This window comes from Lolium rigidum, chromosome 2 (genome assembly GCF_022539505.1).
Source record: "Lolium rigidum isolate FL_2022 chromosome 2, APGP_CSIRO_Lrig_0.1, whole genome shotgun sequence".
Classification (NCBI taxonomy): domain Eukaryota; kingdom Viridiplantae; phylum Streptophyta; class Magnoliopsida; order Poales; family Poaceae; genus Lolium; species Lolium rigidum.
This window is the reverse complement of record NC_061509.1, coordinates 130,854,023-130,912,043: the sequence shown is the minus strand read 5'-3', so window position 1 is coordinate 130,912,043 and position 58,021 is coordinate 130,854,023. Positions and strand designations below refer to the sequence as shown.

Sequence of the window (58,021 nt, the reverse complement as noted above, 5' to 3'; positions counted from 1 at the left end):
TCAAAGCAGGGCATTGATGGCGTGTAACTCACACGTTCGTTGGGAACCCCAAGAGGAAGGTATGATGCGCACAGAAGCAAGTTTTCCCTCAGAAAGAAACCAAGGTTTATCGAACCAGGAGGAGCCAAGAAGCACGTTGAAGGTTGATGGCGGCGGGATGTAGTGCGGCGCAACACCGGGGATTCCGGCGCCAACGTGGAACCTGCACAACACAATCCAAAGTACTTTGCCCCAACGAAACAGTGAGGTTGTCAATCTCACCGGCTTGCTGTAACAAAGGATTAACCGTATTGTGTGGAAGATGATTGTTTGCAGAGAAAACGAGTAGAAACAAGTATTGCAGACAGATTTGTATTTCGAGTATTAAAGAATGGACCGGGGTCCACGGTTCACTAGAGGTGTCTCTCCCATAAGATAAAAGCATGTTGGGTGAACAAATTACGGTCGGGCAATTGACAAATAGAGAGGGCATAACAATGCACATACATGTCATGATAAGTATAGTGAGATTTAATTGGGCATTACGACAAAGTACATAGACCGCCATCCAATCGCATCTATGCCTAAAAAGTCCACCTTCGGGTTATCATCCGAACCCCTTCCGGTATTAAGTTGCAAAGCAACGGACAATTGCATTAAGTATGGTGCGTAATGTAATCAATAACTACATCCTCGGACATAGCATCAATGTTTTATCCCTAGTGGCAACAACACAACACAACCTTAGAACTTTACGTCACATCGTCCCAGGTGTCAATGCAGGCATGAACCCACTATCGAGCATAAATACTCCCTCTTGGAGTTAAGAGCAAAAACTTGGCCAGAGCCTCTACTAATAACGGAGAGCATGCAAGATCATAAACAACACATATGTAATAACTTGATAATTAACATAACATGGTATTCTCTATCCATCGGATCCCGACAAACACAACATAGAGTATTACGGATAGATGATCTTGATCATGTTAGGCAGCTCACAAGATCCAACAATGAAGCACAATGAGGAGAAGACAACCATCTAGCTACTGCTATGGACCCATAGTCCAGGGGTGAACTACTCACTCATCACTCCGGAGGCGACCATGGCGGTGTAGAGTCCTCCGGGAGATGAATCCCCTCTCCGGCAGGGTGCCGGAGGAGATCTCCAGAATCCCCCGAGATGGGATTGGCGGCGGCGGCGTCTGCGGAAGGTTTTCCGTATCGTGGTTTTTCGCATCAGGGGTTTCGCGACGGAGGCTTTAAGTAGGCGGAAGGGCAACGTGGGGGCCACACGGGGGCCCCACACTACAGGTCGGCGCGGCCAAGACCTGGGCCGCGCCGCCCTATAGTGGCGGCCCCTCGTGGCCCCACATCGACTCCTCTTCGGTCTTCCGGAAGCTTCGTGGCAAAATAGGACCCTGGGTCTTGATTTCGTCCAATTCCGAGAATATTTCGTTACTAGGATTTCTGAAACCAAAAACAGCGAGAAAATAGCAACTGGCTCTTCGGCATCTTGTTAATAGGTTAGTTCCAGAAAATGCACGAATATGACATAAAGTGTGCATAAAACATGTAGGTATCATCAATAATATGGCATGGATCATAAGAAATTATCGATACGTTGGAGACGTATCAGCATCCCTAAGCTTAGTTCCGCTCGTCCCGAGCAGGTAAAACGATAACAAAGATAATTTCTGAAGTGACATGCCATCATAACCTTGATCATACTATTTGTAAACATATGTAATGAATGCAGCGATCAAAACAATGGTAATGACATGTGTAAACAAGTGAATCATAAAGCAAAAACTTTTCATGAATAGTACTTCAAGACAAGCATCAATAAGTCTTGCATAAGAGTTAACTCATAAAGCAATAAATCAAAGTAAAGGTATTGAAGCAACACAAAGGAAGATTAAGTTTCAGCGGTTGCTTTCAACTTGTAACATGTATATCTCATGGATAATTGTCAACATAGAGTAATATAATAAGTGCAATATGCAAGTATGTAGGAATCAATGCACAGTTCACACAAGTGTTTGCTTCTTGAGGTGGAGAGAGATAGGTGAACTGACTCAACATAAAAGTAAAAAAGAATGGTCCTTCAAAGAGGAAAGCATCGATTGCTATATTTGTGCTAGAGCTTTTATTTTGAAAACATGAAACAATTTTGTCAACGGTAGTAATAAAGCATATGAGTTATGCGGAAATTCAATTCGGCTCCCGGGTGCGTATGCACCCTCTACCAAAAAATCATATTTCGAAATGTCGAAAATTTTTAACAAAATTTTTTACATGTACATTTTCATAATATATGTTCGTTCGTCAAGTTTCACGAAAAACCAATATTTTTTGTGGTCTATATAAAAAAGAGAAAACTTATCTTCTGAAAAGCATTAGTTTTAGCACTAATTTTTGTCTTTTTTACACACGTCACATGATAAGTCGATTTTTTATGAAACAACTTTGTAAGCGTGTAGCACGAGAAGATTTACATGCGAATTTTTGGTTTCAATTTTTTTGAAATTCAAAATATATGTAAGATGAATTTCAAAATAGAGGGAGCATATGCTCCCATGTTCCAAAACGCCACTCCAATGAGTTATGTAAATTATATCTTACAAGTTGCAAGTCTCATGCATAGTATACTAATAGTGCCCGCACCTTGTCCTAATTAGCTTGGACTACCGGATCATCGCAATGCACATGTTTTAACCAAGTGTCACAATGGGGTACCTCCATGCCGCCTGTACAAAGGTCTAAGGAGAAAGCTCGCATTTTGGATTTCTCGCTTTTGATTATTCTCAACTTAGACATCCATGCCGGGACAACATGGACAACAGATAATGGACTCCTCTTAAATGCATAAGCATGTGGCAACAATTATTATTCTCATATGAGATTGAGGATATATGTCCAAAACTGAAACTTCCACCATGAATCATGGCTTTAGTTAGCGGCCCAATGTTCTTCTCTAACAATATGCATGCTCCAACCATTAAGGTGGTAGATCTCTCTTACTTCAGACAAGACGGACATGCATAGCAACTCACATGATATTCAACAAAGAATAGTTGATGGCGTCCCCAGAAGCATGGTTATCGCACAACAAGCAATTAATAAGAGATAAAGTGCATAAGTACATATTCAATACCACAATAGTTTTTGAGCTATTTGTCCCATGAGCTATATATTGCAAAGGTGAATGATGGAATTTTAAAGGTAGCACTCAAGCAATTTACTTTGGAATGGCGGATAAATACCATGTAGTAGGTAGGTATGGTGGACACAAATGGCATAGTGGTTGGCTCAAGGATTTTGGATGCATGAGAAGTATTCCCTCTCGATACAAGGTTTAGGCTAGCAAGGTTATTTGAAACAAACACAAGGATGAACGGTGCAGCAAAACTCACATAAAAGACATATTGTAAACATTATAAGACTCTACACCGTCTTCCTCGTTGTTCAAAACTCAATACTAGATATTATCTAGACTCTAGAGAAACCAAATATGCAAACCAAATTAGCAAGCTCTAAGTGTTTCTTCATTAATGGGTGCAAAGTATATGATGCAAGAGCTTAAACATGAGCACAACAATTGCCAAGTATCAAATTATCCAAGACATTTTAGAGTTACTACATGTAGTATTTCCAATTCCAACCATATAACAATTTAACGAAGAAGAAACTTCGCCATGAATACTATGAGTAGAGCCTAAGGACATACTTGTCCATATGCTACAGCGGAGCGTGTCTCTCTCCCACAAAGTGAATGCTAGGATCCATTTTATTCAAACAAAACAAAAACAAAAACAAACCGACGCTCCAAGTAAAGTGCATAAGATGTGACGGAATAAAAATATAGTTTCAGGGGAGGAACCTGATAATGTTGTCGATGAAGAAGGGGATTCCTTGGGCATCCCCAAGCTTAGACGCTTGAGTCTTCTTAAAATATGCAGGGGTGAACCACCGGGGCATCCCCAAGCTTAGAGCTTTCACTCTCCTTGATCATATTGCATCATACTCCTCTCTTGATCCTTGAAAACTTCCTCCACACCAAACTCGAAACAACTCATTAGAGGGTTAGTGCACAATAAAAATTAACATGTTCAGAGGTGACACAATCATTCTTAACACTTCTGGACATTGCATAAAGCTACTGGACATTAATGGATCAAAGAAATTCATCCAACATAGCAAAAGAGGCAATGCAAAATAAAAGGCAGAATCTGTCAAAACAGAACAGTCCGTAAAGATGGATTTTATTAGGGCAGCAGACTTGCTCAAATGAAAATGCCCAAATTGAATGAAAGTTGCGTACATATCTGCGGATCATGCACGTAAATTGGCTTAATTTTCTGAGCTACCTACAGGGAGGTAGACCCAGATTCGTGACAGCAAAGAAATCTGGAACTGCGCAGTAATCCAAATCTAGTAATTACTTTACTATCAAAACTTTACTTGGCACAACAAAACTCAAAACTAAGATAAGGAGAGGTTGCTACAGTAGTAAACAACTTCCAAGACTCAAATATAAAACAAAAATACTGTAGTAAAAACATGGGTTGTCTCCCATAAGCGCTTTTCTTTAACGTCTTTCAGCTAGGCGCAGAAAGTGTATATCAAGTAACATCAAGAGACGAAGCATCAACATCATAATTTGTTCTAATAATAGAATCATAAGGTAACTTCATTCTCTTTCTAGGGAAGTGTTCCATACCTTTTTTGAGAGGAAATTGATATTTAATATTACCTTCCTTCATATCAATAGTAGCACCAACGGTTCGAAGAAAAGGTCTTCCCAATATGATGGGGCAAGATGCATTGCATTCAATATCCAAGACAACAAAATCAACGGGGACAAGGTTATTGTTAACCATAATATGAACATTATCAACTCTACCCAAAGGTTTCTTTTTAGCATTATCAGCGAGATTAACATCCAGATAACAGTTTTTCAATGGTGGCAAGTCAAGCATATCATAGACTTTTTTTGGCATAACAGAAATACTTGCACCAAGATCACATAAAGCATTACAATCAAAATCTTTGACTCTCATTTTAATGATGGGCTCCCAACCATCCTCTAGCTTTCTAGGAATAGAAGTTTCAAGTTTTAGTTTATCTTCTCTAGCTTTTATGAGAGCATTTGTAATATGTTTTGTGAAAGCCAAATTTACAGCGCTAGCATTGGGACTCTTAGAAAGTTTTTGTAAGAACTTTATAACTTCAGAGATGTGGCAATCATCAAAATCTAAATCATTACAATCTAAAGCAATGGGATTATCATCCCCAAGGTTGGAAAAAATTTCAGCAGTTTTATCACGAGCGGTTTCAGCAGTTTTAGCAGTTTCAGGTAATTTTGCGCGCTTTGCACTAGGAGTAGAAGCATTGCCAACACCAATTATTTTACCATTAATAGTAGGAGGTGCAGCAACATGTGAATCATTAACATTGCTAGTGGTGGTAATAGTCCAAACTTTAGCTACATTTTTCTCTTTAACTAGTTTTTCATTTTCTTCTCTATCCCACCTAGCACGCAGTTCAGCCATTAATCTTATATTCTCATTAATTCTAACTTGGATGAAATTTGCTGTAGTAACAATTTTATTTTCAATATCCTCAGGTTTAGCAGCCATTTTATTAATTAAGGAAGATTGTGACGCAGACATGTATGAGATTCGGGTTTCAGCATTTGCAAGTTTAGTTTGCAACCCAGAAATCTCCATATTCAGATTTTCAAGTTGATTTCCTATATTCTTCAACAAGGTAGATTGTTCATTCATAGTTTTAGTAAACAATTTATTTTGCTCATATTGTGATTGCATAAAGCTCTTGGTGGATCTTTCAATTTCTAACATCTTTTCCTCATTAGGTGAAACATATCTACCATAAGAATTACCATTAGCAGGATATGGCCTAGAATTTAGAGCAACCAATGAAGCTAACGGAACATTATTAGAATCAACATTAGTCCTACCATTCACAAGCATAGCCATAATAGCATCAATCTTATCACTCAAGGAAGAGGATTCTTCAACAGAATTTACCTTCTTACCTTGTGGAGCTCTTTCCGTGTGCCATTCAGAGTAATTAACCATCATATTATCAAGGAGCTTTGTTGCTTCACCAAGAGTGATGGACATAAAGGTACCTCCAGCAGCTGAATCCAATAAATTCCGCGAAGAAAAATTTAGTCCTGCATAGAAGGTTTGGATGATCATCCAAGTAGTCGATCCATGGGTTGGGCAATTTTTAACCAAAGATTTCATTCTTTCCCAAGCTTGAGCAACATGTTCATTATCCAATTGTTTAAAATTCATTATGCTACTCCTCAAAGATATAATTTTAGCAGGGGGATAATATCTACCAATAAAAGCATCCTTGCATTTAGTCCAGGAATCAATACTATTCTTAGGCGAGAGATAGCAACCAATCTTTAGCTCTTCCTCTTAATGAGAAAGGAAACAATTTTAATTTTATAATGTCACCATCTACATCTTTATACTTTTGCATTTCACATAGTTCAACAAAATTATTGAGATGGGCAGCAGCATCATCGGAACTAACACTGGAAAATTGCTCTCGCATAACAAGATTTAGTAAAGCAGGTTTAATTTCAAAGAATTCTCTCGTAGTAGCGAGGTGGAGCAATAGGTGTGCATAGGAAATCATTATTATTTGTGCTAGTGAAATCACACAACTTAGTATTTTCAGGGGTGGCCATTTTAGCAGTAGTAAATAAAGCAAACTAGATAAAGTAAATGCAAGTAAACTAATTTTTTGTGTTTTTGATATAGAGTGCAAGACAGTAAATAAAGTAAAGCTAGCAACTAATTTTTTTGTGTTTTGATATAAGTGCAGCAAACAAAGTAGTAAATAAAATAAAGCAAGACAAAAACAAAGTAAAGAGATTGAGAAGTGGAGACTCCCCTTGCGGCGTGTCTTGATCTCCCGGCAACGGCGCCGGAAAAAGAGCTTGATGGCGTGTAACTCACACGTTCGTTGGGAACCCCAAGAGGAAGGTATGATGCGCACGGCAGCAAGTTTTCCCTCGGAAAGAAACCAAGGTTTATCGAACCGGGAGGAGCCAAGAAGCACGTTGAAGGTTGATGGCGGCGGGATGTAGTGCGGCGCAACACCGGGGATTCCGGCGCCAACGTGGAACCTGCACAACACAATCCAAAGTACTTTGCCCCAACGAAACAGTGAGGTTGTCAATCTCACCGGCTTGCTGTAACAAAGGATTAACCGTATTGTGTGGAAGATGATTGTTTGCAGAGAAAAGAGTAGAAACAAGTATTGCAGCAGATTTGTATTTCAGTATTAAAGAATGGACCGGGGTCCACAGTTCACTAGAGGTGTCTCTCCCATAAGATAAAAGCATGTTGGGTGAACAAATTACGGTCGGGCAATTGACAAATAGAGAGGGCATAACAATGCACATACATGTCATGATAAGTATAGTGAGATTTAATTGGGCATTACGACAAAGTACATAGACCGCCATCCAACCGCATCTATGCCTAAAAAGTCCACCTTCAGAGTTATCATCCGAACCCCTTCCAGTATTAAGTTGCAAAGCAACGGACAATTGCATTAAGTATGGTGCGTAATGTAATCAATAACTACATCCTCGGACATAGCATCAATGTTTTATCCCTAGTGGCAACAGACACAACACAACCTTAGAACTTTCGTCACTCGTCCCGGTGTCAATGCGAGGCATGAACCCACTATCGAGCATAAATACTCCCTCTTGGAGTTAAGAGCAAAAACTTGGCCGAGCCTCTACTAATAACGGAGAGCATGCAAGATCATAAACAACACATATGTAATAACTTGATAATTAACATAACATGGTATTCTCTATCCATCGGATCCCGACAAACACAACATAGAGTATTATAGATAGATGATCTTGATCATGTTAGGCAGCTCACAAGATCCAACAATGAAGCACAATGAGGAGAAGACAACCATCTAGCTACCGCTATGGACCCATAGTCCAGGGGTGAACTACTCACTCATCACTCCGGAGGCGACCATGGCGGTGTAGAGTCCTCCGGGAGATGAATCCCCTCTCCGGCAGGGTGCCGGAGGAGATCTCCAGAATCCCCCGAGATGGGATTGGCGGTGGCGGCGTCTCTGGAAGGTTTTCCGTATCGTGGTTTTTCGCATCAGGGGTTTCGCGACGGAGGCTTTAAGTAGGCGGAAGGGCAACGTGGGGGGCCACACGGGGGCCCCACACTACAGGTCGGCGCGGCCAAGACCTGGGCCGCGCCGCCCTATAGTGGCGGCCCCTCGTGGCCCCACTTCGACTCCTCTTCGGTCTTCCGGAAGCTTCGTGGCAAAATAGGACCCTGGGTCTTGATTTCGTCCAATTCCGAGAATATTTCGTTACTAGGATTTCTGAAACCAAAAACAGCAGAAAACATCAACTGGCTCTTCGGCATCTTGTTAATAGGTTAGTTCCAGAAAATGCACGAATATGACATAAAGTGTGCATAAAACATGTAGGAATCATCAATAATATGGCATGGATCATAAGAAATTATCGATACGTTGGAGACGTATCAGGCATTTGCAGATAATAATAAAGCGGTATCCAAGTACTAATCAATCAATAGGCATGTGTTCCATATATAGTCGTACGTGCTCGCAATGAGAAACTTGCACAACATCTTTTGTCCTACCAGCCGGTGGCAGCCGGGCCTCTAGGGAATCTACTGGAAATTAAGGCACTCCTTTTAATAGAGCACCGGAGCAAAGCATTAACACTCCGTGAACACATGTGATCCTCATATCACCGCCATCCCCTTCGGTTGTCCCAATTTCGTCACTTTGGGGCCTCCGGTTCCGGACAACAATACGTGTATACAACTTGCAGGTAAGATCATAAAGCAATGAATATCATAATGAATTGATAACATGTTCAGATCTGAGATCATGGCACTCGGGCCCTAGTGACAAGCATTAAGCATAACAAGTTGCAACAATATCATAAAAGTACCAATTACGGACACTAGGCACTATGCCCTAACAATCTTATGCTATTACATGACCAATCTCATCCAATCCCTACCATCCCCTTCAGCCTACAGCGGGGGAATTACTCACACATGGATGAGGGAAACATGGCTGGTCGATGGAGAGGGGTCGGTGGTGATGATGGCGATGATCTCCTCCAATTCCCCGTCCCGGTGGAGTGCCAGAACGGAGTTTCTGGCCAGTCCCGAGACGGAGTTTCGCGACGGTGGCGGCGTACTGGAAGGTTTCTGGCGATTTCCGACTTCTCCCCGTGCGTTTTTAGGTCGAAGGCAATAAGTAGTCCGAAGGAGGGCGTCGGGGGCCAGCCGAGGCCGCCACACACTAGGGCCGCGCGGGCCCCTCCTGGGCCGCGCCGGCCTAGTGTGTGGGGCCCTCGGGCCCCCACCTGGCTCGCCCTTCTGGCTCCGCCAATATTCCGGGAAAATAGGACCTTCGCATAAATTCCGAGGATTTTCCCGAAAGTTGGATTTCCGCACAAAAACGAGACACCAGAACAGTTCTGCTGAAAACAGCGTTAGTCCGTGTTAGTTGCATCCAAAATACACAAATTAGAGGCAAAACAATAGCAAAAGTGTTCGGGAAAGTAGATACATTTTGGACGTATCAGCCATCAACCCTGACGAGCTTGCCTTGCATGAAGCCACAAGGTATCGCTTTGTGGTTGATACTTTGAAGGGTTTGGGACTATATGATCTTGTGTGCCTGAAGCCCGATGATGACCAACCAGAAAGCATCTATTGTCCCCTTCTAGTCCATCAATTCCATTGCACCGTATTCTTCCATGATGATGAGGATCGCACTATGACTTGGATGACTGGCAAGGAGAAGTACTCCTGTACCTACACTCAGTTCTATGCAGCCATGGGTTTTGGTGGTGGCCTTGCTCAAGGGTTCAAGATTCATTCTCGGCCTAAGATCACTAAAGGTGACATCTCCTTTTGCTATCCTCCGAACCCTACAGCTGGGCCACCCACTATCTCTGGGATGTACTACTCTTATCTTGTCCTTGCCAAGATGTTCCATGTGAGTCTCATCAGCAAGTCAGGCGATTCCAGTGAAGTCAGGAACTACCACCTGAATCTGATGTACTATTGCCACCCTGACAGGATAAGGAAAATTGATGGCTGTGATCTCATTCACTATGAACTGAAGCGTTCAGTTTTGAGCCGCATGACTCCCAACTATGCTCAGTATGTTCAGCGGCTCATCAACCACATGGTACCTCCTCCTCTCAACACACTTGATCAAAGAGTCATCATGGAACCATTCAAGTTCCCCACTCAGGACACTCGTCCGGACGTCCCTGCCATGATGCCTTCTGAGCGCCGTTCCAAGGAACGATGATCATGCAGCTAGCTCCAGCTACTCTCGGCGCCCCAAGCGCGGTGCCGCTCGCTTCTTCTCCAACATGTGGCAAATGTGCAAGAACACCAATGATGTGGCACATCAGAGTCTTGCTTTGAACCAGGAGACAAGGAGGCGACATAATGAGTTCATGGCTGCAAGGAATGCCCCTGTTCCTCCTTCTGGACCTGAGATGGAGCCTGTGGTTGCACCTCAGTGGGAGATGCCTCACATTACCGATGAGATGATCCAGAACTTCGACCTCTCCATGTATGCTCATGGTGGTCTTCCTCCTAGGACTACTCGTGCCCCTGCTGATGATGATGAAGAGGAAGAGGATGAAGGTGATGCGAATGAGGATGAGGATGATGATGGCGAGGGATCATATTCCACTGGACATGAGTTCTACTGATGGGAGCGCTAGCATCTCTCCTCTTTTCTTCGCCTTTTTGGTGTTCCGATGCCAAAGGGGGAGAAGAGAGTAGAGTCTAGGACCACGGGGTTCTTTGGTTGTCACAAGCCATGGGTGTTGCTTTATTTGATTCTTATATGGCTTGTGCTTATTTGCTTTGATTTCTCAAGAACCATTTGCTACTTTGAATAATTCATGTATGGACGACTATTTGTATGCTTAATCACTCTATTAGGATGATCATGCTTTATGCTTATATATCTTGATATACTTGTCCATACCATGCTTGTTTCCTCAAGATATTGGGGGAGCTTCTCATATTCCACAAATGGTGCACTTTGTATTCAAACGCAAATTCTCCAAGTGCACACATTGTGGGGGAGCTGTCGTAATATCTTTTATGGAATCAAAGTTTAGAGCTTATCATAATATCCATATGAGACTCTAGCTCGGTTTGTCATCGTATACCAAAAAGGGGGAGATTGTAAGGGTATTTTACCCTTATTCATTATTTTGGTAACAATGACACCGTGCTAGAGTATTTGGCCTAATACATGTTTATAAGGATAATCTCAGGTATTAGCCAAAGAGGCATAAATGGTGTATCAAAGGAACAAGAAGGCTAAAGGAGACCCCCCCCCCCAATTCGACAACAATCAAAAGGGGGTCTACAGCAGGAATCCGGTCTCAGGCCCGGTTGGACCGGACCGTGCGCCGGACTGGCTCCGGCCTGCCGCCCGGTCGGCCGGGCGCACGGCCGGGCTCTCCGGCGCCGACCGGCTCCTACGCTGATGGCAACCGGATGACCTACTGGAAGACACGGATTTGCCCCCGGTCGAGGTCCGGTCTGCCGCCCGGTTTGGACCGGCGGGTCCGGTCCCTGGCCCGGTCTGACCGGACTCTCGACCGGGCGCCCCGGCGCCAACCGAGCTCTGCGCTGACTGCAACCGGAGGGAGTACTGCGCGACATTTCAAGGTTCCGATCGTGGTCCGGCCTGCCGCCCGGTTTGGACCGGCGGGTCCGGTCCCTGGTCCGGTCCGACCGGCCCCTGCACCGGACACTCCGGTCTGTGGTCCGGTTGACCGGGTTTCTCGGGAGAAAGCTGATGTGTCAAGTGAGCAACGGCCATATTTCAAGTGACACTATAAATAGCCCTTCTCCTACCTCTGAATAGTTAGGCACTACACTACAAGCTGTTCTTGAGCTCTCTCTCTCATACTCCATTGCTAGAAACACCAAAAGCCTCAGATCTCCCTCCTCCTCCACCCAAACTCAAATCCCTCCGGGGAAACGATAGAGGAGGACCCGATCTACTGTTCTACCAAGCCAAATCTCATTCCCCCTTGTATTCATCAAGTAGCTTGCTCTCTAGGGTTCCTTGGAAACCCTAGGTGGGCAAGAGTGGCTCGGAAGCATCCGGGCTGTGGATTTGCTCCGGACAAGATTGTGAAGGTTTGGAGGCTACCTCAAAGTCTACCACAAGTGAGTGAGCTATTCCTTCGTGGGATAGGCTCCGGAGAATAGGGTGAGCCTTCGTGGCGTGGGGAATCCTTCGTGGGACCTCCACCCCTCCAAACGTGACGTACCTTCTTGCAAAGGAAGGGAACACGGGAATACATCCTCGTCTCCGCGTGCTATCGGTTATCTCTAACCGAACTCCTTACTTGTGATTTAATCGCCTGTGAGAGCCTTCGTGCTCGAGTTAGTTGTATCCTCATATAGGTTGTTTCACCTAGTTTGCATTAGGCTCACCTTTATATTCCGCAAAGCCTAATATTGCAAAGAAAGAATTAAAATCTGTAGAAATCTATTCACCCCCCTCTAGGTTTACCATCTCTGAACTTTTAGTTATGGATGACTCTGAACATCTGGTTATGACCGACGACATGAAGAAACATTGCGACTTGTTCTTTGATAGAGGTGTGGATGCTATCAGTCAGAAGTCCTCTTTTCCTGAACGTTTTCACAAGTGCATAGAAAGGGGCTCTTCTCATCCGTAGCATCTAGATGGCCTCTACATCGTTGCAGTTGTAGATGTTGTTTAGGTTGACAATCCTCTCCTGATCTCGTTGTATCATAGGTCCATAAGTCACACGAGGAAAAGCAGCATGCCTAACTGCTCTCTTGTGCACCATTAGGATCCAGGCTTGTACGCAAATGATGAGTGTTGCGGCGTGATGCACAAGCTGGAGCTGGTCGGTCTACGCAAACAAGATCTATGCATTACGAACGGTCTTATCAAACCCAACTAGTTCTACCAACATGAATCTAACACTACAGTAGAGCAGAGGAGTTTCCACTTACCTCCGTCATGGTGGACGAAGGACAGGGCCGAAAGCTGCCGCAAATGTGCGCAGGCTCCGCCGCGGCTGGAGAAGAGGACCCTTGTCCGACGGCGGAGACCGAAGGGAGATGCGCGCTGCCAGATCTGGGTCGCCGCTGCCGCCGGTGCGAAATTTGGGGGAAGGGAAAATTTGGGAGGGGGCTAATGGAGAGGGTAATCGAAGAGGGAGGTTACCCCTATCTTTGCCGCGCAACGCCGCTGGGATTTCGGCTTCTCCCGCCATGCCGAGGCGGAGCTCCCGCGCGAACGGCATTGTCGATTTTCGTCTCGTCAGGGTCTGACCCTGGAGAAACTGTCAAACCGGACGTTCCTCCGGAGCCTGTCCCAGGGGTGCTTTAAAACCCGTGCTATGCAAGAACGCGACTGCGCCCAGGGAACCAAACGGTCCGAAATATGCTGGGCCGATGCGAGCCAAGGGGCACCCAGGCTACCAAACGTGCCCCAAGTCACCAACCAGCACTTTTTTCGAAATGAGGAATGGAACCCCGGCTTCTGCATCATGATGATGCACACGGCCTTTTATTAAAGGTATAAGAGTAAAAAAGTTAAAACATCTCAGGCATCGCCTAGAATTGATACTGATGGGATTCGTAGCAAAGAAAACAAAAAAATTCTACCGCAAGAACGAATAACAAGCCAAGATCCAATCTAGAAGATGGTAGTAACGAGAAGATCATGAGACTAACCCTCGACGATTTCCAAATCCTACGAGATTAGATCTCGTTGTTGCATAAGATGATCACTTGCCGCTTTCAAAAGTGCGTAGAAGATCTTGACGGTGCCACAGTCGGGCAGCACCTCCGTACTCGATCACACGTTCGGTGTTGATGACGACGTCCTTCTCCCCGTTCCAGCGGGCAGCGGATGTAGTAGTTCCTCCTCGGAATCCCGCCAGCACGACGGCGTGGTGACGGTGGTGGTGGAGATCTCCGGCAGGGCTTCGCCGTAAGCGCTGCATAAGAAGAAGGAGGAGGTAGAAGCTAGGGTTTGGGAGAGAGGGAGGGACTTGGGGCGCCGGCCAGGGTGCCCCCTTTGGTGGTTCGGCCAAGAGTGGCTACCCCTCCCCTCTCCTCCCCTTTAAATAGGTGGAAATCCCTAGGGTTTGCCCCAAAACCACATTGGAGTCCAACTCCAAAACTTACCAAATTGGCGAAACATAGGTCAAGTGGGATTGCTCCCTTTCCTTGCCTCCTTGGCCGGCCAACAAGGTGGAGTCCACCATGGACTCCACCTTCCCACTTGGTGGGTTGGCTAGGGTTGGTGGAGTCCCTCCGGGAGTCCTCATACCATAGTGATTTATTCTGGATGATTCCAAAAACAACCTTCCATAAATTCACCGGACCATTCCCAAACTTAGAAAGTGACTTCCTATATATGAATCTTATTCTCCGGACCATTCCGGACCTCCTCGTGATGTCCTGGATCCCATCCGATACTCCAAACAAAATTCGAACTCCATTCCATATTCCATATCTACTTAAAACGACATCAAACCTTAAGTGTGTCACCCTACGGTTCGTGAACTATGCAGACATGGTTGAGACTTCTCTCCGACCAATAACCAATAGCGGGATCTGGAGATCCATAATGGCTCCCACATATTCAAAGATAACTTAGTGATCGATTGAACCATTTACATACGATACTGATTCCTTTTGTCACGCGATATTTTACTTGTCCGAGGTTCGATCATCAGTATCACGATACCTTGTTCAACCTCGTCACTGACAAGTACTCTTTACTCGTACCGTGGCATATCATCTCTTGTGAACCAGTCACATGCTTGCAAGCCAATCAGACGATATTCCACCGAGAGGGCCCAGAGTATATCTATCCGTCATCGGGACGGACAAATCCCACTCTTGATCCATATGCCTCAACTCACACTTTCCGAATACTTAATCCCATCTTTATAACCACCCATTTACGCAGTGGCGTTTGATGTAATCAAAGTACCCTTCCGGTATAAGTGATTTACATGATCTCATGGTCGAAGGACTAGGTAACTATGTATCGGAAGCTTATAGCAAGTTGAACTTAATGACGTGATCTTATGCTACGCTTATTTGGGTGTGTGTCCATTATATCATTCATCTAATGACATAACCTTGTTATTAATAACATCCAATGTTCACGATCACGAAACCATGATCATCTATTAATCAACAAGCTAGTTATACAAGAGGCTTACTAGGGACTCCTTGTTGTTTACATAACACACATGTATCAATGTTTCGGTTAACACAATTATAGCATGGTATGCAAACATTTATCATAAACACAAAGATATATTATAATAATCATTTTATTATTGCCTGTTGGGCATATCTCCAACAGATACAAGAATCAACCAGCGAAAGAAAACAAAATAAAACAAACTACACATCATTGTATCCGTCTATTGTGCCGCCAGCCAGCCTGACACAAGATATCCTGAGCAACCATCTGGAGCCGTGTGCATCCAATAGCCATAGCATTCCGATGTCCCTCCGGTGACAGAAGATCCCACAACTGGACCCAATGTGACACCATATGGATAACCTGCAAAAAGTGAAAAGAATGTTTTTTGTTAAAAATAATATCATTCCTTGTCCTCCAGATAGACCAACATAAGGCAGAAACCCCAAATACGGATGAAAGCCTTTGATTGTCTATCAACTCCATTTAGCCAATTACCAAACATATTGGTAATATTGGTTGGAGGTGGGAGAGCAAAAGTAAAATTAATCGTACGCCAAAGAATTTTAGCTAAAGGACAAGTGATGAACAAATGCTCAATAGTCTCCTGCTCACCACAAAAAACACATTTTGTACAACCATTCCATCTTCTTTTGGCTAAATTGTCTTTAGTAAGTAAAACCTTATTGCTTAAGAACCACATAAATATTTTTATCTTTAAAGGAACTTTAACTTTTCAAAGATACTTTCGCAAAAAAAGGGGTATGGTCATTCATAAGATCCTCATACATAGATTTCACTGTAAACACGCAATTTGTTGTCAATTTCCAAACAAACTGATCATTCTCATCAGATAAATTAATCCTCATAAGTCTTCGGCATAACTGCAACCATAAAGACCATTTTTTTCCCACCAACAGCCTTCTGAAACTGATATTCAGAGGCGTTTGAGCCAACACATGAGCTATTGTTACATTCTTGTGATGCACAATGTTATATAAGGATGGATATTGTTGTGCTAATGGTACGGTGTATTACCTAACCAGGTATCTTCCCAGAAACTGATACTCTTACCATTACCTATCTTGAAAAATCCTCTTCTAAAAAAATCGTCCTTAACCTTCATCAATCCCTTCCAAAAGGGAGAGTCTGTTGGTTTAGCTTGTACCTCGGATAAGGTCTTTTGTCTTAGGTATTTATTCTGCAGCAACTCCTGCCACACCCCATCCTCGTTAAGAAGTTTATAAAGCCACTTACTCAATAAACATCTATTTTTAATTCAAGGACCTCAATACCTAGACCCCCTTGATCCTTGGTCTGCAGACGATATTCCAGTTGGTGAGCCTATATTTTCTTTTATTTTCCTCAGATTGCCAAAAGAAACGAGACCTATAAAAATCCAATCTTTTCCTTACCCCGACAGGTATTTCTAGAAAAGATAGCATGAACATCGGTAAGCTTGTTAAAACTGAATTGATAAGGACCAGTCTGTCCCCATAGGACAATAATTTGCCTTTCCAGCATCCCAGTTTGCTCTCAAATCGGGTCTCCACTGGATACCAATCAGAAATTCGAATCTTTCTAAAGTGAATAGGAATACCTAAGTATTTAAAAGGTAGAGAACCAGCATCACATCCAAAGATCTGTTTATACTGGTCCAATTCATCATTTGCCTTCCCAAAACAAAAAATCTCGCTCTTGTGGAAATTAATTTTAAGCCCTAAGAGCTCTTCAAAAAGACATAGGATTAGTTTCATATTTACTGCTTTCTGGAGATCATGTTCCAAGAAAAGGATAGTATCATCAGCATATTGTAGGATAGAGATCCCCCCTTCAACAAGGTGAGGAATAAGCCCCCTACCTGATCATCATTTTTTGCTCTATCAATTATGATAGCAAGCATGTCCACCACAATATTAAAAAGAATAGGAGACAATGGATCACCTTGTCTCAAACATTTTTTTGTCTGGAAATAATGACCAATGTCATCATTTACCTTTACTCCAACACTACCCCCTTGGACATATTGACTGATCATCCTACACCATTCAGGAGCAAACCCTTTCATCCTCAAAGTCTATTGTAAGAATGACCATTTCACTCAGCACTTGCAATGATGTTCGTCTCATGTACGTATCTCAGTCATAGTTTTATCAGATTTCTCGTATGGTTGGATTGGTTGACCTGTACCTGTGATGGCTGGACCAGCGGATGCTGAACATAATCCTGCTTCAGGGTGAGAAGAATCCAAACTGCTGCCCACAAGTCATACAAGTGCAGAGGTGCAGATTCACAATTATAAATACCCCCTCCAAAATCCAGCTGTTGGGGGAATTTGGGGCCCGGATTATCCGGCTTAAGTAAGGGCCAGATTATCCGGGCCCCCAGATTTTACGGCCTCTGGAAAAATCCGGGAAAAGTCCGGCCTGGATCTAGGGTACTACTGAGCCGCTCGTCAAAAAAGTCCTTAGCCGATTTTCAGGGCGCGGATATTTTGCAAATATCCGGCCCGGATTATCCTGCCTGGTGAAGTTTTTCCTGCTTCCTTTTGTCTTGTTTTTCCACACAAAAACAACCATATACATATATATATATTATCTGCACCATCTCATCAAACATTAGTGTATCACATATATATATATATTGACATCAAATATTCAAAATTTAAACCGAGAGATGTTCTTTCACTTAGGTCCATGGATTCCATTGCTCTAGCTACAGCACATGACAACTCGCCCGGGTCGGCTAGATCTTTGTGTCACTCTCCAACTTTCCTAAACTTTAACGTACTAATGCTAGTCGGTTCAACATCTCCATGCTCTACGAGACCTAGTCGTCTCACCGACTTACACATGAGCCTCAATAGTGTGTGTCCAGCATAATCTCAATCGGCCAAGGCAAACATAGATAAATTATTAAGCACAAGTCCAACATCCAACTTGAAGGCAATAATTCATACATGGACAAGTAACATTATAGCTACCGACTCATAAAGTGGAGCATCTAGGGCACCATTCCTAACAGAAAGTAGGTTCATATGTGCAATAACATCAACGCATGCTTCAATAGCGCAGTATCTTAACAAGTTTGAGCTCCATCTTCGATAGAACGACTATTTAAGTGAGCTATTATTTAAACGGACGAACTCGACAACCCACTAACAACTGAATATGTTTTATTAGCTTCGGCGTTTCAGATGAAAATTGGATTATTTGGATAAAACTCATCGGATAACCTAAAATTTATTTGGATACGGATATCCGGGTGCTATTTGGCGTACCTAGTTTAGGGTTGTGATTTGGCTTAGAAGCCGACTTTGTAATGTGTAGAGGTGTCCAAAACTTGTACGGAAAGTACAATTGATGGCCGATTCAAATTGAGCAAACAATCAAAAAACATAAATATACTTTTATCCTCTCAAACCCTTGTCATTTTTTCTGTTTCTTTGGCGACTCTGCACATGTTTCGTTCGTCAAACCGATAACCAAGTTAGGGGTGGTTAGACCAACTTAGTTCAGCCCATAGTCATCGGGAACTCCAATGGGGTATCTCCTGAATAATTGAGGCTTTGGGCTAAAAGAGGCGCCATCTAGATGCCTTGTGTATCACGCTATTAGCCTCTGCAAGGTGAGTTCTGGTGTATATCATTCGGTGCCACGGATACACCCTGACGTTTTCGTGTGACACATTTCATGCCCAACAACTTGATAATAAATGCTGCATCCACTAGAAAGGAAATTTGGACCAAGGCGCCACCATTTTTTAACGCATGATCGATCATTGTCAATTTTATCGGAAAAGGAAACTTTCGAATTTTTGCATAGGAAAGTACGAACAATACGCCTTCATCGATCAGATGGACGCACATGTAATCAATAGATAAAAAGTAATAGACTAATATTACATCTCTGAAAATGATTAGTTTCAAACAACTAAGAATGTAATTATCAGTTATATTAATGGTTTTGCTATTTGTAAGGCAACTTAGAAATTCATATTTGCAAGTCTATGCTAAAACCATATATATGATCACTAAGATTCATGTAAGTACAAAGGGACAAGATCATCATCTCATGGCTACGAAGGTAGTATTTGAGGAATAACTACTTCCCGGTGGACTGGGAAATAGTTACACCTTTATATTTCTGGCTTAACAGTTAACACTATCTTTTGTGAGCACAATATGTATATATTGGTGTCCAATTAAGTGTGGACATATTAGCTAAATCAGTTCGATTGAGCATAAAAACAGATATGCATGATTACACACGCATGTTGCATTACAAAAATCCATTGTATTTAACCATTTTGAATGCCAAAAGATGATGTGTTAGTCAATAATGCTTAGTCAAATAGATACTCAATCTGATCTATAATACGTGTCGGAAATTTATTTCAAATTTTGATCGGAGGGAGTAGATAACATTATATTTTGGAGAAAAAAGTAACTTTCAAATATCTGTGTTAATATCTTGTTCTATTAACAAACGATTTTTTTGTGGCTGATAAATTAGCATCCCTACAAAAACTAAGGATCCGATATAACCCATCGACTCAATGGAATTGCCTTGGAGATAATATTATACGCAAATATTTGATCAATTTTAACAATTCTAACCATTTTGAAGTTGGACTTTTTTCTTCACTAACTAATAGTTATAACTAGTACATCCAGTGAAATGTATTGTTTTGTTTACATTAGTTATGATAATCAGCCTCAACAATGGAAGTCATCTTATTTTTGTTCCATTGTCGAATGATAGCTGAACCCCTCCTAGATATGATCATAACGGTAAAAATATGAATACATATTACACGTATTAGTAGTAATATACATACATGATGAAAAATTATCTGTTGTTACTCCAATTTCAGTTGGTTTCGTGTTGTATTTGATCCACACACATGCATCAACTATGCCAAAGTGAACATTAATCCCCTTCCAACAAACATTGTAATGTATGTGGGTGCATATACTAGCTTGCAATTATTGGAGCCTTAGTAGTGCGAAATCCCAAAAGACATCATATATATTGGTATTGAGTATATATTTGGTTCGAAAAGAAGGTCCAAGGTGTTGACTATGCATCATGGAAAAGTTTAATTGCGTAGCTGGTAGCTAGAATTTGAACTGATGAACATTAATTTAAAGAATTCAAAGTAATGAAAATGATATCTACAAACAAATAGGAGCTGGATTGTACATACTAATAAGGTTTGATATCGAAGTCGCTGGAGTTACACGACGTGCATGTACACTACTAGAGGAGAAACAAAACCATCTAGTGTCCAGCTAGAATAGCGTGGAACGATCTGCGCATGCATATTGCATGCAAGTTAACCACTGTTCAAAATTAATTAATGGTTAATGATATAGTCACATGGCACTAGAACTAGCTAGAGTGTGCATAGTTCGGTTAACTGAAACCTCTCCGGGCTCTCCCAACTTAAATTCAATGATCTAAAACATTGTGTAGATGCATAGTCCTAAATTCACCACTTGATCTGAGATTCCTAAACAAAGTTCAAGTTCAGAAACGTTGGGGGACCAAACAGTGTCAATATGGGACCAACTGAAACCATGCTCTACTTTTGACTATTCAAGCTAGGATCGGGAAATGATCATGAAACTTAAATAAATGTATGCATTTGTTTTGTTAATTATCATCATGAATGTATGAACATGAGTTCCTTTGGAGTAATATGATCGATCACATGTACACAAGTTATAATTTTTTTAATTAATTCACGTTCTTTGCTTTGCCCGGCCTGCCTTCGCTTCGTGGAGCCGAGGAGAAGATCAATTGAAAGGGACGAGGGAAGAGAGAACCAAACAACTAAGTTTTCACCGTAAATGGTAGGGAAAATTTGATCACCCAGATAGAAACCAAATAACATAAAGCATATGATCGATCAAGAAGCAAACATTGTTGCATGAATTGATCCGAGCTAGCTAGCAATATGGTCCATCCCTAGCTCAATTAATTAAGTACATAATAGACACAACGATATTATTTCACCTTAACAATGCAGTAGTAGGAGTACGCAGAAACCTAATTAATCACCATTTGATCATCATATGTACCACAGTACTAACCTAGCTAATGGCGCCAATCCATGCATGGATCCATCTCGACCTCCAATGGAACAGTAACCATGCACGCATATGCCGCCATTGCCACTTCAGTAACCGGTCGCCATTGCCATCAGTAGGGAGCGCGAGAGTGCGGCGCCCAAGGGAACCCGTCGCCGCCGCCGCCGAGGTGCCCGTTGTTCGGCGGCAAGTTGAACATCGACGGGTCGTGCATCCCGTGCCCGCCGCCGCTGGCCATGAGAGACGGCGGCGGCTCGACCCCGCCGTGCATCGGCGGGCCCGACCCCTCCTCCTCCTCCTCGAGCGGCAGGCGTTCGTAGGTGGCGTTGGCGAACGTGGACGCGATCACCATGACCGGGCCCGCGGCGACCAGCGGGCCCACGACGCTGCCGCCGACCACCTGTCCCTGCCCGCCAGCCAGGTACACGGTGAGCCCTGTGGATCCCGGCGGCGCGGGCCCCGGGAGGAAGGTGCCTGTGAGCGAGAGGATCTCGAAGCGGCCGTGGAGGGCCACGACGGCGCCACCGGGTGCCGACGGCTGGCGGAGGGCCACGTTGGCGACGGTCCCGGCGCCGCTGAGCACACAGACGCCGCGCTGGCGGCGGCGCGAGAACTGGGCGATGGAGTCGCAAACGTCGGCGCCGCCGGCCACCTCCATCACGTGGCTGCGCAGCGCGTTTGGGCTGTCCCGCGTCACGAAGATGGGTGGCTTCGGCTTGTTCTTGGACCCCGGCGGGCGGCCCCGTGGCCGCCGGTTGGGGGCCGCCACCACCGTGCCCGGATCGCGCGGCTCGCCACCACCAGACTCGTTGGTCTCGTCCGCGTGCTCGGCCGCCACACCGCCACCGGACGTCGGGCTGGGCTCAGGGTCCTTGACGACGGCGAGGGCGAGCGCATCGGACTTCGGGCCCGACGAGCCAGATGGTTGCTCCGGCGCCACGCCCGGCAGTCCCAAATGGCCGTCCCACCACCGGTTCGCCATGCAGCTGCTTGACGGCTGTTTGGTTACCACATGCAAGCACAAACACAGAGATCATCTAAGCTTCCATAGTAATTCTATGGATATAGTGCAACAAATTAATACCACTGAAAGATAAGAAAAAGATCTCTAGGGAAAACAAAGAAGATTTTATCTATGTTTCTCAATAAGAAAAGGGCAAATGGAGAAGAAGAGAATTTTGTATGTGCAGAAAATTTGGAGGAGATCTAATGCACAAACATGAGCACATATTCCATTTGCATACCTTGAGATGAATCTGGGAGAGTTAAACGTCTAGCTAGTTTAGCTAGAGAAGCATTGGGGAGCTGGAGGAGGAGGTGTGGCTTTCTCTCTGAAGTGTGTAGAAGAGAAGAGGCATGCAAGTGGGTATAAGAAAGGAGGAGGAGAAAGAGGGTTGATAGAGGCTGGGGAGAGACTTTGGGTGCCACCATAAACTAACCAATCTAATTAGGAGAGCCTTTAATCCTACCTGCACTCTTCTATCTTACCCCGGAAACCTCACTGCATGCTCCTCCCATGGGTTATTTGGATTTTTCTTTGGTTTGGATGGCTATTGGTCCCCTATTGTCATGTGAATTCAAATTGCGAGTACCTATTTAATTGTTTGGTACATGTTAACATTTTACTTTGGAACAATTTTTTTAATCGTACTCTTGAAATGGTCCCCGTACATTTTTACCTCACATAGGCTTATTTTTTATTGTACACTTGGACTGGTCCCCTATTGAGCTGGCATCTGGTGGGCGTAAAATATAATCGGTAAAGTTTCGCTCTCTCTAGTCATGACTGAGAATTGGGTACTCGCGAATTGTTAATATCTAGATGTGACGAGTAAGAATCTAACAGGTCGATATGTTAGCTAGCGGTCTCTCTCAAAATGACCATTCTACCCATAGTCCGTAGTACCTATTTTTTTAAAAAAATTGGTAGCGGCAGTTTCAGGTCCTACTATTACCCCACTTGTAGGTGTGAAATCGTTGGTCCTGAAATAGTATGGTGCATGATGAGGCTGGGTGGCCATAGTATTTTTCCTAGTGTTGTGGATGATAATTAGAATTGAGTTGGATGGAAATGTGTATTAGTGGAAGCTTAGGGTTTCTGTGCGTTGGAAGAAGGCAGGTGGGGTACGGTGCATGTCCTTTTCTGAAAACTCCCGACATCCCAACTAAACTAAACCAGCCTTAGCTTTCGTTCCTTCTTTGCTCTCTTTCTCACCACTTGCAGCCAAGAAAAATAATACTTCTTGGACCATATTTTACGTTGTTTTTTACATTAATAAATTAAAATTTCCAGTGCCTTTTGTAGTGTTAAATTGCTTGAGATAAATTAAATCAGTGATAAGTTGGGTTGAATATACTTATGAACCTATGCCAACTACGAATACTATTTTGTACTGTTTTAGTTTGGAGTTGATTGCCTTATATTTGTATCCAGTTTCCAATTGTACAAATGTATATACAACCAATATGTCAATTATTGAATGGGATGGTTAGTAGTAACGTTTGTTTGCATTTTAATGGAACTAGGCACTGTGGCGCCTCTATTTTTAAAAAGTATGCTTCAGAGTGACTAATAGTTGTGATATTAATTTAGTTTCTTGCTCTTGATAAAAATATTGACAAAGATACTGTATCATTATGTCACTATGCATGAACCATCAAAAGAAATAATTCTACCACATATGAACAAGTTCCTGTCCTGTTGGATGTTTCCAGGCCGTAGATAAAGTAATCAATCAGCTGACATGTTCATAGAAAACATTTTTTTTACTAGTGCTTGAAAACCTTAAACAAGTTGTCATATAAATGATTAGTCAACTCCTTGAACTGCAAGTCATTTCTTCCCAGATTGTTGTTCATAGCCTCAAATAGCAAAAAAAAAAAAAGTCTGGTAGTTAGTTTTATACATGTTTAGGGTTGGAGCTACTTGAATTTTCAGTCATTTTAATAATCAGTTCGAAATACTAGTTTACTTCAAAGTTCAGGTAGAGATGTTGTTTAATATAAAAAAATATATGTCATTTCGAAGCTACAAGTAGGCAAGCTTTAACTATTGAAGGTTCTCGTATAAAAAAACATGTATGCTTTCTTTATGCTAGATCTCTGTGTACATCACAACAAACTGATGAGGATGATGATGATGTCTTGAGAATTGAGACCCTGAAATATATGTTTTAATTATGTGCCAGTATTAAGAAACTTTCCTCCCAGAAAATTCTCCTTAGTAGCATCTCCCACCAGACTTATTAATCCTTACAGAGTACTGACCCACTAAACCCTATATTTGGTAACCTTAACTAGATGACTAGATGAGCATGTACTAGCATCCATTTCCATAACATGCTCCAACAATTCTCAATGTAAACATGTCATTCTGGCTATATATAATTCCACAATATAACAAATCTCTATAATCTCTTTAATTACATGCTTGCTTCAAAAATCACCTATAAGATTGCAGCTCTGAGCCAATCCCTCTTAATTAATTACATCTTGTGTGCAAGAATCTACAGGACCATGTCCAAGCAACCCTGCTATATTAACTATACATATGCCCAACTCTTGTGGTCCATGGCATGCATCACAATTCACACTACACATTCATAGAGATTTGCAAACTACTACTAGATCAAATCATCAAAGGCACCCAAGTAAAGATGCTGCCATGCATGCTCATGGATCCACTCCAGTCTGAAAAAGAAAAGCACAAAGGAAAAGTTAACTGCAACCAATTTGATTAATGAATGAACCCCTAAGCTTTTTAATAAAAAAAACAGGTCACTAATTAAACTGATGGGCACATCTCCCAGAGATGGATAACCTAAGCTTTGTCAAACACTGATGGGGTGGTGTGCATGACATATCTAACACAGCCCAAACAAAACAATTAGGCACTAATTAGCTACAGAAGGGGAGTGCAGTAGAGTAGATCAAGGGTTGTTCACAAGATCAGAGCCATTTGTCGTTTTAGGGATATCTCAAGGTGAGACTTCACAACGAGAGATGGTTGCATGTATTTTTTTTAATATTTGAAATTAGGGATATACGTAACAAGGTGCATGTATCTGGTACAGGTTTACAATTGTTTAGAGCTGCTACAAGTGATTAGGATTGGCTGGTGCAATTATCTATGCTAATGGCAGGTGTCCGGTGCTTGTCCCGACACGATTAGGGCATCTTCCACCTCAATAATTGCACTAGCTGTTAATCGTGTGACCAAACCAGTCGCTGACCCGTAAGTCTTGGCTTAAAAATACTATTACTCCCTGAAGAGCTCGCGCTACTCTTTCAGTTTTGGATTTGTCCCCGAAGCCGCACAACACGTGTCGACCTCACAACTACCAAAACAAGCTTTAACTGAACTCCACTCCATAAGCAACCAAAACCCTGAAAAACACTAAACTGGAGATCCCCGAAAGATGAACTGGAGACACCTTATAGTAGTAGTAAGCATTCCAAGTACTAGTAGTTATCATACATATAGCATGACAGTTGAAATAGACACCAGAGTTGAATCCATATTCTGTAATTGCACAGAAAGACCAAAAATAAAGAAAGGGTTGCAATTCGTACACGGTGCAGAATTAGCGAACACTCAAGATCAACATAGTTTGCTTTACGACGACTGGGAGAACTAAGTATGTACGACATTGTAGATAGACTGGCGCAACCATTTTCAGCATGTTCTTGAGCACCTCGAGTCCACGCATAGCTTCAGGTAGGATCCAACCCAAGGATCCGTCTACCTGGTCAGGTAGTATACAAGCATAAAAAGCGCGACGAATGATGCTATGAGGGTTCCCATTCTTCTGCTTGATTTGGTCTCGAAAACCTATGTTCATGAAGAGATGAATTGTGTCAGGAGACTACAAGGAGAAGATACGTGGTAGGCTAATGATCTGGCCACTCACCGTCTTGAATTTGTCCACTGTTCCAGAGAGATAACCCCTTGAAGCATCCATGTCATTTCCCTGGATGAGGCACAATGGTAAGACAGGAGAACAGTAGATTTAGATCTTTGAAGCAATAAAGAGTTAACAGTGTAAATATAAAATACCATTCTGTCCAGCATACGGTTGTGAGCCTCGACCTCTTCATTGATATCACCTGACAACTACAAGCCAGAAAATGGCTTCAGTAATGTGATATATCATTGATAAAAGGGGGCAATATTTCACAGCTAAAAATAGCTAGAACATGGAGAGCAAAATAGCTTTAGTCTAGAGGGGCTGCCAGCAACCAGCAGATAAGTTTTTTGAACAAGACAACCTGAACAATGGAAGAGAGTGCTACTCATCTAATTTTTCATTTGAGGACCAAACCTCAAGCAACTCCAGTATTAAAAGTTGTACATGCCTGATTGCCTACAGCGAATCTCACTAGCAAAATTCAGATTAAGAAGCCTAGAAGTTGGACACGAATCATCCCATGTTCTGGGTCCAAACGTTCACCTTTTATTCTACAGGAATCTCCTAGTGGCTTTCAAGCTCATTGAACTACAAAAGGGGACCTTCAACAGCTCACTTATTCACTAATTTGTACTAAATAATTTTGAGCCAAATGTGGCACACTCAAAAGGTGTTGATCCAGACATATCAAAGGAGAAGGTCAGTCAAAGGGCACCACTGCCTCAGTTCAACCAAATAGTATATCACAATTCACAAGGTCCATTAGATTAGTCAGATTCCTTCTCATCTAGATAATTTAAGCGGAAAACTCATGCCAAAAATCTACTCTTAAATCATCGCTGGCTTTTCAAGTTAGATGGTCCAAGAGAGCACATGGTTAACATAGATTGCATGCCTAGATTTTACCAATAAAGTTGCAGTCCCTAAAGTTGTTCTTCTCTTCGTTTCGCGGGGAAAGGTGTTCACGAAAACATGCAACTACAAACACCTATTTATGGTCTATCTAAGCAATGCAGCTTATAGATAAACAAATGCAGACAATATTTGAAACAATAGTGAGGTAGCAATCCATCAATGCCATCGAACAGGGCAGTTCAGGGAACATTCAGGCATTCAATCATTATGTGACACTTACCCGCTTCAGAATGCTAACTCGATCTTGCAATCCATCAATAGCTCGCTCATTCTCATGCTCATCTATCTCATGTGAAGAGTAAGCCGACGCACGGACTCCACCTTCTTCAATGCCATCGAACAGGGCAGTTCTGGTGCTTCGGTAGCTGCTTGAAGTTCACAATATAATAACATAAGAGTCCATAGAGTTTTGAGAAGTGCATAGAAAAACATAATATGCAAAAGAAAGAAACAAACTAAAATATTTTGCACATGAGAAGAACTAATGTTTATATATTTCAGGTCAATAACTACGACTACGTCATGACCTAAACACATGTATTGGCGACACCTGGGGTGGAGAGGGGAAGAGTGCATTATGGATCAGATGAAGAAAGTGACATTCTGTTACTATGTGTGTTCAATCGAGACACTGCCCTAGTAGGCACAGACCACCCATTAGACAGTTACACAAAACTCTTTGATAACAGTCAGGTCCACAAATATATGCATCACAAGGCACTACTCAATATCTACTCTGAAGCTCGCACAAGATAGAGATGTTGCAGTACAACTGCAACTACTAAAAGTAGTGATGAAATCATGGAATGCAAGACATGAGATGCCATCAGAGAGAAAGTTCTATAAACATTTGGCATTGAGATAAGTTGTTAGTGTAAGCAGAGTTCTTGCTTGAATCTGCAATATATACCACCACATCAGGCAGGATGCTGAGTTTACTTCACCAACAACATTGGGCACCTAGTTAACTCTTCACAGCTAAATAAAATGTCGGCCCACCCTACATTCTATGTTCATTCAGTATTCAATCTTTTGTGTCATTCAAGATGTAGGCCTCATTGGTACCCACATTCGGCCAGCATTGGGATGTCCCCTTAACCCATGTAGAAATATGCAACAATTTTTGGCCAGAGATCATTCCCAGAAGTCACCGGACAACTTTGACCAAGTAAATGAATCTCTTCGCAATAGGAACATATAAGAATCTTGCTGGCTGTTGTACATCAAATATACATAACCTAATGTCAATAGTAAATGGAAGTGAACCTTTACATTCAGTAGGTCTTTTTTGCTCCTTTCTGTTTGACACAACTAAGATGGAGTACTTGAGAGAGGTGAGAACAAAAGATTCTTGTGACTGCGATCATGTCATCAGACAGAGGTTCTACCATGCTTTTTGCTCTCCTTATTATCATTTCTACAAGGAGATATCATTTGATTTTCCTTCTTTTTTTAATAAAACTAAGTGGCTAACAGCATGTTATTTCCACAAACTATCATAACAGTTTGAAATAAGTATGCAATGCAAGAATGTACACAATACATCAATTACCCCACTTTAGGCCATACATTTTACTTGTCTATAGCCTATAAGTCGACAAGTATCATTTACTCCGTAGGCAGAACAGATAAATGTAGTATTGTTAGAATAGTGGCTAGTAGCTACCAAGAGTACAGGGTCTTAGATCATTGATGTGAAGGGAGATTAAGACCAATTCCATGTCAGTATGCCACCATGCATGGTAATTCAAGATGCATCTTTCCTCAGCTAGAGTAGACAAATAAACTGTGAGATGATGGCAATGAAAGGCATGGGCATTATAGCAAAAAAAAATGAAACACATTATAGAAAATTTTGTGGAGCTGGAAAATCGGAATGCTCCTCCTGTGCAAGACTCAACAATCCACCGAGAATAACGGTTTCAAATCTTCAACAGAGACCTGAGCTGCAAAGCTACTGTTCAGCGCATTCATATCCAAAATCGAACAGATATATGAGGACAAAAACCTAAGCTGGCCAGCAAGAACACGTTGATCCTGTTCCAATTATTCAACATAAGTTGTCAGCTGTGGACACCTTTCAGATTCAAGTTCAATACAGACATGACTAGAACACTGAGCTGCCAGCGGTAAACTAGACAGCAAGTGGGCAAGAGTATCACCAGGAACCCCAGCAGGTTCACTACAGGTCTACGGCGTACCGCCATTCCTGGCAACCCAATCGAATCTACCAACATCCAAACCCTGAAACATAACGCATGGCTCAACAACAGGACTGCAGTAAAACGAATTGCCTTAATCCTAACTTCCCAATCAGAAGTATGCATCACTGCATCAATTTCATCAACTGCGTGCGAATTCCACATCACAGCACCGCATCACAACGATGCTACACTGAACACAAGCGATCACCCGAGCTAGCCAGTCGGAAACGGTCCCCCAATTAGAAGCCTCGCCCCGCCCCCGTGAACCCTAACCCCCTCATAATCAGCACAGCGAAATTCGAAAACCTCGATACACGGGAGCAATCAGGCAGTGCTTACCCCCTCGCGTTCATGGCGCCCGCCGTCGCGTCTCGATTCCAAGGCCGCCCGCCCTCCCCTGCACGAACCCAACGCCACCCCGATCAGAGCCAATCGACGAAAGCGGAACCGAGAGAGGCGGATCGATTCGCAGATCCGAGACGGGTTCCGGCGGACCCTACCTCTCGGTCTCGCGCCGGATCCGAGCGTGGTTTCGTCGCCGGCGGCCGGTGGTGGTGGGATTCGCTCGCCGCGAGGAAGGAGAAGGAGAATGGTAGGGAGTACCGGAGTAGCTTCGCCGACGGGAGATTTAGCCTGTAACTGCCACGTGGGCCCAGCTAAGTCGGGCCCACTGACAGCGAGAGTCGCTCGCTTTCCGCTGGTTCGTCCAGCTGGCAGCTTCTGGATCGGGCGGGTGACGTGTCCCGCCTCGATCGGACGGCTGGGATCGCTCGGATGTGGCGTCGAACTCACGCGCAGTTTTGTTTTCTGCTTTCTCCTTCTCTTTCCGCCGCCGCCGCCGCCGCCGGGAAGCTAGCTAGCTATAGCTAAGCTGAGAGCCAGCATGAGCGCGGCGCCGTCCGAGTCGCCGGCGATGGGGTTCGAGTCGTCCCCGGAGATGGAGCGGTTCCTGTGCGGGCGGCTGCTGGACGCGGCGCAGCCCATCGCGGAGCGGTTCCGCGCGCTCTTCTCCCTCCGCAACCTCCGCGGCGACGGCCCGCGCCGAGCGCTCCTCCAAGGTCTCGTTCTCCCATCGGTTCGCGCTGCCCTCTTTACCTGGCGATGCTCCTATGCTAGTCTCGTAATACTAGGATTGGTGACCGCACTGAGTTCAGCCGCAGTAAACTACTAGAACAAGTGTGTTTGGTAGCTTCGGTGCTTGGTTTCAGCAACCAGTGCAAGAATTTTGGGGTGTTTAAGTGTTTGCCGGGCCTAATTGAGTACCTAACCCGGCGGCTATATTTCTGCGATTCAGTATTTTCTGCTAGCAGTGTTGATACTACTCACTACTCAGCATAGTTTTTGCTCATCTGAATGACCATCACCTGTTGTTGATGAACGTCGGTCTGTTAGTATCTTATTAGCGATGAACTCCAATCTGTTACTACACTGTTCATGGCCTCTTCTCCCAGGCTCAATATCGATGTCATGAGCCTGTTTTAGTTGATTTATGTGCTAATATAGGTTGCCTTGGGCTATCTATCCTCCATGGATTCTGGTAGTACTTAATTTGATTTGTTGCGTAGCTTTGGCAGCTTTCACCTGTCCATTTAGTTTATGATGACATTCTTCTGACAATGTTGAATTGTGCTATTTCTGTGTGGCCCTAATTAATAGGTTCCTACTTGGGAGTAGGGAGGCTCTGTGTGTTAATTTTCAGTTGGTATCAGTGATTCTAAGAAAGCTTGAATCAATTCGCCCCTGCTTTATCTGGTGTTGCTATCCTAGTCTCCTCCTGCTGCGGTTGGCGACTGCCTTGTGGGTATAACTGCAATCAACTAGAAGTGTTTGGTAGCTCCGGTGCCTGGTTTCAGCAACCAGTACAAGAAATTTGGTGTTGATTAAGTATGCCCCAGGAATGATTGAGTGCAGATAGCTGCTATAATTCAGTGATTTAGTGACTTCGTGCTAGCAGTAGTGACACTTACTCAGCTGATTGACCCTCAGCTGTTTGTTAAATTGTTGTGGTGAACCCCAGTCTGTTAGTAGCTTAGTGATGAACTCAAATCTGTTAGTAGACTGTTCATAGCTTCTTATCCCTGGCTGAATATAGATGTCATGAGCCCACATTAGTTGATTTATGTGCTAATATAGTTGATTCTGGGTACTCCATTTGACTAGTGAAGTAGTTTTGGCAGCTTTCACAACCCAAGGCAGTCGCTAACCGCAAGGAGGAAACTAGCATAGCATCATCAGAGACGGAGGGGGTTAATCGATGTGAGGCCGTAATCAGTAGGTTTGGACTTTTATGAGTCCTAGTAACACCTCGTATGAATTAGTGATCCTAAGACCATTATCTATCCCAAGTTGTGTATGGTTTTCCATCTCTAGGTACTGATTTATGATGATTTGCTCAAAGTTCTAGTGTCTTACCACCTTTTTTTTTCTTGGCTTCTCCCTAGATGACATTCCAATTGGATTTGCTTGTTCATTTTGCTTGATTCTGAAATTATGTGTTCTTTTAATTGGTCTGCTGTTAATAGTAGCTCCTACTGATAAATCTCCTATCTCTGAAGTGCTACCGATATTTTGTTAATCTATTATGAAAATGTACTACAAATAAATGGTTAAGAAAATCTGATTTATTTTCTTCAATACACAGCTGCAAGGGATTCTTCTAACTTGCTTGCCCATGAGGCTGCATTTGCACTTGGACAAATGCAGGATGCTGAGGCTATCCCTGCATTAGAGGCAGTTCTCAAAGACCTTTCATTGCATCCAATTGTCCGTCATGAGGTAGTTACTAGCGTTGAAATAAATCTTATTTGCTCTTTCTAGTGCTTTGCTATCCATTTGAGAAGTTCTCTATGTTTATCGATCAGGCTGCTGAAGCCCTTGGAGCTATTGGCCTAGAAAAGAGTATTTCCCTGTTGAAGGAGAGTTTAACAGCTGATCCTGCCGTTGAAGTGCAAGAAACATGTGAGTTGGCTCTTAGACGCATAGAAGAGCAGAAGAATGCTAGCGGCGTTGAGAGCACAACGATTTCACCTTATCTATCAGTTGACCCAGCAATGCCTGCCAAGCAAGGACTTACGGTAGTACAACTTAGGTATGTCTGTGAAGGCGGTTCTATATGTGTTCACTCTCTTTAATATGCATCGTCTTGACATCACTGGCATGGTCAATATTTTTCAGGGAGCTTCTCCTCAGTGAGAAAGAAAAAATGTATGAACGTTATGCAGCTCTTTTTGCGCTTAGGAATGATGGTGGAGATTATGCTGTTTCTGCTATCGTTGAAGCTCTAGGTGTCAAAAGTGCTCTTCTACGCCATGAGGTTTGCTAGAACGTGAATCAATTTATGTTTGCTCTTTTGCCACAAGCATAAATTATGGGAGCTGAAATTTTCTTATAAATTAATAAAGTTGTCTGTCTTGCTAAAGAAGAAGATGAATAAAGCAAAACTTTTCGTCTACATCTTCTCAAATTTCTAGTAAAACTAGGATCACCAAGAAATTATTTTTTTGTAGCATAACTATTTTATATTGTTCTTTCTGTTTTAGTGCCTATTCTTCTCCAATATAATAGCTGTTCTTCTACTGTTCTGCAGGTCGCTTATGTATTAGGTCAGCTGCAAAACAAAGCTGCTTCAGATGCACTTTCTGGTGTTCTGAAGAATGTCGATGAGCACCCAATGGTCAGGCATGAAGCCGCCGAAGCCCTTGGTTCAATTGCAGGTACACATGATTTGCCAGAATGCTGTTTACTTCTCCGGTCAATGCACATATGTTTCAGAGTTCCCTAATATCATGGTCATGTTGTTGCTGTAGATCAAGAAAGCATTGCACTTCTTGAGGAATTTGCCAAGGACCCTGAGCCCATCGTCTCGCAGAGCTGTGAAGTAGCTCTCAGCATGCTCGAGTACGAGAGATCAGGGAAGGCATTCGAGGTAACACAACACCTGACCTGGGTCAACTAAGATAACTGTCATGAACACTGTTCCCTTTCACGCAAATTTTAACCTCTGTACTTTTCGATGCAGTTCCTCTTCCTACAGACTCCTCAGGTGCAGCAGGAATCCTGAGCATAGTTAACCATTGGCGACATCGACCGCCAAACTGACCTATTTCGCCATCCATTTTGTTAGAGCATTTTTCTGTACAACGATGGCAATATTTCTTCCATTTTACTTGGACATCTCAGAGCAGCATGAAGAACATGGTGATGAGCTGTCCAGTTCCATTTGCAATGGAATCAAAGTGTATGAGTTCCTGAAATCTGAAATGAGCGAAAGTACCTGCTGAACCTTAATATGTGTGATGGTGATGTATGTTTCAGTTGTACTAAACATTCTCTGTCCTATCCACTATTCTTATTATCGTGGCAATCTGTTTTGGACCAAATCTTGTAAACTGCAAACATTCAGGTTTAGTTTGACTGGCCAGATTTAAGGATAGTGGTTACATATTATTTCGCTTCTCAATTTTCTTATGCTACTACATAAATCCATACTGGAGCATACAAGATAGTATTTTTGTTTTTGAGAAAGAGCATACAACCCTGTGGGAGGTGGGAGGTGTGCGGCGCACCCAGGCCAGGTATGTTGGGCCGGCCCAAGTTTGTTTTTCTTTTTTCCTTTCTTATTTTTTCTTTCCATTTTTTCTCTGTTTTGAATCTGAACGTTTCAAATTTGAACAAATTTCGAATTGAATGATTTTCAAATTTGAATATTTCAATTTTGAACAAATTTCAAACTTGAATGATTTTCGAATTTGAACAAATTTCAAAATTGATCGATTTTCAAATCTGAACAAATTTCAAAATTGAATGATTTTTGAATTTGCACAAATTTCGAATTTGAACAATTTTTGAATTTGCACACTTTTCAACTTTGAACATTTTTCAGATTTAAACAAAAAGAAGAGAAAGAAAAACAAACTAAGAAAGAAACAGAAAAGAAAAAGGAAAAAAATAGAAAACGAAAAAAGAAACAGAAATAGACAGCGAAATGGGCCGACCAAGCCGGCCCATACCGCGCGTGGGAGGGTGTGCGCCGCACAGTAACGGTCGACCTGATCGGTGTATAGGAATTACCGTGGGAGATGGCCTAACACGCAATTATTCAGATCGTTCTTTTTCTGCGGGTTGCTTAACTTTGTGTTAGACTGCTCATAGTGGGAGTAACATAGCTACTATCATCACACATCTCAAGACATTTTGGTGACATGGCATGCTATAAATGAAGAAAATAGAGTAAGGTGGTAACTAGCTATGTTACCATAACATCACACACCTCAAGGCAAGATTAGTCTACAACATAATAAATGATACAATGCATGATACCACATATAAGTTACTACCCACTATGAAGTTAGTAATCTAGACTAGTAACATGACATATGTTACTAGTCTAAGTTACTCCCCACTATGACCAGCCTTAGGCTAGCTGCAAATGCATATCTACTCCCTCCATCCTAGATTAACAGGCACTCACCTAGTTTAAGGTAAAGTTTGACCATTAATTTAGTCAACGAAATATGCATTATATGGCTGCAAAATTTATACCATTAGATTCATATTCAAAAAAGCTTTCGAATAATATAGGTTTTTAAACATATGTTTCATATTTTATTGATCAAAATAATGGTCAAAGCAATTTTTTAGGCTACGTGTGCGCTGTTAAACCGAGACGGAGGAAGTACTTCAGACTTCCGATGCACCAATGGTCAGTTTGCTATTTACCTTAGGAATGGAAATATTCAGTGTATCTTCTTCGCTAAGGATACTGCCAATCACAACTGCATAAAGTCATCAATCCATGTCGAGTAGACAGACCTTGATGATAGCCAAGAAAACAAAAGCAAAAAAAAAAAAAAAAAAAAAAAAAAAAACACACGATATGAGCAAGGAAAAAAATAGCGCGCTATAACAAAATAGCGTCGGTCGAAAAATACGCTATTAGCGTGCTAGCGCTGGAATGATGTAGCATGGGTTGTCTAGGAACGCTATAGCGTTCTATTAGCGTCATAATAGCGCGCTATTTTTTCCATAGATATAAGCCATTTACGAACCTTGATGATATGAAACCAGCATGTAGGCAACAAAAAAAAAAGTATCAATACATGTCGAGTAGACAAGATCTGTGTTACATCTCCATTTGTTTCCCTTAAGCAAAGCGTATGTGTTCCTTTCCTTACTGCCATATCAAAGACCACGCACAGATTTCAGTCCAAATTGGTCATAAAAACATCATAATCATATATGCATTTCTGTGATTGGTATCTCTCAAAGGTTGCAGTCCAAGGTGCATTCAAACACGTGAATGAACAATGGCAGTAACATAGCAACAAACCAGCTTCTGGCCTTACACATGCAAAACTACTCAAACTGAACGTAGCATTCAGAGAGTTATAGGTGAAGTGCATAGAATTTTGATAAAGACTCTGCTCCTAATTATAGCATGTGTGTTGATACGCATGTGAACAAATTTTGTTGTAATATCAAATACAGTGGTAGAGTACAAAAACATTTGTGAGAATGAATATCATTTTTCACTAAGGAAGAAGGAAATCCAAAAGAGATAGCTGATAAGATTCTTCAGCTATTCTAATATTATTGGAGGCAAAAATAATGAATTATCATTCTTGAGTTTCGAAGACATACCCATCACAATTGTTAATTTCTTGGTCTCCACCGTGCTTGGAAATGTGAAAAGTATGCCCATAAGTAAAGTTGTGCAATCTTACTCATTGATATGGTCGCTTCCCACTTTCAAAATGACATACGAACATGCAGGGGATACATGACGATGAAGTTACCATCAAATTGGTTTAGTATTGACTATTGAATATTGATACGTGGCAAGGCTTTAAGGAGCTTATAAATGAAGTATTCTAATGTCCAAACTACCACATGGAAACCTAGTTGGACTTCTTTGTTAGTGCATTCTTCTAAATGACTACCAAGATCTTGGACGTCATTCTTTTTTTTCTTTTTAGTATGTTTTGTTTTTAAGTTCACTTAACACTTTAAGTTCTTAGATTGAAAAATAAGATACTCCCTCCCTTCCACAATATAAACCTTTTTAGCAAGATAAAGTTGCTTCCTAAAAAGGCTTAAATTATAGAACAGCGTGATACAGAGTATTAGTTACAACCAACATTACACTACATTTCATAATGATATTTGAAGAAGCCAGAAGAAGAACATATATGTTTGATTGGCCAACAAGATTCAAAGTAATTAACGGGATCACGAGAGACCATTTATTTTCAGCATGATTGAAAAATAAAGATATGTCACATAGATGACACAAATTGGAAAACGGAGTAATGAGGAAGATTGAAGTAGAAGACGTGTTCAACTACCCTCAAGTGTGTTATTGTGGGCGAGGGAGGCCATTGAACTGCCCTCGAGTGTGATGTTGTGGGGAGGGGGCACTGGCCCTCCCCATCCCATGATTGTGTCATTGTTACTAAAACAAAACACCCCTGTATGCGCAATGAGAAGACTACAGATGCTCATGTTCTCAAAAAACTATCTCTTCGTCTTGATCCTAGACACGTTCATGGGTTCCAATATATCAACACCAACAAGATAGCAGGCACAATAGATGTGATCAACACAATGCCTACCCCTCGAATATGCCTCACCTTTTGGCAACTAGTTCTCAGGCTTGGTCCTAGATGGCATTGGTGTGCATAAGAACTTGCATGGTCTCTTTTAGTGATAACATGCTCATCAGAATGGTGTCACTGAGCCTCATGGCCCTAGACCAGCTAGATGATTTCAGGCTCAATGGAAACATCTTTGTGAGTCAATTTCTAGAAATATGGGGCCGTAAGAATATATATGTATGAGTTCTTGTAAACAAGGCTCGGGATCACGTGCTCCTCGGAAGTAATGCCATTGATCCATTTCCTCTGTGATGTTCATTATCCGTCGAGGCTAGTTAGCTCCTTGGACCAGTCAAGATTTTGTGTATTTATGTTGATACATCCAAAATGTATCTACTTTTCCAAGCACTTTGCTCAATGATTTACCCCGGAATCTCACTATACTTGGATAAAAACTGTTGAATCTGATGATGTTTTTAGCAAAGTCTCTTTTTTATCAAGTTTTCGCAGAAAACTAAATCGGGGAAAAATACCACGAAAGTTTTTCACCAAAATAAGACCCCTGGAGCTTTGGATCACGAGAGGGGAACCACGAGGCCTGAACAAGGTCAGGTGGCGCGCCCTACATCTTTTGGCCCTACGAGGAGAAGACATTTCGTGAACATAGCGCCGCCATGACCACGATCTTCGTTTCAAGGGTCAGATTGATCCTGCTCTCCACCCCGGAGAGAGGGATTTCGAGGGTTTCTTCATCATCACCGCTACCGACATCATCACCAACCACCATGGACTCACTATCCATCACCATGAGAGTGAGTAGTTCCCTATAGGCTTAAGAGGTGGATGGGTTTTGTATGAGATTGATCATGTAATCCTCCATATGTATCGAAATTTTAGGTGTTCGTCTTGAAGATATTCTTGTATAAGTGTTGGTACACTTTTGCTATGTTTAATTCTTGTTACTAGGGCTCGAGTGACATGATTTTAGTACTTGGACCTATATTAATTGCTTTATCATATATATGATGTTGGTATGTATCTCGCAAAGTCTATTACTTGTTATTATGTTGATCATGCGAATGCATGCCTAAGGTGACAAGTGAGGAAAACAAGGGGGAGATGTAATAATTTTGAGGTTTATATGTGTTCATGAATCTTAATGCTTTGTTCTGGTCTATTCGAAAGGGTAGACCTTAATTGCTTGTAGTTCCAAGTTGGCACCGGTGAAATGGGCAAGCAGGACAAAATATGTTATGCAAATTCTCTTAGTTAGTACATGTAACTATATTTTGATCATACACCTACACACAACTGAATTAGAGATGAGTGCCATGTTAGTTGAATTACATTACATGATCAATATCATCCATATATCACCCCATTGCTGCCTCATGCCTACGCTTTTATCCACTGCAAGTTTCACATTACTTCTTCTGGTGAAAGCTAAAAATCTGCAGCTTTTATTTACTATTTGCTTTTACTGCTTTGAAGCAACTTCTATAAAATGATCACTTGCTTTGTGAGTTTTTATTGGTATATACAAAGTGCGGTTGAGAGTGACGTCTCGTAAGGGTACATTGCCCCTATGTGTGGTTTTGGTAATTAATGACAATCCCTATGGACTAATGTTTTCATTGAGTTTATATGAAGGAATATTCCATAGGTACTACTTGCTCTCCATGTGTTGGATTCAAGTATGGATGCCATGAAGATAAAGATATACCTTGTGATTTGGCATCAAGATCATCGGTATGAAGATATATTTGTGAAATGATCAAGAAGAAGAAATGAAGATGGAGTTCTTATGTGGAACTCAATATTAGCCATGCTCTATCTCAAGTGAGTATGAGAAGATACAAGGTTGAGTTGGGCAAGTTCAAGATGAGCATCTTGAGTGGATCACATGCTTGAAGCTTGTCGTCCATTTGGTGATAGTGGACATGTGAAGATGTGCATCAATGAAGCTTTCCCATCATTGTGTATGGGGGAGCATTTGTGAGTATACACGAAGCGACAATGATCAAGTGATGGGATGCGCAAGGCAAAGGTATGACCTTGATAGGTTTTCCTTTTACCGGTCTCGAGGTGGTTGATGGGAGACCGGATTATAGGATAGATAGCCGCACTATTAAGAGGGGCTTTCGGTTGGGTAACTTGATCACATCGTCTTAGGGAGCTAAATCCTTTGCATACTTTGAATATCCCTATTGCTTCTTGGTGTTTCTCTGTGTGAGGTTCTTGAGCTTGTTGCTAGCTTTACAACAAGCCCAAGTTCATCGAAACGGAATCCGCATGCATCTTCTATTGCGTTTTCGAGTTTGGACGTCTTCACCGTTTCTTGACGGTGGGAGACTCCCTCTCTAAAATCATCTAAAAATGTTCTGTGAGGAGTCTCCATATTTCCAGTTTTTGTTGGGGTTCTATTCGTCGTTATCTTTCCAACAAAATTGGTTTCATGTCAATCGGAGTTCGGAAGCATTAGTTATTAAAGAAAAGGAAAAAGGAGAAAAGAAGAAAAAGGAAGAAAAAAAAAGGGGAAGGAGCCAGCCGGCCGGACCGGGCCTGGCGCCGGCCCACCCGGTCGAAAACCGGCCTGGGAACCGGTGCCATCCGGGTGGCAACCAGTGGGCTTGGCCACCCCATCCGGTCCAGCGCCGGTTACCAACCGGCCCGCCGGCTGCCACCCCGGCCGGACCGGGCTCCTGGCCGGACTGGGCCACACCGCCCACGCGGCCCACCTGCTTCCCCCGCGCGGCCTGCCTCCGCGCCGCCCACGCGGTAATGGGCCGCCTGCCCGCCCGCGCGCCGCTGACCCTGCTGGGCCGCTCGCCCGCGCGCCCCGGGCCTTTTCCGCCGCCTCGCGCATGCCCAGCCTCACCCGGTCGTTGGGCCGGTCGGACCGGGCCGAGCCGCCGGCCGCCTCGGCCGAGATCCGGTCAGCCGGCCTGGCAGCCGGCTGGGCCACTTTTTAGAGCTGTTTTTTTGCCCGTTTTTCTTGTCTTTTCCCCCCAACGGTTTTATTTGCTCATAGCTATAAATGACCCTTCTTCCACCTTGAGCAACTGGTTCTTCCCATTCTCTCTCTTCCATTGCTACTATTTGAAGAACTTGCTCTCCCCCTTGAATCCTCCAATCATTCTTGCTCATATTTGAGGATTTGGGAGAGGAGATCTAGATCTACACTTCCACCGATCGATTTCTTCTCTAAGTGAGGGAAACTCTTGGGATCTAGATCTTGGAGTCTTTGGTTGACTTTCCCCCTCGTTCTTCCTCTCCAATCTCATCCTAGCATTCGTTGCTTTGGTGGGATTTGAGTGTGAAGGACTTGAACACCTCCGGTGTTCTTGCTTTGCATCATTGCATAGTGTTGAGCTCTCCACCACGATTTGTTCGAGTGAGAGACCGTGAGCTTGTTACTCTTGGAGGGTGACCTCCTAGTTGGCTTGGTGATTGGTGCTCCGGTGATCTCTTCAAGAAGATTGTGAAGAGGCCCGGGCTTCTCCTTCGTGGAGCTTGTGAAGTGGTTGTGGAGCTTGCCATCTCCGGAGCGGAGGAAAAGCTAACCATAAGGAAAGGGCCATTATCCTTCGTGGGTGTGGTTCGGAGAATAGGGTGAGCCTTCGTGGCGCGGGGAATCCTTCGTGGGACCTCCACTCCTCCAAACGTGACGTACCTTGTTGCAAAGCAAGGGAACACGGGAATACATCCTCGTCTCCGCGTGCCTCGGTTATTTCTATACCCGAGCTCTCTTTCCTTGTGATAGCCATCGTGCTTGAAGTACATATATCTTGCTATAACTTGTGCTACATATATCTTGTGCCTATCTTGCTTAGCTCTAGTTGCTATTGTCACACTTAGTTGAGCTTAGCATATTTAGGGTTTGTGCTTGTAAACTAAACGATAGTTTAATTCCGCATTCATACAAGACAAATCCGCAAGAGTTTGTAATTGCCTATTCACCCCCCCCTCTAGGCGACATCTCGATCTTTCAATTGGTATCGAGCAAGGTCTCTCCTTGTTTAAGGCTTCACCGCCTTGAGAGTAAAGATGTCGGCTAGTAATATAGTGCACAATGACACAATTATCTTTGATGGCACAAATTATCTTTTGTGGCGAAATTGCTTGCTTTGCAATCTTCGGACCTTGTGTCCAAACATTGAGCAATATCTAGATGTAGGCTTTTCTCCTCCGATGGATCCTCAAAATCTATCTTTAGAGGATGAGAAAAACTTACATCTTGAAGCTCTAGTATCTAATGAGCTTTTATTTTCCTTGAGACCCGATTTTCGTAGGTTCTTGATATATATAAAGCGAAAGTCGTCTCATGAGATGTGGATCAAGCTTAAAGAAATGTTTGGTGGATCCATTTCTCATTTGGTCGGTGGTGTCTCCGAGGAGCTCTCTTCCCCTTCACATCATGAAGAGCTCCAAGTTGCTTCCACCTCCGGCCGTGATGATATATCATCTTCTTCCACTTCACCAACGTGTTGCAAGACACAAGGTAATGATATGGTGAGTGGTGAGGGAAATTGCAATGTTGATATTGTGCTCATTAGTGATGACTCTTCATCTCTATCTCATTGCAATGGTTCCTCTTTGGACTTAAACACATCTTGCATTGAAAATAATCTACATGCTTGTGTTGATAGTTCTTGCATATCATGTGTAAATTGCTTACATAGATCTCATGAGGATATGCTTGCCTTGTCTTGCTCCCATAATCAAAATGCTTCTATTTCCTCTAGTTGCTTGTTGACTAACAATGTAGAGGAAACCGAACACTCTATGGATCAAGACATGATTTCAAATGAGGATTCAAGAATACCTTCATCTTCATCCTCCGGTATGCACATGTGCCTTATGGCAAATGGATCAAAGGTATCTCCTACTTTGACTCCTAACACATCCTCTAATGATGAGAGTGATGATGATGATAATGATGAAGAACATAATACCTTGGTGCATGATATGGCAATGGTATATGCTTCTCTTCGTGGTAATAAAGAAGCTCGTGCTTATCTCGAACACTCTATGGATACCTTGAATAAATATAGGGAAACCATAGTGGAGTTGGAGTCCCATATTGAAAATGGGGAAATGAGATTCACTCTCCTCAAGCATGAGCTAAAAGATGAGAAGCATACTAATTTCATGCTTACACAAAAAATTGAATCCTATATGCATGAAAATGAGAAAACTATTGTTGATGCTTGTGCTACTAACTCTACTTCTTGTGAAGCATCTATCTTAAAGGAGAATGTTGAGTTAAGGGATCAACTTGAGTTGCTAACTAGCGATTGTAGGGAATTGGAAGAAAACAATAAAACGCTCTCACACTCTCTTGAGGATCTTCTAACTTCCTACGATGAGCTAAAGTTAGCTCATGAGGCTAGTATCACTAAGGTAACATCTTGTGAGCCTCATGTGGACATTAGCACAATCTCTACCCAAAATGTTATATTGCCATGTGCTAGTCCTTGTAATCCATCTAGTCAAACTAGTGATACACCTTGTGTTGGATTACTTGATTTGCCTTGTTGCTCTAACAATGAAGCTTCTACTTCCTCTAGTACTTGTATTTCTACTAACCATGTAGAGGAAATAAAAGAGCTCGAGGCTCAAGTCCTTTCTTTGAAGAAAGACTTGGAAAAGCGTCATGAAGGGAAATCCGCACTTGACAAGATGCTAAGTGTGCAACAATCCCCCAATGACAAGAGTGGACTTGGATTCAACTCCAATAACAAGAACAAGTCCAAGAGCAAGAGCAACAAGAAGAAGGGCCAAGACAAAGTCAAGGATTCGGCCAAGTTGGTTTGCTTCAAGTGCAAGGTTGAAGGGCATCATGTTAGATCATGCCCATTGAAGAAGAAGAAGAAGCACTTGAGTGAGAAACAACAAGGGAAACGGCCACAAGGTCAAGGTCAAGCTCATGCTCGACCTCAAGTTGAAGATAGGCTACTTCCCAAGAAGAATCAAGATAATGTTCCCCAAGAGAAGAAATCAATAAAGAAGAGAAAGGGGAACACTTGCTACTTATGCCGTGAGAAGGGGCACTTTGCTTCTTCTTGCTTAGGTGGTACCTTATCTAACCCTATAATTGTTGATGATGATTATTCTCTAGGGAAGGATAAGGATGGCAATGTGTTTGCCAAGTTTGTTGTAACTCAAAGTGGTTTCAAGAAAAGAACTATTTGGGTTGCCAAGCCTATTGTGACTAATCTCTTAGGACCCAACTTGGTTGGGGACCAACAATCTCAAACTTGATCAATAGGTACAACTGGAGGGCATTGGAGACTTGGCTACTTCATGAAGAATTAAGGGATCTTCATATATTATATTTTTACCAAGCCAAGTCGTATGGATTATCATCTATATCTTATATCCAATGTTCCTCTTTGCGGTAACTTATACTTCAACTCTTCATGTTTATTGTAAGTTACTTGCCCCTTTGCATGTTTGGTTTTGTACCAAATATGTGTATGTATGTGTTGTGTCTTACTTGCTTATCTTGTGTATTCAAGTATGTTTGTTTGACTCACCATATACTTGTGTATTGTTTTGAGCCTAATGCACCTTGATGATATCTTATTTGGCTCTCTTTGAAGTGGTTAATGGAACATCCCATTTTGGGGGAGTGATATGCTTTGTGCATCTCTCTTTCTTTAAAATGTGTGTACATGGGTACCACCACTTAGTATTTATATTGCAAGATTATCTAGTCACTATGTGGTGTGCCATACTCATGAGAAATTCAAATTCTAAATATCCATTAATCATCTCTAGTTGAATTTTAGTTGCCTCTTATTTAAAAGAAATGTTTTATCACATTATGGGGGAGTAATATGTTTTGTACATATCACAAGCCTAGAAAATGTGAACATATGAGGTTATGCCACTTAGAGTTGATGCTCTTAATTATCTTGCTCCTAGGTGGCATGTTTGCTCAAACAAGCTCCATTCCTAATAAAAATATTTTATTACTCATATTGTGGGCTCTTGTTTGAATATGAAATTCTTGGTGCGGTTTTTCCTCAAATACATATCTCTATATCTTATTTGGGACACCGTTTGTGTGGTGACCCGGCATACCACTGCATGGTGTAGTATGCAAGTCTGATATAACACCAATGAAACACCGTTCCACTAGTATTATATCGCTCAGAGTGGTACAACAGAAACATATGCGGGTCCAAGGCATGTCTATAGAATTACATACAGACTCGGTTACAGAAGATCAGCACAGCCTCCTACTTTACAATGAGGTAAGACTGCAAATAAACTTCAGGAGAACGACTCGTAGGCTAATCCTAACACGAACTCTATTTGTAGAGTATTTAACTAGCTACAGAGGCTATGAATAGATTCTAGCTAAATAGGACCTAAGTTTTAGGAAGCTAGTTCCTTCTATTGCTAATCTAGGTTGTCTCCTTGTTGGAAGTGGTGTTTGACTCCTCTGACAGGTTCATGTCCCTTGAAGAAGTTGTTGATTTCCTCGGTCTTCGAATTGCACTGTGGATCCTCCTTCGTGGCCTCCATATCTAAGCAGGGGATTTAAGAGTGGGATGAGTACGAGCGTACTCAACAAGTTCATTATAGGAAAGAGGTGTTTGATGCACTAGCTACAGCATTAGACCAGAAAGTCTAATACCAATGCAAGTTTTCATAACCATTTCTTCAAAAGGTTGCTTTTATTCAGAAGAACTATGTCCGTCAGCCTTCACCGGTTTACTAGAACTTCATGGAGCTCCTTTCCGGCCGCGTTCGCAGTTCCTCAATCCCGGAACAGGGAGTGACAGGTCACAGTTCTTTACACTCTGCAGAGGTGTGTTGCTTTACCAATAAGAGATCTTAACCTTGGTGCCAACCAGGTGTACATTCCTGTCCACACTTCCTTTGGTGTGAGGCCCGGTATAAGGTCTAGCCAATCATGTTCCTCCGCTACCTCGAACACCCACCCTTTGTTGCATGCCCCGACCACGGGTCCTCGCCGGTCCCATTATTCCCGTAATTTCAGGGTGGACCCCGACCACGACAACAGTTTGGGACTCGTTAACCAAACTCCTTCGCCGGTAGCTGCAACCCATCATAGACCACATTACCGTGGGGAATTAGAAGGGGATCCCCACCCACCAATTGTTCCGCAAGCAGAAACCGTCTACGGTAAGCAACAGCTATACCGTGGGGAATTAGAAGGGGCTCCCCACCCACCAATTGCTCCGCAAGATACAACCGTCTACGGTAAGCGAATCCGTTGATGAACGAGAGGTGGAAACACTTTTGACTACTCCGTCCCACTCCGGATCTTATGGTTAACACGGGTATTACGGCACAAGAATCACTTGGCGACATTTGTTGTTTAATCCTAGATGGATATTAACCCTTGCAATGGAACCTCCACCATATCAACACAATCCATGGTTCCATTGCCCACCACATAGTCATATTCATAGTTATGAAAGTAGTGGTTTTGGTTTTTATGCAATAGTGATAATCATAATACTTTGCAAGTAATTTGATAGAAATACTCAAATGACATGAGCAAGTGATGAACTTGCCTTTCTTGACTTGCAAGATTATGCGGGCAAGGTCTTCGATACGTAATAACTCCAAATTCTGAAATAGCATCATCGTCCGGTAAGGACGATGTTTAAAAGATTGGCAAGGATGCAATAATGCATAAGTATGAGATGCAATCGCTCTAAGCGTGACCTAACCCCGATGATTTAGGATCAGTGAGTTGTAATGATTGGTTTAGGGTGTGTTGCACTTTTAGAGTGATTCACATACAAGGTTCTTATTCAGGTGTGATTACTTGGTATTATCAACAGGTAGACAATAAAGAATAATCAATTGAGCACACAAAGAATGATAATGGGCATAATGTTATCAAGTAAAGAACAGTGGTCAGTTTTAGTACTAGATGGCATGGTTAAGGATTAATTATCATATACTTCAAAAGAATAACTTTTGAAGAACAGGTTCTTTAATAAAGAATAGGTATGATAATTAGGTTGAGGGGTTCTATAGTTGATTATGGTTCCATTTAGTTTCTGGAGTAGGTATTAGATGGATCACAACCTAGTTGGATTCATCAGCTACTAGGCTGGTATTGTTGAATTAAGTCTAAATATCTTAGTTACCAATAGTTGCTATCAAGGTGGTATATCTTGTTGGTGATACCAGGCTAGGGTTTGTAGGTCCATATAAGCAGGGTTGATGATGATTCTTTATTTATTTCAAAAGAATAACTTTTGAAGAACATACTTCTTAAGTAATAAGAAGTATTTCAATTAGGGTTGAGGTGGTATAGGCTTTACTATTGGATCCACTAGGTAAAGAATAGTTGGTTCCTAAATAGGATAGTGTACAAGTATGTATTATTAGTAGGGTTTAGTGTGTATGGAATCTGATGCATAATATTGGCATGACTGCTATTAGGGTTCATCACAATGGTGTGATGTTAGTCAAGGTTAATTAAAGATGAAATCTTAGGTAATAGGATCTAGGGTTTATACTTGGTTGACCCTAATTGATCATTTAGGTTTGATGAACACATGGGATGCTATTTGGTAGTGATAGGGTTCCCATATTTTATGTGGATTTGAACTAGTATTTAGTTGTTAGATATGGATCTATGATAACTAATGAAGTGACATGATCACATGTTATTTAGGGTTTGGGTTTGGAATTCATTTAGGTTTCACACATAAAATAATGGAGCTAGGTTCTAAATGGTATTAGGGTTTTAGGATCCCCCATGAAATTATGGGTTATCACTTGGTTTCTAATGGATCTAGGATTTCCTAACTATCCTATAATTCTTGGAGTTAACTTCATTAAGTAAATTGAAGTTATTAATAATCTTTGAAATAAAAATAATATTAGATATGGCATTTTACTATTTTTAAATAATTAATAATTAAGATAATTATTAATTAGGGTTTAAATTTCCACTAATAAAGATTTAACAAAATAACAAATAAAGAAAAAATAGCTTTAATGTTTTCTTTATTTTTCTTACTGGTTTTTATTTATTTTAAAAGGTTTTACTATTTATTGAATTTTAATTCAATTTAGAATTAAAGAAAAGGCTTAATGATTAAGTTTAAAACAAATAAATTTTTATTAAAAATAAAAATTTCATGTTATATTTTTATTGGACAGAGTTTACTTTTCTAAGAATTTTGGTATCTCATTCATATTTTTCAGAGTTAAAATGAATTTTATAAATTCATGTAAAGTTGCAGTAATTTAAGGGAGTTAAATTTAAAACAAGAAATTAACTAAATGTACCCGGGTTAGTTTCACCCAGAGCCACTGACGAGTGGGCCAACGGTCCACGTCGGCTGCCACGCGGTATTTGACCAAAGTCAAAATCGCTGGCGTGGCACGAGGCTACTGGCCGGCGGTCAGTCAGCGACGGCGCCGGCGCTAGGCTGCTCCTCAGGGCGAGTGACTATGCCTAAACGAACCGCGACACGAAGGGGAACTGAATGGTGGCTGCGCCGCTCCTAAATGGTCGCCGGAGCATGGCCGTCAGCGAGGTGCTGGCGGTGGCGCACGGTGGTTAACGGTGACAGGGCTCTACGGCGCGACATAGAGCTCGATATGATGCTCACGGGATGCGCAATCTCACCTTGATGATTTCCGGCTGGTCGATGTAGTCGATCGAGAACGGAAGCGACGAGGAGGTCGCCATTTCCCTCGCAGAACTGCGAAAGGGAACGGCCAAATTTCCCCTCCTCCAAGCTCCCCTTGACGCGTGATTGCACCAGGTGAACGAGGACGTCGAGGCGCTCCTCCGGAGCTCAACGGCGGGCTCCGAGGTGGTCGGAATCGGTGTGGCGGTGTGGTTGCTGACGGGTTAGGGTTTCGGAATAGCGGCGAGAAGAAGAAAATCCAGGCTCTAGGGTTCCTCCCCTGTATTTATACGGCCACCGGCGGTCGTCGACGGTCGCGCGGTCCACAATGACGGTCGGGACGTGGCTCAATTCGTCGCCGTGTCCCCCTCCCGTGCGTGCGAGCGAGGCAGAGACGAAGACGACGACGCCTCTTCGATCTTATCCAGGCGAAGAGGTACGTGGGCTGGTCTGGGCTGTGCTGGGCTGGTGTTGTTGGGCTTCTTGATGGGTTGCTGGTGAGCTGTGGTGCTGGGCTGCACCATGGGCTGTTCGGCCAGGTATGTCCAGGTAAGCTTCTCTCTTTTTTCTATTTTCTGTTTTTGTCTTTCCCATTTGAATTTACTCATTTAAGTTCATATTTGAATTATGTTATTTTTGCAGGTTTCTCAATTATGTTAATTTTATTAAGATTTAGTGTAATGATTATTACACCACTATTCTATTTGAAACAAGTATTTTATATTGGATTATATTACATACTTGTGGGTTTATTCAAAATAACATTTAGACATAAACTTTTATTTTTTACTTTAATTCACTTTTTATTAGGCATTCAATTCTGTTTAGAATTATGAGAGTTAATACTTTCATCTCAAGGTATTTCAGAGATTGTTATTATGTCTTGGTTTCCATTTTAGGATTTAATAACTTGCATAGTATTTCATGTGAGCCCTTATATTAGGGTTTTGTAGGTTTAATTATAGCCTTATTTCAAGGTTAGCACTATTATTGTATTTTACTAGTACCTTGAAATACTTAGAGTAATTCTACTCTCATCATGGTTTGATCTTGGTTAATAGGTTAAGTGGTTGATCACCATACATATGGTTTCAATTATAAAATGTAGCACAGGATTTTGCTTATGTTCAAGAATTGAAGTATAAGATTTATTTGATGTGCAAATCTAGGGTTCCAATGCTATTTACCTAATGACACATGGTTTGAATCTTAATTGTTGTTTAGGTTTTATTTGTGATCACCCAAGTGATACACAAACTAGGGTTGAGATTTAATTCTGGGTTGTAGAGATGAGATGACAACATATTGCATGTGCTAGGGTTTAATCTCCCCTAACCATTATAATATGGTTACTTGCTTCCTATTTTATGTGCTTCCCTAATTACTAAAGATTTGAGAATTGGTTTTTATCTTCTACCAATTAACTTCTAATATTATCCTCAATTTATCATTAAAGTAACTACATTGGTTATAGTTCTTTTTATAGTTAACTTTGGTCATATGGATATATGGTTTCTCACCATATAAAGTATGGAGTTTTACACTAAGGTTTTCTTATGTTTCTTAGGTGAAGAATAAGTGGAATGTAGATGTGGTAGAATTGTACTTATGATCACCAAGTGATTCACAAGTTAAGGTTGGAATATAAGTTTAGGGTTGCTTATTAATTACCTCCCTATGATTTCATGTGGTGAATGATATCTATTTATACTATTAGGGTTTAACTTATCCTCACATGCCTCAAGAGCATGAGCATGGATTAAGCATGATCCACTTGTTCTTAATATCTCTACCTCAAGTTCTTAGGGTTTATGATCATCACTCAATTTATAATGATCAAGGTTTGGATTCCTAGGGATCTCTCATTAAATAGGTTTCCCACTCTCAAGATCAAGTGTTGTCTTGATCAATTAATATATATACTTTCTTTTATAGTTTCTTAAATGGGCATGGTTATGGTTGTCTCAATTATCTTGAGTATAACACCATAGGTTGAGCTTTCTCATTTAAGAATGGTTATTCTAGGGTTTATGGTGTACTCCTAATATCTCCTTAGGTATCTAAGCTAAGGTTTCATTTGTCTAGCTGAATTGGGTTAGTCTCTTCCTCACCTTATCAATTCAGGGGTATGATATTATCCCATGTGATATTAGGTTATCCCACCACTCCAAGATGAAATGGTTTTCAACCCAATACTTTAGTTCAAAGATTGTCCTCTATTAATTAATAGGTAAAGCTAGAATTGATATGAATGGGCTCTCACACTTGGGAAGGACTTCAATACTAACCTAAGGTTATTCTCCAAAGATAATTATGTGGTCACCAATATCTATGGTTAATATAGATGGGTTCTCTCTTGAGGGGAGGTCTTGAATAATATCCTAGGGTTTTTCTTTAAGATGATTATTTGAATACTTGGATGCATATCCAAGGTTTGCCTTTAGGTTTGTCATTGCTTCCATAAATGAAATAGGACTCTCACCTCTCTAGGTTTGATGTATAATAACATGGAATAGAGATAGGTATATCTTTCTAGAGTTGATCTCCTTGTTATTTTTCCAAGAATAAAGTAGAATGAATACCATGAGGTTCATGGTAGGATCAAGAATTAGTTTAGGACATGGAACAGATAAGTCAAGAATGTTTTCTCCATTTTATTGTTACTTGACTTCCAAATGAATTGATGTTCATATGCCATGACAAGGATTACCATATTCTAATCTTTTATAAGATCAAGAAATTGATCATTGAGTAAAGTGTTGTTGTGTTGATTATTAGTTCCATTTGATCTAACTCCTTAGATCAAATCATCTCTACCCAAAACAAGGTTTTAGCAAAGTCACATTGAGGTTTATAGCGCTTGACTTGATGAGCTACTTCAATTCCACCAAGGTCAAGTGAAACTTCAGTTACTGTGACTGTTTTACTTTAAAGCGCGAAAATTCCCCGGATTCTCTATGCATGAATGCAATGCACACATCTGTTTCCTCTATTTTTTTTGTAACCCCAATACCTGGGATATTACAGTTTGCTTCAAGTTATTCTAATCATTGCCGTGCGTGATTGTGTGACTAGTTGAAGTTATCAAGAATCTTCATCCGTGCATAGTGCATAATTCTATATACTTACCCTATGCCTTTTATTGTGAAGTTGATCCTTACTATCATTGTCAATACTCCACCGGAAATTATTTCCAATATACTCATTGTCTTTGACAATTGATAACCTTGTATGTGGTTGAATTTTTGGATCATCCTCACCTTGGATTGTTTCTTACTTCCTTATTTTATTCCAAGAAATCTTTATAACTCCCATATGTCTTCCTTGTTCCTTTGGAAAATCTTTTGATAAATCCCCTTGATTCATATCAAGTGTTTGTTTTGGAATACATACCTTTTCCTTGCGGTACATTGTGCCATTGTGAAAAGTGAGGGTTTGGTTTATTTGTTCGAACCTTGCTCTTTTGGGGAGTTTGCTATCTCATTCCTTCTTACATATTTTATTAGCTTGAATGAGATAAATCTTTGAGCATGTTTGCTTTATTTCATCCTCTATGCTCAATGGTTTCTTCTTAGTTCACTTGTTGAACTTTGTTGAACAAATCTTTTGTGATTTGCTTCTTAGATATAATTTGGACAACAAATTTGTTTTGTGACACCTCTATGCCTTATTTAATTCTTTTGGTGTTTTGTCCAAAGTATATCTTTCTTGGATCTTTAAAAGTTTTGGTGCATGCTTATATGTAATTTGTTTATGCTTGTAGCATGCTTGCTTTCTTTCGATCCATTATGTAGGATATACTCCATCAAATCCTAAATGGCTAAGATGTGCATGAAATTCGAATTTCATCTAAATATGCACATGTTTATATGGAGTGTGTTCTATATATTGTGGTTAGTCTAACCATGTTGGACCCAATAAGTTTGGGGACCAAGATGTACTTGAATGATGTTTTAGGTACATTGGAGATGCAATGGAGGCTTGTCTCATCTATAAGGAAGGTGTTGTCACCATATGAGGATTGGAGTCAAGCTAGGATGATCGATGAACTCTTATCCACTACATCAAGCCATTGCCATCTCGGTAACAAGTATCTTATTCATGCACTCTCATATAGCATCCAACCTCTTGTAGGTTGTATCTTGGCATGAAATTATTTATTTCGAAAATATTGCGGTTCTTGAAAAACCCTTTTAAAGTAAAACTTCTTATTGAACACTTGAGTAATTTGAGAAGATGCATATGATAGGTTATATATATATATATATATATATATATATATATATATATCATATTTTATGATTCACCTATCACAAATATGCCCTCTAGCAATTTATTGCATATCAATTCCTCAAAGAGCTCTTGTGTACAATATTGATGAAATTGTGAAATAAATCCGTATTTGTGATAATACTCCCTACTCTGCCGATGGCTGCAAAATTTATACCATTAGATTCATATTCAAAAAAGCTTTCGAATAATATAGGTTTTTAAACATATGTTTCATATTTTATTGATCAAAATAATGGTCAAAGCAATTTTTTAGGCTACGTGTGCGCCTGTTAAACCGAGACGGAGGAAGTACTTCAGACTTCCGATGCACCAATGGTCAGTTTGCTATTTACCTTAGGAATGGAAATATTCAGTGTATCTTCTTCGCTAAGGATACCGCCAATCACAACTGCATAAAGTCATCAATCCATGTCGAGTAGACAGACCTTGATGATAGCCAAGAAAACAAAAGCAAAAAAAAAAAAAAAAAAAAAAAAAAAAACACACGATATGAGCAAGGAAAAAAATAGCGCGCTATAACAAAATAGCGTCGGTCGAAAAATACGCTATTAGCGTGCTAGCGCTGGAATGATGTAGCATGGGTTGTCTAGGAACGCTATAGCGTTCTATTAGCGTCATAATAGCGCGCTATTTTTTCCATAGATATAAGCCATTTACGAACCTTGATGATATGAAACCAGCATGTAGGCAACAAAAAAAAAAGTATCAATACATGTCGAGTAGACAAGATCTGTGTTACATCTCCATTTGTTTCCCTTAAGCAAAGCGTATGTGTTCCTTTCCTCATCGCCATATCAAAGACCACGCACGATTTCAGTCCAAATTGGTCATAAAAACATCATAATCATATATGCATTTACGTGATTGGTATCTCTCAAAGGTTGCAGTCCAAGGTGCATTCAAACACGTGAATGAACAATGGCGAGTAACATAGCAACAAACCAGACTTCCGGCCTTACACATGCAAAACTACTCAAACTGAACGTAGCATTCGGAGAGTTATAGGTGAAGTGCATAGAATTTTGATAAAGACTCTGCTCCTAATTATAGCATGTGTGTTGATACGCATGTGAACAAATTTTGTTGTAATATCAAATACGAGTGGTAGAGTACAAAAACATTTGTGAGAATGAATATCATTTTTCACTAAGGAAGAAGGAAATCCAAAAGAGATAGCTGATAAGATTCTTCGACTATTCTAATATTATTGGAGGCAAAAATAATGAATTATCATTCTTGAGTTTCGAAGACATACCCATCACAATTGTTAATTTCTTGGTCTCCACCGTGCTTGGAAATGTGAAAAGTATGCCCATAAGTAAAGTTGTGCAATCTTACTCATTGATATGGTCGCTTCCCACTTTCAAAATGACATACGAACATGCGGGGGATACATGACGATGAAGTTACCATCAAATTGGTTTAGTATTGACTATTGAATATTGATACGTGGCAAGGCTTTAAGGAGCTTATAAATGAAGTATTCTAATGTCCAAACTACCACATGGAAACCTAGTTGGACTTCTTTGTTAGTGCATTCTTCTAAATGACTACCAAGATCTTGGACGTCATTCTTTTTTTTCTTTTTAGTATGTTTTGTTTTTAAGTTCACTTAACACTTTAAGTTCTTAGATTGAAAAATAAGATACTCCCTCCCTTCCACAATATAAACCTTTTTAGCAAGATAAAGTTGCTTCCTAAAAAGGCTTAAATTATAGAACAGCGTGATACAGAGTATTAGTTACAACCAACATTACACTACATTTCATAATGATATTTGAAGAAGCCAGAAGAAGAACATATATGTTTGATTGGCCAACAAGATTCAAAGTAATTAACGGGATCACGAGAGACCATTTATTTTCAGCATGATTGAAAAATAAAGATATGTCACATAGATGACACAAATTGGAAAACGGAGTAATGAGGAAGATTGAAGTAGAAGACGTGTTCAACTACCCTCAAGTGTGTTATTGTGGGCGAGGGAGGCCATTGAACTGCCCTCGAGTGTGATGTTGTGGGGAGGGGGCACTGGCCCTCCCCATCCCATGATTGTGTCATTGTTACTAAAACAAAACACCCCTGTATGCGCAATGAGAAGACTACAGATGCTCATGTTCTCAAAAAACTATCTCTTCGTCTTGATCCTAGACACGTTCATGGGTTCCAATATATCAACACCAACAAGATAGCAGGCACAATAGATGTGATCAACACAATGCCTACCCCTCGAATATGCCTCACCTTTTGGCAACTAGTTCTCGTGCTTGGTCCTAGATGGCATTGGTGTGCATAAGAACTTGCATGGTCTCTTTTAGTGATAACATGCTCATCAGAATGGTGTCACTGAGCCTCATGGCCCTAGACCAGCTAGATGATTTCAGGCTCAATGGAAACATCTTTGTGAGTCAATTTCTAGAAATATGGGGCCGTAAGAATATATATGTATGAGTTCTTGTAAACAAGGCTCGGGATCACGTGCTCCTCGGAAGTAATGCCATTGATCCATTTCCTCTCGTGATGTTCATTATCCGTCGAGGCTAGTTAGCTCCTTGGACCGATCAAGATTTTGTGTATTTATGTTGATACATCCAAAATGTATCTACTTTTCCAAGCACTTTGCTCAATGATTTACCCCGGAATCTCACTATACTTGGATAAAAACTGTTGAATCTGATGATGTTTTTAGCAAAGTCTCTTTTTTATCAAGTTTTCGCAGAAAACTAAATCGGGGAAAAATACCACGAAAGTTTTTCACCAAAATAAGACCCCTGGAGCTTTGGATCACGAGAGGGGAACCACGAGGCCTGAACAAGGTCAGGTGGCGCGCCCTACATCTTTTGGCCCTACGAGGAGAAGACATTTCGTGAACATAGCGCCGCCATGACCACGATCTTCGTTTCAAGGGTCAGATTGATCCTGCTCTCCACCCCGAGAGAGGGATTTCGAGGGTTTCTTCATCATCACCGCTACCGACATCATCACCAACCACCATGGACTCACTATCCATCACCATGAGAGTGAGTAGTTCCCTATAGGCTTAAGAGGTGGATGGGTTTTGTATGAGATTGATCATGTAATCCTCCATATGTATCGAAATTTTAGGTGTTCGTCTTGAAGATATTCTTGTATAAGTGTTGGTACACTTTTGCTATGTTTAATTCTTGTTACTAGGGCTCGAGTGACATGATTTTAGTACTGGACCTATATTAATTGCTTTATCATATATATGATGTTGGTATGTATCTGCAAAGTCTATTACTTGTTATTATGTTGATCATGCGAATGCATGCCTAAGGTGACAGGTGAGGAAAACAAGGGGGAGATGTAATAATTTTGAGGTTTATATGTGTTCATGAATCTTAATGCTTTGTTCTGGTCTATTCGAAAGGGTAGACCTTAATTGCTTGTAGTTCCAAGTTGGCACCGGTGAAATGGGCAAGCGAGACAAAATATGTTATGCAAATTCTCTTAGTTAGTACATGTAACTATATTTTGATCATACACCTACACACAACTGAATTAGAGATGAGTGCCATGTTAGTTGAATTACATTACATGATCAATATCATCCATATATCACCCCATTGCTGCCTCATGCCTACGCTTTTATCCACTGCAAGTTTCACATTACTTCTTCTGGTGAAAGCTAAAAATCTGCAGCTTTTATTTACTATTTGCTTTTACTGCTTTGAAGCAACTTCTATAAAATGATCACTTGCTTTGTGAGTTTTTATTGGTATATACAGGTGCGGTTGAGAGTGACGTCTCTGTAAGGGTACATTGCCCCTATGTGTGGTTTTGGTAATTAATGACAATCCCTATGGACTAATGTTTTCATTGAGTTTATATGAAGGAATATTCCATAGGTACTACTTGCTCTCCATGTGTTGGATTCAAGTATGGATGCCATGAAGATAAAGATATACCTTGTGATTTGGCATCAAGATCATCGGTATGAAGATATATTTGTGAAATGATCAAGAAGAAGAAATGAAGATGGAGTTCTTATGTGGAACTCAATATTAGCCATGCTCTATCTCAAGTGAGTATGAGAAGATACAAGGTTGAGTTGGGCAAGTTCAAGATGAGCATCTTGAGTGGATCACATGCTTGAAGCTTGTCGTCCATTTGGTGATAGTGGACATGTGAAGATGTGCATCAATGAAGCTTTCCCATCATTGTGTATGGGGGAGCATTTGTGAGTATACACGAAGCGACAATGATCAAGTGATGGGATGCGCAAGGCAAAGGTATGACCTTGATAGGTTTTCCTTTTACCGGTCTCGAGGTGGTTGATGGGAGACCGGATTATAGGATAGATAGCCGCACTATTAAGAGGGGCTTTCGGTTGGGTAACTTGATCACATCGTCTTAGGGAGCTAAATCCTTTGCATACTTTGAATATCCCTATTGCTTCTTGGTGTTTCTCTCGTGTGAGGTTCTTGAGCTTGTTGCTAGCTTTACAACAAGCCCAAGTTCATCGAAAACGGAATCCGCATGCATCTTCTATTGCGTTTTCGGGTTTGGACGTCTTCACCGTTTCTTGACGGTGGGAGACTCCCTCTCTAAAATCATCTAAAAATGTTCTGTGAGGAGTCTCCATATTTCCGAGCTTTTGTTGGGGTTCTATTCGTCGTTATCTTTCCAACAAAATTGGTTTCATGTCAATCGGAGTTCGGAAGCATTAGTTATTAAAGAAAAGGAAAAAGGAGAAAAGAAGAAAAAGGAAGAAAAAAAGGGGAAGGAGCCAGCCGGCCGGACCGGGCCTGGCGCCGGCCCACCCGGTCGAAAACCGGCCTGGGAACCGGTGCCATCCGGGTGGCAACCAGTGGGCTTGGCCACCCCATCCGGTCCAGCGCCGGTTACCAACCGGCCCGCCCGGCTGCCACCCCGGCCGGACCGGGCTCCTGGCCGGACTGGGCCACACCGCCCACGCGGCCCACCTGCCCCCGCGCGGCCTGCCTCGCGCCGCCCGCGCGTGATGGGCCGCTCGCCCGCCCGCGCGCCGCCGACCCTCGCTGGGCCGCTCGCCCGCGCGCGCCCAGCCTTTTCCGCCGCACTGCGCATGCCCAGCCTCACCGGCCATTGGGTCGGTCGGACCGGGCCGAGCCGCCGGCTGCCTCGGCGCAGATCCGGTCAGCCGGCTCGGCAGCCGGCTGGGCCACTTTTAGAGCTGTTTTTTGCCCGTTTTTCTTGTCTTTTCCCCCCCAACAGTTTTATTTGCTCCTAGCTATAAATAGACCCTTCTTCCACCTTGAGCAACTAGTTCTTCCCATTCTCTCTCCTCCATTGCTACTATTTGAAGAACTTGCTCTCCCCTTTGAATCCTCCAATCATTCTTGCTCATATTTGAGGATTTGGGAGAGGAGATCTAGATCTACACTTCCACCGATCGATTTCTTCTCTAAGTGAGGGAAACTCTTGGGATCTAGATCTTGGAGTCTTTGGTTGACTTTCCCCCTCGTTCTTCCTCTCCAATCTCATCCTAGCATTCGTTGCTTTGGTGGGATTTGAGTGTGAAGGACTTGAACACCTCCGGTGTTCTTGCTTTGCATCATTGCATAGTGTTGAGCTCTCCACCACGATTTGTTCGAGTGAGAGACCGTGAGCTTGTTACTCTTGGAGGGTGACCTCCTAGTTGGCTTGGTGATTGGTGCTCCGGTGATCTCTTCAAGAAGATTGTGAAGAGGCCCGGGCTTCTCCTTCGTGGAGCTTGTGAAGTGGTTGTGGAGCTTGCCATCTCCGGAGCGGAGGAAAAGCTAACCATAAGGAAAGGGCCATTATCCTTCGTGGGTGTGGTTCGGAGAATAGGGTGAGCCTTCGTGGCGCGGGGAATCCTTCGTGGGACCTCCACTCCTCCAAACGTGACGTACCTTGTTGCAAAGCAAGGGAACACGGGAATACATCCTCGTCTCCGCGTGCCTCGGTTATTTCTATACCCGAGCTCTCTTTCCTTGTGATAGCCATCGTGCTTGAAGTACATATATCTTGCTATAACTTGTGCTACATATATCTTGTGCCTATCTTGCTTAGCTCTAGTTGCTATTGTCACACTTAGTTG

The 58,021-nt window shown here is 41.9% G+C and overlaps 3 protein-coding genes across 3 annotated transcripts; 1 reads left to right on the top strand and 2 right to left on the bottom strand.

Annotated features, from left to right (window-relative positions):
* Positions 1–21,518: 21,518 nt before the first annotated feature.
* LOC124690109 (AT-hook motif nuclear-localized protein 20-like) lies at positions 21,519–22,388 on the bottom strand. Its single transcript, XM_047223543.1, has one exon. It carries the CDS (start codon positions 22,386–22,388, stop codon positions 21,519–21,521), a length of 870 nt encoding a protein of 289 aa, XP_047079499.1.
* Positions 22,389–25,846: 3,458 nt separating this feature from the next.
* LOC124692359 (bet1-like SNARE 1-1) lies at positions 25,847–29,868 on the bottom strand. The gene is made up of 5 exons (XM_047225714.1): positions 29,772–29,868; positions 27,449–27,593; positions 26,463–26,519; positions 26,317–26,376; positions 25,847–26,237 (listed from the first exon to the last, which is right to left on the bottom strand). Exons 1-5 carry the CDS (start codon positions 29,783–29,785, stop codon positions 26,148–26,150), a joined length of 366 nt encoding a protein of 121 aa, XP_047081670.1. The 5' UTR covers positions 29,786–29,868; the 3' UTR covers positions 25,847–26,147.
* A 477-nt stretch (positions 29,869–30,345) lies between these two features.
* Positions 30,346–33,878, top strand: LOC124687252 (deoxyhypusine hydroxylase-B). Its single transcript, XM_047221051.1, has 7 exons — positions 30,346–30,490; positions 32,074–32,207; positions 32,294–32,520; positions 32,607–32,745; positions 33,019–33,145; positions 33,239–33,357; positions 33,451–33,878. The coding sequence occupies exons 1-7, from the start codon at positions 30,346–30,348 to the stop codon at positions 33,490–33,492; spliced, it is 933 nt and encodes a 310-aa protein (XP_047077007.1). The 3' UTR covers positions 33,493–33,878.
* The last annotated feature ends 24,143 nt before the right edge of the window (positions 33,879–58,021 follow it).

Bases quoted from the DNA above. Each gene is read 5' to 3' on its own strand.
- LOC124687252 (XM_047221051.1), top strand. From the start codon at position 30,346: ATGGGGTTCGAGTCGTCCCCGGAGATGGAGCGGTTCCTGTGCGGGCGG. The intron at 32,208-32,293 runs GTAGTTACTAGC...TTTATCGATCAG, and splicing joins ATCCAATTGTCCGTCATGAG to GCTGCTGAAGCCCTTGGAGC. The intron at 33,146-33,238 runs GTACACATGATT...TTGTTGCTGTAG, and splicing joins AGCCCTTGGTTCAATTGCAG to ATCAAGAAAGCATTGCACTT.
- LOC124692359 (XM_047225714.1), bottom strand. The intron at 26,520-27,448 runs GTAAGTGTCACA...TCTGGCTTGTAG, and splicing joins GAGTTAGCATTCTGAAGCGG to TTGTCAGGTGATATCAATGA. The intron at 26,377-26,462 runs GTATTTTATATT...TGCCTCATCCAG, and splicing joins ACCGTATGCTGGACAGAATG to GGAAATGACATGGATGCTTC.
- LOC124690109 (XM_047223543.1), bottom strand. From the start codon at position 22,388: ATGGCGAACCGGTGGTGGGACGGCCATTTGGGACTGCCGGGCGTGGCG.